Source organism: Aquila chrysaetos, chromosome 14, assembly GCF_900496995.4.
Source record: "Aquila chrysaetos chrysaetos chromosome 14, bAquChr1.4, whole genome shotgun sequence".
NCBI lineage: Eukaryota > Metazoa > Chordata > Aves > Accipitriformes > Accipitridae > Aquila > Aquila chrysaetos.
The window spans coordinates 30335319-30407407 of NC_044017.1; the positions used below are offsets into that span (position 1 = coordinate 30335319).

At 46.0% G+C, this 72089-nt stretch overlaps 1 long non-coding RNA gene across 1 annotated transcript; it reads left to right on the forward strand.

Moving 5' to 3' along the window:
- The first annotated feature begins 16009 nt into the window (after positions 1–16009).
- LOC115350783 lies at positions 16010–22956 on the forward strand. Its single transcript, XR_003926611.2, has 3 exons — positions 16010–16308; positions 17049–17116; positions 21101–22956. It is a non-coding gene; the product is annotated as an uncharacterized LOC115350783 (long non-coding RNA).
- Positions 22957–72089: the final 49133 nt, after the last annotated feature.

Here is a 72089-nt window from a genome sequence, read left to right on the forward strand (position 1 = left end):
AACTAGAGAACAGAATATGAACAGCTAAATGAATGCTAAAAAAAACAACTCATGCATCTGGCATCCAGGGCTGAGAGTTGCTATATCATATCTGAAATGGGCTGCTGGTGGGAGTGAATTCTAAATAAGGTGCCACCAGCTAAACAAGTCATTCTGTCAGCAACAGATTTAATGAGGCCTATTTCCTGGAGGTTTGCACTTCATACTTGGATTCTCCATTGTCTAATACGGTAGCAACCTTGATCCAAGCTTTTCTTGTGGATGGTGCACTCCTAACCCCTTTCCTGTGGAGTTTCTCTGCCAGTGGCTGTACTAAATCAAACGCTTCCAGGGAACGTTTCTGGCCACTTGAATTCGATCCTCTGTACTGTCAAATTGTCCGAATGGTGCTTGGCACGGTGCTGGCCTGCGTCCATAGCAGTCTCCCAAATGGCTCCTGAACACGGTTTGAGAGCGAGCTTTGGCCAAGGCCATTTTCAGCAGGTAGTTTGCATTTGGCCACCCTGTTTCGGAGGGCAAGAGCATTTAGTGGTACGTGGTATGGGCTGTTCACTGCCTGCTGCCCTTAATGGCAGAAAATGGTCCTGGAAAATTCAGTGTAGGAGTGTAGACATACTCTCTGTTACCTAATAGGAGTTAGACCTTTTCCTCAGGACTACTGATACACTAATAGAGCTTTTATCCATTAACGAACTGCCTATTTATACAGACCCATAGGAAATAAGCATGTTAGAAATTGCTGCTCTGCTGTCAGATTTGGCTGGAAGTGGCTGAGAGCTTTGAAGTTGTTAGCAGGTGACGGACAGTGATGGGAAGGGGAATTCATAGACGTGCAAATGTACACACGCATTTGTGCATGTACGTGTGCTTGCATAAAGGCTGCAATCACAAACTTTTTCCTAAGGAAATCAGGCTAGAAAGGTGGTGGACAAACACAAACTGGTCAAATCTGGCGGAGCGTGCTCTGTGACCAATCTCGGCAGTTTTGGTGGGGTTTAATTAAGGTGAGCTGTAATTTCTCAGGGAACCTGGGCTTTTGGAGCTCTACATTTGCTTAGGCCCCTTGAATTACTTCAGGTGAACTGAATATTAAGCAGAAAAAAGGCCACTAAGAACTAACACATGCTTTTTGAACACGTTTGACTACGTTGTGTAGCAAGCAATCTATGGCTGTGGGTGTGCACAGATGTACATCAGCTACCATTAAACCAGCTCGGGGACTCTCAGCAGTGTAGTAATCTGAAGCTCGACACAGGTAGTAGAAGCCACTTGAGTGATGGGGTAAATTCTTGGTTGGTGAGCTTTTCCTGAGCTAATGCATATGTTAGCATATGCAAGGTGGCTCATACAAGGTTAGGTCGAGGATATCGCAATATGTCAGGATGGCCTGCACCGCAACAGTGCCAGCACTTTGCACAGTCTAAAGCTTGTGCTGTTGTCGCTGTCCATTTTCAGCCTGAAGTACCCTCCTGCCCTTTGAAGTTGCAAAGAAAACCTTGAAAATACGATCTGCTGTAAACTTGGGCAGCAAATCTTCCTGAGTCTGCAGGCAACTGAACCAAAGGTTGCAAGCAGCAAGAAAATAGCTTGTACTTTCTGTAGCATGAAATCTTCAAGAGGAGGGTTTAAGAGGTCGACGATGTTAGCTGGTTCACATCTTGCCTCTTCAGTAGATATAGTTTATGTTCACAGCCTGAACCTGCTTCTTATGCTTCCCTTGATACACTATCCCTCCCTTCATCTCCTCCCCCAATGCCTGAACATGGAATTGTTGAAACGCCACCAGCTGGGGGTGGTTTACTTATCCAGCGCAAGGGGAAGAAAGAACATGTGAAAGCTGGTTTTTCACCCGCATTCTGAGCAATTTCCAAACAATCTGCACCGAAAAGGAAAAGATTCCTCATGAATTTCCATGAGGAATCATGAAAATCCAGGTTCTTCATGATTTGGATGGTGATTACGTTTTTTTTTCTATCAGGAAACAACAGAAGATCAAAGTGGCAGCCTTAAAGATAGGACAGTGCAGCTAGCAAGGGTGCAAGACATTACAGGCTCTCAAGATGGTATTGTTCAAGGCTGTCAAAATTAAAGACAATTTATGCATTGTAAGGGCAGGCTAAAATCAAGGCCTTGCAACTACAGAAGAACCTAAACATTATAGTAGTCTAGCTGCTAGAAATATCTCATTGACTGAATGTTAATGCATCTGTGGGATTTTCAGGAGTGCGCATTGAGGGCAGCAGAAAATGGAATGGAGTTTAATCTGGAAGGAGACAAGAAAATGATGTCTTTCTCTGTTAGAATCAAAGCCAAGGAAAATTTGGATGCCTTCCATTACTTAGGACTGACTCAGCCTCTTTTTTGAATTTAGTGTAGTGTCTGTTGCAGAGATGCCAACAAAGCTATCCATCAAAATGCTGGGAGGAAAAAGCACAGGTGCTCTCCTGCCCCAGCTATTTATAGGAAAGGCTTGCAATTGCATGTGATACAAATGCCCTGGTTGAGTTTTTACATTCCAGAGCCCTAAATCCAGCTCTTTGGCTGAAAACAGCTCAAAAATTATAATTGGCTATCAGTTGTAGCTGTTTAGCAAAGCTGAAAAAACAGGAATTAAATTTAGCTACAGGGGACTGGGAAAGGAGAAGAAATTTGGGAATCTTTGTAGAAAACATACCGGTTTGAGGGAAAGATATAAGGGCACCAAAGAATTTGCACGGTATGTTAGTATAATAGTATTTTATCAAAACCTGTACATCCAGTCATATGCATATTTAGGATGCAGAAAATGCTATGGCTTCTAGATGCAGACCAGGATTTGGACTGGCACGTCTGTCACTAAACTTCCCAGAAATTTTCTATTTGTTCTCCTGCCGTTTGAGGAAATCCCAGGTAACTGTTTTTTTCTAAGATGATGAATATTGCTGTGGGCTTCTGAAAGTTCTCATAATTTGTTAATTCTTAAGGCTAAAAATTATAGTAAATATGAGAAATGTCTGGGATTAAATCAGAAACGTTTGCAGGCTACTGAAGGATTCATTTAAAGCTTTGCATAATGATATATGTTAACATGTTGCTTCTCTTCTCAACATGACTGCTATTGTCTCAGTTGCCATAATAATTGTTTCACTTTATTTTTAACCACTTCTTTAAATAAGTCCAAGCAGACTGCAAAGCCAGCAACAAATAAAGCAATTTCAGATTTTTACATCTCTCAGGAATCTTCCAGCAGTTCTGCTAAAACTGATGTGCAAACGCATTGACCTACTTTGTCAGAGATCTCCACAAGAGTCTTACAGGACTTACAGCCTCTCTGCTCTGTTGTTATTTCTTTCTATATTCTCTAAGCCAGTGATTGTTAGAAAGCCACCTAATCAGTTGTTAAATTGCTGCTGGACAAAAAAAGTGCATATTTAGCAAAAAAAAACCAAAACCAAACAAGTCCCTATTCTGTGCTGTGAGAGGGATTCTGCTTGTGCAAAGGCAGCAGACTCTATGCAGACTACCTGCTCACCTGAGAAGTTAGTAGAAAAGACAGCATAAACAAAGGGTGTGGGCAATAAATCCCAGGATATTCAGTTTTGCGAGAATACCAGCCATTTCAGAGCCTCTGCCTCAGCTGATCTAAAGAAATCATGTCTCAGCAGTACTCTGTTCTGTCTTGTGCAAAACCCAATCTTTCAGAAAGGCACTCGAATACCTTCAGGGAATTAATAAGGTGGGTATAACTATACCCAAATTTTGGTGGCAACATACCACAGAGAGTATTTCATCCTGTGCCTCTTGTTTCCAGTGTGCCCAGTAGCTGGAAACGTTACTGTAGGGGAGCGATGAAGATCGGCTTCCTACTGATGAAAGGCTTTTTCTACAGAGCAGAAATGCCCCTGCCAGCGAGGTGCCCAGCAGCACTGTCTTAGTGTCTATAAATAAAGTGCTGCGACCATTTTACTCCTTTTGTTCAGCAGCATGGTGGAAAGTGAAAGCCCTACATCTAATGTATTACTTTTTTAACCTAGTTTCCAAAAGATTCAAAACTTCTGTGAGTGAGTATTTTTCCCATTTTTTTCTCCAAACCCCAGCAATTATATATATTTCTGAACAATATGCGATTTTTAGCGTATTTGACAAAAAGATAGAGGTCCCAAACACTTTTTGTTAGTACAAGCTTAGTGCAAGTAGAGGAGACAGTTGTAGTGCAACTTTCACTCCTGATACGACAAGAGGATGGAGGGAAGAGTGTAAAAGAAAGAGAGAGAAGCTAAGCATATTGCATAAAAGCCCTATAATCGTAGCTCTCCCAAATTTCACAGACACACAGCCGCAGGGAAGCAGGCTCTCCTAGTCCTGCTGAGACCGGCTTGCAACCCTGAGCTGCAGCAGCTGTGGAGGGTGGCTGTATAGCCATTATTAACACGATAGCATATGCGATGATAACTTTATAACAGTGACGTAAGGTAGGTGGGGAGGTGACATGCCAAGCCCCACACCTACCGTAATGTCATAATGTCCCTATGGAAAGCCAGCGCTCGTCTCCCACAAATCCAGAGGCTGTCAAAATGCTCGGTATGTAATTCCCGGTGTGATAAGCAATGTGTACATTGCTATGACGCTATCAGAAGTTCTCCGGGCAAGTCATGCTATCTGGGAAGGGCAGTCTCATTCCAAAGCGGGAAGGTAAGCCTGGCACCGGCTGTATATCCCACGTCCAAACCACTTTTAAAGCATACTTAAAGTATGCTTTAAAAAATAGTGCGGGGTTCCTTACTAGCTTAGTAGAAGAAAGGATTTTGTGAACTCTAAGGTTCGTTGGCACACAGTGAAACCCTGATACTGTCGGCTGCAATGGCAGTCTGGGAAGATCGGGGTACCAAACAGAACAGCACCTCAGAAACCAGCTGCTCACCAGTTCTGGCTTCGACTCCTGCCGTTAACATCATGCTTCAAAGAAAGCTTAAGTGACAGCTTGGGCATAGGCAGCTATCAAACACGGTTTAAATTCCTGGGTGGTTTTTTTTTTTTTTTTTTAATGCTTTGCTTCCATAGCAATGTTTCCAACTCATAATCAAAGGTGCAAACCTGTGCTTAGCAATAGCAAAACTAGCTGCTTTTATTTGGAGAGTGTCCAAAGCGTCCGAAAAGGATTTGAGTGAATCTGATGGGGTGCGGCACAATTTTTTTTCTCTGGTGGAACCAAGCCAAACAAAGAGGCATTTGCAGGCAGAGCCTGTGGGTACCTTCAAGCCCTGAGCAGTTTGGCAATCCCAAGGCATATCTCCTATCAGAAAGGTCAGCTTAAGAGCTGGTCTTGCCAGGAGAGGTGCACAGAAGTCTTTTGCCTGGTTTATCTAGTGTGTCTCTGGTGAGAGGCAAGCAGTAAAATGACATCCCACGGCTCTGAGAAATATATATCATCACAATGTATGTTCACCGTGTTTATGATGAGTTACTTGAAATACGCAGACCAAGGAATGCATGATTTGGAAAAAAACTACCAATATTGGTTTCCTGAAGTGCTGAAATAGCACAAGATAAGCTTATGGAATGAAAGCCTAGCTCCACTGAAATCCATAGGAGTTTTCTTTGGGATTTCAAAAAAAAATTATAATTTCACCATAAACTAGTTTATAGCTTTCACTAGGTAGGGACTACAAAGTGAAACTATATCCCTGTACAGTAGACAGGTATTTGCCAACTGGGTTTGGGTTGGGATTAGAAAGAAATAAAATTTGCTCTGTTCTTTCCTTTCAGTCCTCTAATTAATTTTTGCTTAGTTCCCCACTGCCTTCTTTTGCTGCAAAGAGCAGACATTGAATTGGGATTGTATGTGTTGACAGTCCCGGCTTGAGCCTTCCCGCGGGTTGGCTGAGATTTAACAATACATTTTTTCCCATGGTATTTTCTGTCACATATTTTTTTAAACAAACACTATTCTGTCAGCTATAGAGGGCACGAAGAAAAGATGCGCTGTAAAACAGCAAACAAAAGGCAATTTCAGGTTCAGGGTTTGCAAGATTATATAATTATATTGGCAACTCTGCTTTTCTATAATCTCTTTATGAAACGTGTATTCTATTTACTCTGCTATTCAAAGGAATGAAGGCAATTAAGGAACATTTCATTAAAAAGAATGACTCAATTTACCTTTGGCCACAGAAGCATAAGCTCTACCGACGTTTTACAGAGTCACTGCCAACCGATCTGGACTTTAGCTTCAGTCTAGAGGAAAGGGACACCTGAAAATGAGCCCAGCTGTGCATCTACTCGCTGCCACCCTAGCTGTGAAAACTCTGAGGAAACGTGCAGAGCAGTATGATGTCACACGGCAAATATTTAGTGCCATCACACTAAATGTGGTACTTCATGGTCAGAAGGAACCTGATAAGGTAGCTCATTTTTCCAAGAGAATAGCCTTATGGTGCAATTGCTGTTGACACCATCGGTCTGAGCTTGTTCCCTTTGAAATCAATGATAAAATTCCTATTGTCGTGAACAGGAGCAGTATGGGGTCGGGAAGCCATCGAGCTAAAACACCATGCACTGCTTTGAAAGTTAAAGAAGCGTTAAGGTCAGAATAATAACTTTCATTAAGTATGACAAAAATCAATGCCATTTGCACTGTCCAGCTATTCAGCTTGTTGTACATGCAGATTATCTGCATCTGGTTATCACACTTTGTAATCCCAGCCTGGCACTGACTGAAAAAGTGCTTTACAAAACATACAGCCCAGGGCAGGAGACTTCATAAAGTCAATGTTTTTATTGCTTTTCTTATTGATGTAACAACCCTCTTGTCATGTAGATTTTCTTTTCTTTCTTCTTTTTTTTTTTAAAGAGAGGGAAAAAAAATAGATGATACAAGATGATAACTTAATGCAGTGATTGCTGGTTGTCCATGGAGAAGCATAAACTTGACCCGGGATTTGGAATACAGCCAAGAAAACTGCTGAGAAGACAGATCCTTGGTATCATGTGCTGCAGGTCACTGTGGGACCCATTGCAGAGCCTGTCCATGGGCTCCAGCTCCATCTCTGCAGGCACCACTGTCTCCCTTTATGGGAACCACTGTGTTAGACACCAGGAATCCGTACTGACAGCTCTTCAGGTGGGAGAAAGGTACTTGCAATTAAAAACTGCAGGCGTGGTGGGTGTTACAAAATAAAAAAGAGATGGGGCAGAGGATGGAGGACTCATCCCGAAAGAAGCACTTGGATTCCTGCCACTCCAAAGACCTACCTGAAAGAAAAAAAGTTGAAAATAGAGACAGAGCTGAATCAAGTCCTACTCCAAAAGGTCTCTCTATTGAGGTGGTAGCGGTGCATCTCTTGCTGCTGGTCCATTAGCTTGCATGCTGCTCTGGTCACCGATGGCATCAACATTTAGTTTGGGATGGCGTGCATGCAGGGAGAGGCGATTTTGCTTGCTGCAGCTTGTAGGAACACTCTGGGTCCCCATATTCCTGTACTGCAATCCATTACTTCCAGAAGAAACACTGGGCTTATTCACAGGCATTTGCCCATGGGCTTGCAGGTTGAAGGTGGCTTGCAAGTCGATGAGAGCTTGCAGGTCCCTTACCCCGGCCTCTTTCTTAAAAGGAAAGTGGCACGGTGCCTGCCGTAGGCTAACCGCATGTGCTGGACTGATGCGGCTGCCGCTGGGTTGCAGAGGAAAGACTGGCCGCGATGGAGCTGGCCCTCCCAGCAGCACCAGTAGTCCCTGCAGCTCCCATTTCTGCTTGCGTGGCAGCAACCACAACCTCACCTCATCTTTCTCCTCTAGCAGCATCCTAGACCTGACCCCTGGGGCTGGCAAGGAGGAAGAGGTGAGGGCTTGCTAGGGATGAGGGGAGAGAAGGGCAGACAGCTCCAGGTGAGGATCAGGGAGGACGAGGGTCCATTGCAGAGTGGGGATGAACAACCCCAAATCCCAGGTCCGGCTGTGTTGGCTTCTGAAGTTGGATTCCTTCCTGGACAGGAAGGTCAGCGGTGTACAGCGTTGTTCAAACTACGGTGACAGAAAACCTAGTTAAACACAGGTGATGAGAAAAGCCTGGTGGGATGAGGTCAGAAGGAGGAACAAACTTCTAAAACGTATTGGGCAAAGCCTGACTGGCAGCTTCCCTGCTTGGCCCGCTGCAAGAGAAAATGTGCAGTACGTGCGTCTGAACTCTCCTTCCAGAGGTCACGTACTGAAATAGTCTTTTGAAAGGATTTACACAAGCTGAATAAGCCATATTTTATTTCTCTAATAATACTAGTATTTGTAGCCAACTGCCATAAAACCTGTAGTATGAAATACTGTGGCACGCTACTCAGGATTCATCATAGCAATGAGTCCATGCAAGCCGGTTACGTCTTTATGTGCTAGGAGCCTGCTCGCTGTAGGAGGTATTAAGTTACAGGGAACATAATGAAATGCTATAACGTACGAGCCTGGATGGATGGGGCATTTTCAAGCCGACAACCCATCAGCAGCAGGATTCAGGCTGCTAACAGGCGTTACGACACTGGGCCTCTTTGCTCTCCTAAGCTCTTAGATAAAGTGGCTTGTTATTGCTTCTTCCCCAGGCACAGCAGAAAGTTCTTACTGCGTATGTCTCTTAGCTGAATTAGATTGGTACTTGGCCAACCTCGGTCACAGAATTTTACTGAAGAAATCTCATGCTGTTGGCTGCAGTAAGTGCTTTATAAGTGGGTGATCATTACCAACATACATTAGATAGTAGAGGAGTTATCGTTCAGACACTGTACTCAGTAAAGATAACTGAACAAGCATGTCTGTAACATTGGCGTAAATATAAAACCCTATCTATTACAAGTTTCTCTTTTTCTATCTAGTGACATAAAATATGAGATGGAGTGTAACATTTATTTTACATAGCAGAAGAAAAATCGCTTAAACAGTAGTATTCATTATTCAAAGAAACCCTGTTTTTCCTTCTTTATAATCCCCCCTCCAAACTCTCTGTTATTTATGGTCCCACCAGCATTACGTACTGTCTGACCATGCGGCACAGCTTGTCTCTGACAGCTTGGTTGTAAGAGGACTTTCTTAGGAGGTGGAAAATCTCTTTGCACCTCAATCTAGAGGAGTTCAAACCCACAGCGTCCACATGCCAGGAGACAGCCATAGCTCCACGGGTGGTGCAGTCTCCGTTCTTGCTGAGATAAACCGCTCTGCAACACAGGTTCATGGAAGCAAGATGGTAGGACAGGCTGAGGAAGGCTTTGAAAGCTCAGGGTTTAGGAACAGAGGATCTTAGGATTTGTTTTGTGTTCTACCCAACATTAAATGCAGATGCTGCCCTGGGATCAAGGACCTGAACCTCAGGCTGTCCTTTCCTATGCAAGTTCTTTGCTCACTGGTGTTACTAAGAACATACCTCCATGGGTTATGCCATTTCATTTGTGGCCAGCAGAAACAGACTATCTTCTCAAGGTCATTAATTACAGCAGATATTCAATGTTGGGGGGAGGGGGGTATGTTCATTTAAGCTAGAAGTAGTATTTATTGAATTATACCTCTCCTAATTCTGGCTCCTGGGAAGTGAACATTCAATTCTGAATTTGAGGAAATCAACAGCTTTGTATCCTAACTACAGGACAGAGTTTTATCCATGATGTTGACCAGACTATTCTCCATTTGTATTGGTATAAACCCAGAACTACTCAGTTAAAATGCAGTGATTTATAGTAGAGGCTGATTCACACAGTTTTAACCAATACTCCATCTCTATCCCAGTATTCCACACTTCCGAACAATTATCACAGAAACACTGTTCTGCAGGAGGCTGAATATCCTCCCTTCCAGCTCAAGGTCCAGCCCGCTGCTCGCTGCAGTCTCTGGGAAGTTTTCCATGGCTTCAGGATGCACTGGAGCTGGCTCACAGTCTGTTCCTTTAAAGCGGCAAACTGGTTTAGCTAGCACAACCAGCACTTTGCAGACAACTCAGCAATTACGGGATCATATAACTACAGTAAGAGGCTGAGCTGCAAATTACTGTAATTATGAATATTTCTGTTGCAAGGCAAATTTACAGCCAGATATGTCATGTCAAAATTATTTTATTTTGTGGGTAATTCTAATTTTGCAATACATTTCTAGAACTTCATTTTCCTGTTAAACAGCATTTTAATTTGAAGAGTCTATTACAGTGGTTATGGTGGATTATTGCTAGAATTCAGAGGCAGATTATGAAATGCAAACATGCTCCATCACAGGCTAAATCCTGATCCCAGACAGAATAGCACAGTTGGGAATGGTGATTAATATCATTATAACGATAGTGGATAGTGTCTCAGGAGAGGCTCGGTTGTCTCTAGTTCCTCCCATATACCCAGATAAGGCTCCCTGTGCAATAAAAGGGGAGAGACAAGCACCTCCAGAGAGCTCAGCCTTTGGGGGTGTTCATCTCGGAAAATAGAAGGGACGTGGGGTGAGACTGCTCCCAACGTGCGTACCTGGCTTGAACGCCAAAAACAAGGCAGTGGGTCTTTTGTATGACTTTCAGTAAGTCACTTTATCTCCCAGCATCCTGTTTTTTAGTTCTTCACCTGTACAGAGAACAATACAGACATGTTTTGGGAGGGTATATTCACTGACAGCATTTAGGTTCCCAGAAAGTTTGGTAAAATGGTCTTGCTCATTAAGAAGGTGGCAATTTCCCAATCTTGATTTATCTCAACCAGACGTCAGGTAATCCGCATCACTGCTAACACCACCTCTGACCTTAGCTCCAGGATTTTGAAAGCGGTACAGACTGCAAAGTGGCGATTTCCACAGGTTTAAGCACCTCCAGGTTCCAGCTACGGCCCCGTTTTTTGAGTAGACCTCCCCATTTCCAAAACATCACCCTCTTCAAACTCTTCCCGAAGCTTCAGGCCCCACCCAAGCGTTACGGAAGGCGACGTGCAAGCACGGCCCGTCTTCGGGGGACGGCGCGAACGAGCTCGGCTTCACCGCGCTCCCCGGTCGGTCGGCACCGGCTGTGACCCAGCACCAGTGGAAAGAGCCGCAACCCCGGGGCAGCCAAAAGCAGGAACGACCTTGTCGCCTTTGTCTTCGTATCTAGTTACGTTAAGCTCCCTGGCGGGAGGAAGCCAAAAAACAACCCTCTCCCTTGCCAGCTTGTTCATTAGCAGTTAATGGGACAGGCTTGACCCTCGTTTCCCCCTGCAGCCATCCTCCCCCCGTTGATTGCAGGGGGCTTGAGGCATGCATGGCATGCGGGGCCAGGCTTTGGGGCATGATCCCGGCCGGTCCCAGGTGGAGCCGGTGACCTGGGATGTTTTTTTCAGGAACAGCTGCAGGCTGGGGCCATAGCTGGGAGCTGGCTGCGTTCGGAGGGCTTGCACCGCCGAGATGTGAGCAAGAGGTGGTATGAGCTTTCAGCCCCCTGCCCTGGTGATGGAGGGTACTTTTCTCCTGTATCCCTAAAAGTTTTGGTCTTAGCAGTCATCACTGCGATACTCAGGCGCTCCCAGGTCTAATAGCCTGTCCCTGAGAAAGTAAAACTTTGTTTTGTCTCCTTTTTCTGATGCGGAGGTAGCTGATAAAGATAGGGGGCTGTGGATTTACTTCCACTGGACTGTTTTCCTGCTGGCTCAGGTGTCCGACAAAAATCTCTCATCTAACTGTTAGGTGCATGCAGATAGATCCAGGGCATGGGAGTGAAGACTCGGACCAAGATACGCAGCCATTTCGTAGACCAGCCTCGCTCACCGCCTTACTGGTTCACAGCTGTTCCCTGCAGTTTGTGTTGTACTCACAGATTATTTTCACATACCTCATCTAGGCTCTAAGTCGGGAGGTGAGGCACTGACTCTGACCAAACAGTCCGCAATGGGATTTTCTCTTCTGTCCCCAAGCTAACAAAAATGAAGCCTCTGTGCTGTATGGCCAGTCTTCCCCTCCAAAGACGTGACCTTACCTACAAACCGGTCGGTGCCACTGAACCCATCGTGTTTCTGAGGGGCCGTTTGCAGGATCCTACCCCTTAAAAGCCTGAGCCTTTATTTTAAAAAAGAATTTCAGTCCTTTCACTCTCAAAGGCTGTAACATCCAAGAAGCCTCACAGTGGAAATGGCCTTTGCTGGGTCCCTCTTGCCTGCACGCTTTCCAGAGAGATGCTTTGTTCCAGCAGGAAAATTGGGAGACCCTTCCAGCGAGCGAGCCTTGTAAGCAGGCTGCCGGGGCAGAGGGCTCTAACAAGTGGCAGCTGGGTAGAAATGACTTTTCAGACACTGAAAGGGTTTAATGAAGAGCAGAGATTAAAATGGTATAACAAAATATTGACATATCGTTAACTTCTGCGTTATGTCATAGCCAAACCACTTAGCATCAGTATTGCATGTGGTCTGGCCATGCAAACATCCCCTCCAACGAGGCTAATTCCCATCAGATTGACGGCTGAGACCTGCTAGTCCCCTTCACGAGGTATCAATTATTTCTTCTGTGCGCTCCAAAAGTCATTTGGTCCTTTTGATATGCAAGACAACTGTTAAATTAGCTGCTGAGGGACTACTGCTGCTTTTCAAGCTCCAGCCTCAGCAAGAGACATTCCCACCTCATCGCTCCGTATCTCACTCGTTTCCTCATGCGGCAAAGGTGATTGAAGTGATTTCTGCCCTGGCTGCTCCTTCCCACCTCCACACTGCAATTCACTGTCCGGCGCCTGTGCCGGTGCAATTGTTTTGTGGGGGACAAGCAGTAAATCAGGTCACTGAAACATTAGTGCTCCTCCATGGGATGCTGTCGATGATTTCATCCAGGAGCTGGGCAAGAAGCTGCTTGTCCCAGCATTTCTTTCTGATGTCCTTCTGCACGGGCAACTTCTCAGAGGTGTCCTTCCACTGCCGAGAAGGTCCACTCAAACCGCCGGGCAGGGCACTGCACCTGCATAACTGCTGTCCTTCTTTCTCATATATGGCAAACTAGATTAAATTCCTCATGAAATTCACTAGCAATTAAACTCATCATTAATGTAAATAGCCAATTTAAAATACATCCAGGAGGAGATATTTAAATACACGCTTACTGGTCATTTATGTCTATTACATTACATTAGGCTGGAAGATCCATCTGTTATTAAGCTTGCCCAAGACTTCTCATTAAATACAATTGTCACAGTTGTTATAATGCAGAATTTGTTCATGCTGGTTATCTGCCGCAAGCAAAATAGCCAAATATTTTAGTTACCTCTAAGAGTAAAGATAGAAAAAATATACGTGATCTCTTGTGAAATAAACATTCCCTCCACTTCCTTTGAAAATGTGAGGTGAAAACCTATGCATTTTTCAAATTTTAGAAATGTAAATGAGATCAATCTTCTTGGGTTTTTCTCAGACCTCCCATTTGCACTGGACTACTAGACTGAGGGATAGGTATTACGGTAGCTATTTTAGGGGTATAAAAATTATTAACCTAAGGATGCATCTACAACAGAGTTTTCGTTCGCACTGGGAGAGTGCTTCTGAAATGCATCCCCCAGGCATCCCCACTTTCCACGCTGTGGTTTGCGTCACGGAGTGGTCTCCGGAGGCACCAGCTGAATCCCTTGCTGGTGAAACTAAACCAAAAGATGTGCCCAAGGGACACTTCTGGTGTGCTAATGGGATGAGACTAGAGGGAGACCAACGCGTATAGTGTAAACATCAAGTTTTCAGCACCGCTTCTCCCTCTCTCAATCTGCTCCTAATGCACTGCGCTACTTGCTCAAGTAGACATGGCCTAGGTCAGTGCTAATCATCAAAGCTCACCTGCCGTGGTGGAGGTGTCTGGATACACCCTAGCTAACTCACTTAGAAAACTCACTTCTTTGCAGTTCAGGTTAGAGAAGAGGACTCCACCCCAGGCATGCATCTATCTGTAATTCTACCTACCTACCGACCAAGTAGGACCATGCCTATGGAGGCAGCTTGACCTGCTTTCAGACTCCGAAAAGTGCTTTGGCAAAACATGTGTCTGTAAGTAAGAATCTCTGCGCTGAAGAGTGGAGTTGCAGCTCCTGAGTCCTGTCCCTCTTGCATCCCGGGAATGCCCAGAAACCTGCTTCCTGGCACGGCACACCGTGTTGTCTAGGTACAAAAAGTAGCTAGGACTCAGGACTCGAGCAGAAACACTTCCTAATGGTGCTGTGTGCACTGGAAAGTAATTTCTGGAACCCAAACTATGTAAATAAAGTCTTCTACTGACCTCTTTCTCCCCTCTCAATTCCCAACCTTATAAATAACTCTTACTTCCACCTTCAGAATTTTTCCAGAGCTCTGCTGAGGCTTTTGGTTTGCCTATTTTTAGCTTTGCATTTATTGACAGTGGTTTCCTCCTTCTCTGCCTATTCAGGCTGCAGCCTAGAAAACGCAAAGGTTATTTGATTCCCAAATTGGCTTTCCTTGGACAGATCCGTAAAGTTTCCGAAGACAAAAAGAGAGGTCATCGTTTCTTTCCGTCACGACTGGCATATACGTCCTCTGAGAGTCACCAGGGGAGCCACACACTGTCTGCCTTCAAAAACTTCCTGAGACCTGGAAATGTGCTCTCTGATACCGAAGTACAGTCAATCATCTCTGGAGAAGCCAGCAACGAAGGCTGTCATGTACATAACAAGGAGCAGGAGGGCAAGCTGCATTTTAGATAACTCCAGTCAAAAAATATCATCACTAAATGCATAGGAAAACTGTTAAGATTTTAATAATACAGATAATTTTTCCCGTTTCTCAGCAGACAGCATTGAATCACTAGCCTTGTGCTGCGCACATGAACTAGATATAAAACTGTTAGTTGAGCAAATTTCTTACCGTGTGGTTGGATGTAGTGCATGATAGGCTGTGTGGGATCATGCCAATTTAGCATGTTTGAGAAGTGCAAACTTGTGAAGCTATATGGTATACCCATACAGTTTATGGAGCTTAAGAGAAGACATACAGGTAGATAGATCATGTGAAATGTGGCTTTTTCTGGTGTTTAGTTTTATTCCCATTAACCAAAAGGAGGTAAAAAACCAAACCATGGGTAGTTTTAGCAGCAGATTTTTTTTTTTTTTTTTTTTTACGGTGGTAGTCCTTTCTTCTGGGGTAATAATGCAGAAAAATGGAAAACTATGATAGTGTCACTTTAAGCCATAAACAGATAACTGGTTGACAAACATAATCATTTATATGAAATGTTATGTTTGCTTCATGTTCTGCTTCAGGCACAGAATTTCAGGCAAATCCAACAAGAGAGCTAAAACGACAGACAAAGCTGCAAATTGCTACAAAAATCGATTTTTCAGAGGTACGTGACATAAGGCCCGATTTTCAGAGACATGCTTAAAGTGGGACACATGATTAAAGAACTTGCTGAATCAGAGATTTTGTGTACAAAAGACCAGTTATGCAGCTAACGGGCTGTGCAAATAGACTGTGTGATTTCCTCACGCGGTTGTAACTGCGTACAGAAGAGCTACACGTTCATTGCTGCTACAACGTACATGAACGCTACCCGGGAAAATACGACACTTAGTATGGCAGCAGCTCCAAAGATTTTCCACTGTGAATTGAATTTTAGCTTCTACCTTGTCTCCGCAGGTAAGATCTGCCTTGAAAAGCCAGTAGGTTAGATGTGGTCTGCGGTAGATTGATCCTCCAAGACTTGAAGTGACTCAGACACTCGATCTGAGGGAGTAATTGATAGCAGCGATAGGTTGCCATCCAATCCTTGGACCAGCGAGAAGATGAGGATGATAGCACAGTTTGTGGGTGAGTTTCATGGCTGTTTCATGCCAACAGAGGACTGCCAGGATGGGCTTTGTCCAAGACCATGGCGGAGAACGTGCTCCGGCCTCTCCCAGTCTCTGCTCTGTTTCTTTTCTCATCCCTGGCTTCTTGTCCTGGTCTCCTAACCTTTCCAGCCTTTCCTATTTTCCAGCCTGTGAGCTATTTTATCCGTCACCCGGCTTCTCCTCCCAGTCCCAGCCCACAGAGCCAGTGGCCTTACCCCAGTCAGTCTTTGTCCCCCTCTCCTTGCGAGGCTCCTGGTCCTCAGGTACCTTCCCCATGACCCCCCATCTTTGTGCCGGTGCTTGTTTCCTCTGCCTTTGAGGTGGGCACCTCCTTCTCCGTGCAACCTGGGCACCGGAACGTCGAAAGGCCAGGAGAGACAGACGCCATGTCCTCCGCTCGTGCTCCGAGAGCCACCCTGGCCACCAGCAGCAAGACGTGGTGACAATGAGGAAAGACCTGTGGCCCTGAGCCGGATCCAGCCCGCAGGGATGATGGATCTGCACTGGGTTTGGTACCTGAGGGCTTGCAAAAGGGTGAAGCGTGCTTACAGCAGGTGAGACCCTAGGAGAATTTAGCAACCGCGTTCGGGCAAGATGGAGATACAACCACTGTCTCCCCCACAAACGAGGCTATGAGAATAAATTGATTTGTAATCCCACAGTAGTGATGAGTGGCACAGAAGGGACCATGAGGAAAGGAACAAATCTGCCTCTGGGAAAAGCTTGGATAACGCGTGGTCAGCGGGGTATTGGGCTATGCATTGAATAACGATGAAAAGCAAAACACCGAACAGCTGCTGGCTTGGTGGGCGCCATCCTTTCTGTGCAAGGAAAGAGGCAAGGGCTTGTGGCTGGTGGGGGGACAGTGTGTTCACAGTGACTGGAGGACATCACAGCAATCTGGCTTGGGGGCAATTCGGAGGAAGAAGTTAGAAATCTAGTCGGTGGGGAGAGGTTGTGCCCATGTAGCCAAAGACAGGAGGTATGAATACTCCTTTATCATACAGTTAATGAAGTCCAGAGGCTTCTTGCAAAGCCTCTAAACTAGAAATTTCACAGTCCACTTTCATACCGATGTTTCCCAGGCGTACCCCACTTTGCAGCCTAATGTTCCTCGAGCATAGTTTTGTGCGTGCACGCACAGCAGCAGTGTATAGATTCAAAGCAACACCTCCTACCACACCCACAAATGAATAGCTGGGACAGACGATAAGGCAGATGTGTAAGACATTTGCGGTATGAAATGATACTGAATAAGCAAGCAGCTGTATACTGATCTAGCTTCTTTTTCCAGATGGTCGCAGCGAGCAGCATCCTGCGGGGAGCATTATAATGGTCAAGTCCTGAGCTGACAAAGGCTGAGTAAGTGTAATAATATCTGCGACTTGAAAGAAAGGATTGTACAATTCCTGCCAAGAACAGATGGCAAGATAGTGTTCTTAGCCACAACTGATACCGACCTACTAGCAGGAACCACAGATCTTTATTGCAAACATATCTTATGACAATTGATGCAATCCCTTAATCAAAGAGCCTTGACTGTTCCTCTGGTTAATTCCCCCATCCAGTCAACATTACTGGGCAGTGTCTGGTATAAGGCTTAGCCACATGAGCAGCTCCTAGATTCCTATCTCATGAAGATGCTGGCTCGTATCGTGCATTACATCAGCCCGGTCAGATTAGATAGAGAAAGGGGCTTTATTCAGACTGCCTATCAGCAGTGCCTCACGTAGATGCTGTGACTCTTAAAGGATGAAAGGACTGATGAGTGATCCAGATCCCGGACCTCATGGCATCAAGAGACGTACTTGTGGCACAAAAATTAGGCAGATCTTCTGCTGAAAGTGCCTACCAGGGCCACAGCAACTACTCATCTTATACAACTTAACATAACCTGTGGCTCGGATTTTCCATGAGGGTCCCCTTTGGGAAATCACGCGAGTTCAAAGTCTTGATGAGCTAAGAACAGGCACTCGACTAGTACTGCAGATCAGCTGATGAGGGGCAGCTTGATCAGCTTGCTGTCATGGACTGTGCCCTTAATCTAGACAAGGAAAACTATTTTAGCACAGGTTAGCCAGCTCAAGCAAAGTTAGCTCCTCACCAGCTTTCACTTCAGTCTGAGCCGTACTTTTAAAAATATGATAATATATTAAAATTAAAGATATTCTTTCATATGAATGTTAAGAGGTAGCAGTTAGAACACGCTAGCTAATGCATTTTACAATAATACCTTTTGTCCTAAACTAAACAAGTACTCACCAGCCATAAGGAAATCACCCCCAGTGTTTTATTTTTCATTCATCCCAGCTTTCCTTTTTGCTATATGTGCACTCTCCTTTCTTTTCCCACGAGACCTTCCACATTTATACTTGCTTCAGGAAGCTGTTGCTCTCCAGCCTGCCATACTGTGAAATCGAGTTTGCCCTTGACCATTCACCCTGAAGCCAGCAAGGAAAAAGATGGGACAGGTGAGGAGAGAAGGGAAGGAGGAGTATTTTTTAAAGAGATACACCAGTGCTGTTTTAAAAACTGCCCTTTACCCACATTTATATTGGCTAAGGGATAGTCAGGACATGCAGATGAACGTTGAAATGGGGTTGGGGAAAACAGTCCTGTCCAAGGGGAAAAGAGGATTCCCATATGGAGGGAATGCCAGACCCAGGCTGTCTCAGTGGGCAAGACTGAGTATGGACAAAGTGACTATGGGGCAGCCTGAACCTGCCCCTCCAAATCTGCCCCAGCCAACCTCCAAGCATCCCCCCAAATTCCAGCATGTGCTAGAAAAGTCCTGGTGGCCTCAGGGAGAGCCCAGGGCTCACGTCTGGTTTAAAGGTCAACTCTGGGTGCTCCAAGCGATGCCGGGCTGAGCGTCTACCTCCTTCAGGCAGCGTTTGCTCCTCTGCACACCACCGAACTTGCCCACTCAGCACAAGTCATCTTTTGTAATGTCAACTAACGTGCATTCATTTCCAAAAGCCACAAATTAAAAGCAAAAGCAGCCTTTGAAATGCCAATTGCACTTTTAAGGGGGATGGTTTTTTCCTCTTCCATCCGCGTCGCTTTTCATCTTTACTGCCATACATTTATACAAACCGTCGGGGTTGGGGGGGGTTATCGTCGCTGCTGTTTTCTTTTCAAACGGATGAAAACTTCATTCTTGCAGATCAGGCATAAGCTCAAACGCTCTCTGTGCCACCAGAGCCCGAACCCACCTCCGGGGCTGCGGGCAGGGCGTTCGCCTTCCCCTTTCGTTAGCTCAGCGGTTCCTAAAAACCCAAGTGCTTGTCTTTTGATAGTCTGCACTCTGGTTTATTAAGATTCACAGACAATACTGTTGCAAACGCCAGTGGGGATAGAAAGAGTCTGCACATACCAGCTGAAAAATAACAAAGTGACATTCACTCAGAAAATGAAACATAATACATCTAGGGAAAAACCAGCTGAAATGCAGATGTTCAAGGGGATGAGAAACCTAGAAAGTCAGAGCTCTGGAGGAAAGCCAGGGGCGACAGAAAGCGGAGGATGCGCTTTGCAGGGCAGCGTGAAAGGAAACACTCGGGGCGATTTTGACCTGGTATTATGTGACCCCACGGGCAGACGGGGCGATGTCGGTGGTACGTGATGGAGCCCACTGGCTCACGCGTGATGCCAGACCGTAAAGCTGAAGGCACGGCAGGGAGAGGCATCCCCGTGCTGGAGCCAGGCTGCAGTTTGCTTTCCCCTGAAGCTTTTTGGCATTATACACCTACACTCCAGCAGTCCCAGTAATCCTGTCTTCACCCATCGCTGCCGTGCCGCACAGTGACTAAGATCTCTCGTGACACTGACAACAGCAGAAGTGCTTTGACCAGACCGGTCCTTGAACCGGCCAGGTCTGCAGAAGCTCCTTTGCGCCTTGTGTTGCAACAAGAGAAATTCACTCAAGGAATAAATAAGGAGGTGCAATTTCTAAATGTTGGTGTGCTGCGACACGGCTGTAGGCATCAAAAGGAATTTACCCATCTATACAGCTGCTGATGGAAAGACTATAGATCAAAGTTTAAAATTTATAGCTTATAGTGCCATTACCTTGGGGTTAACCTTTCAGTATCTCCCTTGCGCTTCTTGGAAATGTAGGAAAGTACACTTCAAAGGGGCATTGATTTCAGTGGGACTCAAAGCAAAGCGCACGCTCAGGAGGTGGGCTGAGGCATGACCTGTAATGTCTTCTTTGAACAGTAGGTCTGGGATGTTGTATTTCAAGAGCATTTTGGATGCAAACACATTTACCATTCTTTAGGATCTGTTCTGCACTGGGACACATTCCCTTCATCCTTCTCAAACGGTGCAAAGAGAACTTCGCTGGTCAAAACCGGTCGGGGAAGCATCAGCCCCACGCAAGCAGATATCTTCCTCTGTTGCCTCTTTCCTACCCAACAAAGAAACCCCGACTGTGTGCATGAGGTCTGCAGAGAACAGGCACACTCCCTGTGGATGATCTAACACACCTGAATCTTCTAGTGAAATCAGGGCACCGATGAACCTCTGTGACAGCTGTAGAAGTTAGAAAACTCCAGTGAACCCTAGCCTCAAGGAGCTGCTGGCAGGCTCCCTTTGCTTCCTTGCATGCATCTGGGCTCCACGCAGAGGGTAAGGACCCACATTGCCCAGGCTTACCTTAGCTCATTAAATAAGAGCATTCTTGTGACATAATAGGAAAAAAAAGGAAAAGCCATACTAAAAGATAAGTCAAATGCACACTCTGTCTCTCTCTTGCACCCAAAATGTAATATAAAAGGAATAAGAGATCTTACACTGAGATTCTTTTCATTTCTCTTTGCCAAACTTCAGTGTAAGTCTCCTTCTCCTTGGTCTGCCCTTGCCGGTTCTCACTATTCATGGCTGAGGTTCTTGTGTGACACAAGCAACTCCCTGTGACCAGACGTCTGGATGTCTGGACGTTTTCCCCAAAATCTTTAACTTGCAAGGGCTTTACAACACCTTCCCTTACAGCCCTTCATCTACATCTGAACCTCTTTCTGTGTATTTCCTCACCCTGGTGTTGGTATTCCTGAACCCGCATCTCTGTTCAGAGGGCTCTTGCTCATTTTGAAGAAGTTTTTGAATCATTTCCAATCCTAATCTACTTTTAAAAGCAGAACACACGGAAAATGTTATGTATAAACATGGTTTAAGGCAGTTGGTGAAGCTACCTTTGATCTCATCTTTTTTCATACTTTCCTGGAGGAGTCTGGATAACGATGTCTTTCTGGTGGATGTTTTCTGAGATTTTTCAGGTTTTTGTTACATATTTCCTGGATAAAGGCAGGATCCGTGATTTTTTCAAATTATTTTGATTTGCAGACATCTACCCCGTAACGCTGAAATAAAGAGCTGAAGCCTACCAAGGGCTCGTTAGCCTTCACTGCTTTTTACGAACTCCTTCGAAGCAGTCCCCTGATGTCCAGGAAAGCCCTGGGCTCGACCGTGTTTTGAAAAAATCTGAAGATGTCTCCACGTTGATAAACATTCAGGCCCAAGACATTTGAAGAAACAACGTCCTCTTTCTTATTCCCACCGTGGTGAGCGTATGTCCGGCTGTGCGGGGGTCTGAGCATCCCATGGCCCGGATTCCTTTCCTGACTTGCAATTGTTTTGCTGCGTGACCTATCTTCGTCATCGCTCCCCACAGCCCTGACTGCTGTCACCCTCCAGTCCTGGGAAAGGCGCTTAACCTCGCTGAGGTTCAGTCGTGACCTCTGCAAAAAGAAATTGCTTCAGAGCCTGACACGACGAGCGCGCTGGAAGCTGGAAACGAGCTGCTTTTGCTCGTTAACGGGAGCTCAGAGGAGTTCAAATGGAGGAAGAACTAGCGTATGGTCTCCATAATCCTTCCTGTTGTCTGAATCGTGCCAGCCTGCCAAGAAGCGCTGCCCTGCTACGTGGCATGCCCGTTTTCTGGCCCTTAACGAAGAGCCCGTCGGAGATGCGCATCTCGGCGCCTGGCAGGGTCCCAAACGACAGGCAGCTGCTCACAAGGCATTTCGGCTTTTTGCCCCGCGCTCTCCAACACCCAAAGGTCGGTGGGGAAAATATCGAACATTTTCATACGTTTTCGTTTGTCCTGAGGTTTCGCTGGACAAGCCAAGTCCTCCCCACCCCTCCTGGTGGAAAATAGAGCCCGCCTGCTGGTGTGCTGTTTCATCGCGTGAATTAAACCCCAACTGCCCGCTCTTAAAATTTCAGAATTCCCGCATGAAATCCTTCCCTGCGACGAAGGAAGTCGTCTCTCTTGTTTAAGGGCTACAGCACATTGCTGCAGGTTTCATGTTAAAATGTCTCTTTGCTCCTAGTAACCCTTCATGTTCTCTGAGACTCGTCTCTCGAGCCCTGCAAGGAAGGCAGATTTACGTGTCACGGTTTTGAACATTTGGTTAATAACAACTCGTTCATCTCCAAGGAGCAGACTGAATACAAACAGCCATTACCGTAAAATAATTTTCTATCAATAGTCTCTATTTCTGCATTTTATTGTGTCACGTACAGATGTGCTTCTGCTTCCCCATTGAAGATTGAGATGAATCGGCTGAGGGAGGGGAAGTACGTGTTTAATTTTAGCTCTTTAGTACATTTTGAAAGTAAACCCAAATGCTTTTATTGTGATTCCTCGTGTACAGGTTATTATTATTTATTCATTGTGTAGGAAGTCTTCCATAATGTGAATCTATGGTAATACCTGACATAGACAGACTATTTCTTGAAAATCAATCCATTACAATTTGTTAACACTATCACACTCTTTTAATGTCCTCATTTTTAAGAATTTATCAGTTGTGTCATCAAGGAACTCTCAATTTCTTCCTGATGACCACTTGTAGTAACAGGACAATTATTTATATTTTTCTGGATGCCAAAATAAATATAGAAAATACTTTAGCTTTACTCGCATCCCTTCTGTGTGTGCTATTTGGGTCACCGCACAATATCCTAAAAAATATTTTCTCGTCATTCTACTTCTGGAACTATAAGTGAATAACACCATTGAATCTGTGAGAGTGCCAGCACATTTTTGCTGTACAAGCAAAATGAAAAAATAACAATAATTATTTTAAGTGTCCATTGAGCCACAAAACATCAAAACGAGAGTGAAATCTCAAACAGAGAAACAGTTTTCTGGGGACATAATGATGCTGCTGCTAGACAAGTAACCATCACATATATGCAAGACTTTTCTATTTCTGTTGTCTTTCCCTTACTCTTTCCTACTTTGTTATCCAGCTTCAAGTGAATATCAAGGAAGCAGTCAGTCCCATCATGAATGCTAATATTGTATTAGATGAAAGGTACCCACAAAGATGCAACATCCATGGAAAAAAACACTATGAAAAATGAAATCCCACAACAAATAGATTTTCTTCCCACTTGAAATACAATGAAAGTGTTGCATTAGCAAATAATCCAGTGGCTTATAAAGATGTGCCTCTTAGCATTAAGAGGTAGAACAAAAATACAGTATAAAACAACTTGAGGTCAATAAAGTATTACATTGCAGCTTATGGATGAAATTAAATCTCGGGCTCACAGTTTTTAAATTATGGTGCTTCTAATAAAAGTTACTGTTGTGGTTTTTTTTTTTTATATTGCCTATTATATTTCAAAGAAGGAAAGACTGAACTTTTAGAGCAACTCATTTCAGCTTGCAATTTGCGTATTCTGTGCTTTTCCGTTTTACTCCTGATTTTCAATAGCGCCTTTGAAGAGATAATTAAAAGATATGAATTAGCTGAGGGTGAGCATTATGACCAGCAAGCTCGCCAAGAGGAAGGTCTTTAAAACCGCAAGACGGATGAGGAGCAGTAGGTACGCATGATAGCATTATTATTCTTTCCATTAGGCCATTTACTGCTCTTGATCTGTGACAGGGCTCCCACTGATGTCAAATGAAGTCGTACGCATCGATCGAGAGGGAAGAAAACGCTCTTGCGGGAGGAATGTCTTTTTTCCTCGCTCCCTGTGTGACAGAGAATTGATCAAAGCATAAATGCTTGGGCTGGGGAGTTCGGCACGGCAAAGTCAAGGCCTGATCCAAGGGGAGGACTTGGGCACCTCCAGGATAGGAGATGTGGTACCCAACGCTTGGGTGGCCACCTACCAGCTATCTCTGATGGCCCAAGTTAGGCAGCTATGTTACCTACACGGCGCGTTTAGGGGTGGATTCGGCGCCTACAGCCAGATGGCGAGCCCAGGGCACAGGCTCGGGGTTGTCCAAGGGTAGGATGGATGAAGCCACCCTGTTTTGGGGAGAGGTGAAAGAGTTTAGGCAGAAGGATGGAAGCTGTGTGTGCCATCAGTTCTCAGCGGCCCCTTTTCCCTGCCGGTACAGATGGCACCCGCTGGTGTACAGACCGCGGTCCTGCACGCGGCGGTGGCTACGAGAGCTCTCCAAAAGGCTCCTGCCCTTTTGCTGGTGACACTGTCAACGGTGAGGGCCAACAGCCAAGGGACAGCTCGCTCCCCGGGGTGAGGGCATTTGAGCCACAACTCAACTTTTCAGGACACGGTGGTGTTGGGTTGACGGTTGGACTCGATGATCTTAAAGGTCTTTTCCAACCTGAACGATTCTATGATTCTATGATCCTAACTCCTCAGGAAAGGGCATCACCATAGTCCTCCTCTGCAAACTGGGCCATTAATGCAAGGGGAACAGCAAGATTTGGAGGGCCACAAGGGAAGAAAGCTAGAAATTAGAGGTCCCTGTTCCCAGGGGTGTCTCTACTTTTAACCTCCACCAGCCTTTACTCATCTCAGTGAGAAGAAACGTGGATGGCTGAAGCCACTGAGTTCGGGATGGGAGTGCTCGGGGTCTGGATCTGGCCCTCAGGAGGTTTCGAGGACGGGAGATGTGGTTCCCGCTGAGGAGGTGCCGCGGCAGCCGGCGGCCGCTGGGAGGGAAAGGCTCCCCGCGCCGGGCTTTGGGACGCAGCAGTAAGGAGCATCATTGCCTGTTGCACAGCCTACGTGACCCAAACCGTATCAGATATCCCCAGCCCTTTAAAGACCAGCCTCGAAAAGTTGCGTGAACTGGAAACCTGGCGTTATGCAGGGTTGGATGTGGCGAAGCTGGCACCGTTCAGCGGCACAGCATCCCCCCCCGACAGCCCTTGTGCTCCGGAGATATTCAGGCCCAGCAAATTCTGTTTAGCCCCTTTGCCCTTTGAGTCATGTCTGATTTATACTCATCCCCCACATGTATAACATTTGTTTATTTCTGTAATATATTAAAATACAGTAACATTCCATGCTTGGGGGGGGAGCTTGGAGGGAGGGTAATGACTTACACATGTACTGTGCTACACTGGATCTTTTCCAGTATCATAAATAAGAGGGAAAGCAAGATTTTACAGCTCAGCCATTAATGAGAACAGTCCACTATTGCATACGGAAAAACACTTTAGTCGGTAAAAGCTGACACAACACTGATGGCATTTAGCTGTCCGGTATGAATCATCTTCATAGAATAAATTCCAAGAGAAAATATTATATCATTAGTTGATTTGTAACCTCATTGCAGGCAGCTGCAAATAAATGTTTGCATTGGTGTGCTCTAAAACAGGCTAGCACAGCTCTAGAAATAAGTTAATTAAACTGTAGGTACTGGACAAACACAGTCTATCAAGGGTTAAGCCTTCTAGGTATTCCTTTGCGTTACCTGCAGGTAATTCCTTTTGTGCTTTTTTTTCCTCCTCTCCATGCTAGGTGGTTCGCAGAAAGAAAATCTGAATGAGCAGCGCACGGGATCAGTGCTCTTTTAAGAAATGGGCATAACTTGAAACTTCCTCACAGCATAAAAAACCCCAGCGTCCTCGGGAAGACACTCAAACACTGGAATGGAAATAATCTGAAAGGCAGAAACGAAGTTCAACAGCCGTCCAGCTCCCAGGTTGGGGTTACACCGATGTCTCTATCCCCGACTCCGGAGAGTAAAGCAGCGTCTTTTTTTCATGTTTTTGCTGCTAACAGAAGCCCTCTTCAATCTCTCACAGAAAATTTCTCTCCAGGCTTGTTTATGGACCACAGTCTCTAGGTGGGGAGAGTCTGGGTGCCAGCACCTACGTGGGATATATAAGTGCCTAAACACCTGTGTGGATCCCAGCCCTTTGGCCTTCCCTAATAAGAGGGTTAAGATTTATGCCTGCCTACACATGCAACGCTGTTAGTAAAATAAGAGGTCACAGTCACAGATACTTTCTGTAGCTAATCATTAACACTGCTTGCATGCATTTGTCCGTGCCTTGGGAGACTCAAAGGACAAGTTTTGCATAAACGTACTAGCAGAACCATCATCAGTAAACTGCCGGTTTTTTCCTTAGCATTCGGTGCATGCCTTTAAACAACCTCCAAGTTGTGCCGCTCCGAGCCAGCACGCTCCTTCGAGCGTGGGAGCTTGCACCCCTGAGTGTACGCAAAGCCTGAGTCTGAGATCAGCTTACACCTGGGGCTCAGTCTTTTCTCGCTAATTTATTCTTATAAGGATATTTATTTCCTTTCTTTAAACTATTAAAGAGAAAACAAATATCGTGTTTTAGGAAGCTGCACACTGTGAAATGCTTGTACTGGTAAATAGCAAGGAGCTTTTAAAAGCTGGAAAATCTGAATTCTTGCCTGGGCTTCCACAAGGAGCTGATTTCACCCACGGCAAGCACTGATCTTTAACCTGCAGCAACCGGCAAAGCAGGCAACGTGCTCATCACCCCTGTTACGTGCGTTTCTGTGATACCTCGGGACTCTGGGCCCAAATCTTTCGTTCCATTGAGCTTGAAGAATGAGTGAAGTCAACTGTCCATGATCCAGGGTAACAAGGGAGATGGGTTTGCCAAATAACGGAAAAATGCAGAAAATAGGGGTAGAGCGGCAGAGCCTGCTGGGAGGTTTGAGCTTTATGTAGCACAAAAGCAATTCTCAGATATGAGGTGACCTTGAAAGCCATTCAGCTCATTTTCACATGATCTAATTAGCCAAACTGGCTCCTGCACGTAGGAAGGAGCTCGTGCCTGTGTGTGTCTAACCTGCACCTTGGATAAAGCAACAGGAAATATTAACTCTGTGCCCAAGGCCTAGATGTACGGGGAGTAGCAATAGACGGTGGAAGAAGAATAAGGGAAGGGACATAGCAATAAAAACACAGATATTTCTGCATAGTGAGCACCCATCTCAGCTTTTGTGCTGACTCCAGCAGATGAGGATAAGGGCTGTCCTGCCATGGACAGAGAGCCGTGGGCTCTCAAACGGCTGTTGTTGTGAGTAGTCACTGTCCATACAGCAGAAGCACTGAAAAAAGCCAAGCTGAGCATCACTAAGTAACCGCAATAAACACGGGAGAAGTACTGTCTCTGAAGAGCTATATAGGTGACAAAAACAGGAACAGAAAGCTTAGGCATATACACAAAAGTAAATAGGTCACTCTCTTGGGCCAAGCCATCTAATTCAGTACAAACTTGTTTGAACCCAAGCCAAGAGACTGCTGTCTAGTGAACCTGATATATCAGTGGGGACTGGCATGATCTCAGCCACAACCCAAAAAAGAGTAAAAAAAAAATTTCCCAAATTGCTGCTTATGTTAAACGAGAGTTACAGTGACTTCCTAGCCCTGTCACACTAGCACTGGGAACTTCATCTGTGCAGGGACTGTAGAATATTTTGGGCATCTGAAGCCTCTCGGTTCCTTTTCAGTTCACAGCTTTGCTCTGCAATAGTCTTATTAAGAATCATGCAGCAATACATTTGCTTGGATATATAATTATATGCTGACAAGATTTCCATATAAGGGCATATTATTGATTAAATTAAAAAAATAATTTTCTGTAGAGTCATCTCTATATGTTATGCCAGACCTCAGATTTATTTTGGATACTGCCAGCAGGAAGCTTTGTTAATGAAATAGAAAAGGGAATTGTATAAATTCTTACATATACACCATGGAAAAGATTCCTGAGATTTGCATCCAAATCATATTGGATTTTTGAGAGATTTGAGCACTTAACATCTCTTTGTTCCTTATCAACATATAGTAGAAAGGAACAAATTAGCTTCCCAGAAACTGCCTGATGGTTCTAATACCGTCGACGCCAGAGGAAATGTCAAGCAAATCAGTCACCATATTCCAGAGGAATTACTGCCTGTGAACCAGGCTGTTAGACGCTCAGCCTTCCCACACTCTGCTTTGCAAGGATATAGGGGCTGGGGATTGACAAGACTACATCAGTTTTTCACCCAGACATTTTTCTCACAAATGTTGCCTAGCTAATTCATGGGGTAATTTCTACCCCTCCCTAACTTATGCAATTTGTTAGGTGCCTGAATGCTGTCCTCCTTTGATTAAGAGTGCAAACTTTGGGAGACAAAAACAATATTCCCTTTGTCTTTGTGCAGCACCACACACAAGAACAGGACTCGATAGGTAATTAGAATAATGACCGTAATGGCTTAGCAAACAGAATGAACTCTTGACTGCAATTGCAAAGGATCCCTCGCCTTAGCTATTAAGAGGGTGCTACAGAATCGAGGTCGTTGTCTCTGCAGGTGATCAGCAATTTAACAATAGTGCCTTGCACGCAGTTTCCATCTCTGCGATAGCTAAGCGTGCAGTATATTCTTTATGAATCTCATTGGAACAACGACAAATCTCTCTTTCAGATCATTCATATAAACAGAGATGTCTTGGTGTACCAGGAATATTGTCTTTCCTCCGGCCAAGTAATAAGTGCGGTGATACCAAGGATCGGTTCAGGGCCTTTGATCTGTAATCCATTAAATACAATTTATGCCTCCTCACTAGTGAGAATTATTGATACAGAGCCAAATGGATAGTTTCTGTGATGTCTCTGAAGACATTTGCTGTTTCTCATGGGATCAGCAGTTTGAATCATTTTGCATGTCTAGATGGTGGGGGCATGACTCTCTTTCAAACAGGGATAACTGTGTTCAAAAGGAAAGGCAGATATATTTTGAATTCCTGACCATGGTGCCTTCATCTGTGAAGTTAATGCTTGATGGGGCCTGCTCTCATTAACATGAGTTGGATATAAGGTGGATGGAAAATTGGCTGGACTGCCAGAGTCAACGGGTGGTGGGCAATGGTTCAGAGCCCAGCTGGAGGAGTTTGTCAGGTTTTGATTCAGGAGCATGACCTGACGACGGGACAGACTGCCTCATCGGTGAGGTCGCCAGTGGTACTAAGTCAGGGGGAGCAGTCAATAAACTCTAGAGCGGGGCCAGCGTGCACAGGGACCTAGGGAGGCTGGAGAAGTGGTCCAGCAGGAACATTATGAAGTCGAGCGTGGGAAATGCAAAGCCCTGCCCCTGGGGAGGGATAACCCTCTGCAGAGGAGGACCTGGGTGTCCTGGTGGCCAACAAGGTGACCGTGAACCAGCAGCATCTCATGGCAGCAGAGGAGATCAGCATCGCCCCGGGCTGCGTGAGCAGGAGCGCAGCCAGCCCTCCTCCCTCTGCTCCTTCTGCTCCGCGTTGGGTGCCCAGCCCCGCCGCCCGTGGGCTGGTCTGCCGTACCCAAGCACGTTACACGTTTACACCATCCATCGGACGCTACTCGGCGTGGGGCAGGTCTCTTTCGGTTTCGTCAGGTACGGTCTCCGCTCGGGCTGGGATGCTTCTTAATTCATCCCGGTAGGTAACGAGGAGAGCGAGCTGTGCAGCAGACTGCGCTCGCTCAGCCTGCAGATTCCTTTTGCACGAGCTAAGTTTGGGCACAGAGCTCTTAAATAAGCTCTTGAACTTTCCATTCCCTTTTTGGGCTAGATTATCCCAGAGGCTGAGGCAAATAACTACCTGGCTCCTCTCATCAGCGGGGGATGTTCAGCATCTTGCAGGCTCGGGTCCTTCAGATACACAGCTCTGGTGTGGAGAGCACGCCTGTTTTCGGCTGACATGGGAATTTGTGCCTATCGCTCACGGGTTAGACAGGGAAAAACCCTCTATTCATATCTACTGCCAATGGGATGTCACACAAAAAAATCAGACTAATGAGGCACTTTATAACAAAACTCGGTCGAGACTTTTGTTATAGTCAAATCAGTCTCCGTTTTAACAGTTCCCTGTGGCTTGTACATGCTCGTGATTATCGTGGGGATGAGTGCGGTCACTGACTCCAAACACTGCCGTCCATTTGCATACCCCGACTTGGAGGCATTCAGTCATAAACCCCGGATCTGCTGAGAATCTGCAAATGGGAGTTAGCAACTTCTCATGTGCAAATGCAGGGAAGTGGAAAGCATTCAAAACCACTTGGGTATGCTTGCATAAACCTTTTATGGCACACATTAACAGTTTGTGATTAAGTGAAAGGAGGAAAAACTAGACTGACCCCATGATTCAATAGCAATGGCATTTTATAGAGTATAGGGGGACTTCAAAACTGGCCTCGAGACGTGGGCAAGGAGGTCATTCACTTCTGCGTGCACGCCGCAGCGTACATGGTAAGATCCAGTCTGGCCAATTTAAGCACTTAGCTTGTACCTAGGTGTAAGGTGCATGGTTTCATCTGCTCAAATGTGCACTGGGGATGCCTACGTCTGACTAGTCGTCTGGATTCATAGAGGAGAGCAATGAGCTTGTTTCAAGGTGCAGCTGCCTTTTTACTAAGAGACGTGTGTGAAACAGGTCAGGGGAATGGCTTCCTAGAAGTGCCCATCCCTGCCCATTGACTATGAAGGGTGACTAGGACGGGCCAGATGACCCACCTAGTAATAGATTTGATTAGGAGATGAAGAGAGGTGAATCATTAACACCCTAGTCCCTTGAGAGTCCTGTAGTGTCAGCCCTTAAAGGATTCCAGCAGGAGAGCCTGTGTCCCAGCACAGTGGTCTACTCCTTGGTGAGATGTCTCCCTGGCTTGCCCTTGCTGGGGGTCTTCTCCTTCTGTTGACTTTGGAGGACAGGTTCAGTGGGTGCCTGCAATGTCAGCCCAAGCTAAGGGCCTGAAGGAGGCAGGCTGCTTCCCAGCCACTGCCGGAGAGGAGAGCTTCATCAGCCATTCAGGGTCTTACCTTGTATAAGGGATATGACCCAGCAAGAGAAGTTAAGAACCAGAAGAGGTCAGAATTTTAGCAGGAGTTATTGGAAAAGCACTCTGTCAACCGATGACCCAGTCCTCTAGAGTATTTGTTGCACATGTAGCCCTTATTCAAGGGGTTAAGTGGTTTCTTCGACTGTGTGCATAGGACACGGTTTGTTGGATTGGATCCCTTTTCATAGAAAGATTCGCTATGCTCAGCGGTTTGTTACGGCATCCTCTTGAGTGCAAATCATACAGTAAAAGTTGCAAAAGTAGTTTCTACTATAAAGCCTTGCTTTCACGGCATGCCAAAAATGTTGCCTTTTCAGATGGGACGTTCCAAGGTTGATTGCAATCCAAAGGTCACTGCTCAAAAGTCGGGGCAAAAGGCTTTCGGTTAGTTGTGAGCTGTGATTGTCCTTGTACGTGCAGGGAATTCACTCATTTTCAACTTCCTCTACCACCCTCTGAAGTATGTACCACAGACCAGCGTGGTAAAGCCACGATATGGGATAACATGAACCACCAGGATAAGTTGATGGATCGACCATTGTGTTCTCAAAACCCTGTCACGTTTATAAGCATCGCTGAGAACCCAGGACCAAACCTGAAATGGCAGCGAAATTAAAGTCTAGACATTTTTCAAATCTTTCCTGATAAGGCTGCCTATGAGACATTGGCTTGTCTGACAGCATGAACTTAAAGGGAACATTGCATACAAAGTGTCTTTCAACATTGCATCCTTCCCGTGGAAATCAGCAGTCATTCTAAAAAGACTTAAAAATGGCTTAAATGCTTTAAGCACCAAGAAGACTTAATAAGGATTTAAGTTGGCTTTAATGCTTACATTGTGCTACCTTAAAGATTTAAGGCAGCTTAAATGCTTATGTGCCTTAAGAAGTTAGGGTAACAATCACTTTGTCTGCACAAAGCCCAAATAATCGGGATTTATTCAGTGAAACACTTCAGGGAGGTCTTCAAATCACCTCTTTTCTGAGGCTACTAGAGATGTCTTCATCAAGGGTGACCTGGCAGCACCTGCTAACAGTTTTGCCCATATACCTAAATATCCACCACTTTTGCCTGGCACCCAGCACCTCAGTATTTAAGGTTTATCCCAACCAAGCACGTACGCTGCTGCCGGCCCGGGAAAAGCTCTTACATCCCTCTTGTTCCTGTGGGGACCTGTGGCACCGTCAGGCTGAGGGATTTGCCCAAGACGGTATAGATGCAATGAACCCGGGTCTCCCACCCTCCAGTTCTCCCTCCAGCCTCGGCAGCTGGACTGGCTTCCCTCCACTGGTTTCTTTCCTTTTAAAGCACAACCCCTAACTCAGCTCCGTGGGCACAGATGAAACTTCACTGATGGGATTTTGGACTATTATTGGTCTACTTTGGGGCAGCCCCACTTCTGTGGGACCCATCTATTTCCTTGTGGCCAAAACCCATTTCTACTCCAACCCCGGTCCCCCGCCGCTTTCCGCTTCATTATACAGAAGCCATGAAGACATTTTTTGCCATCCGGTTGGAGCGTCTTCTGAGAAGTCTTCTCTCCTTCCCCCTGAGAAGCCAGCTACTTCTGGAGTTTGGGACTGCAGTCTGGACATGGACCTGGGCAACCGGCCCCGTTCGAGCAGCGGGCTTGGACCAGATGAGATCCCCTCCAACCACAACCACCCTGTGATATGTCCCGCATGCCTCAGCATCTGCTCCTCTGAGGATTTTGAAGTAATTACAGAGGAAGCTCATTTCTAGTGCCTAGTTTTACTAGTTGGCAGCGAAATTCCACAATATCTGTTGGATGATGATTGCAGTCGGCCTGGAGAGAAGAGCAAACAGCACGGGACGGGAATGCGGTGGGTCCGGGAGGCACAGCTCTGGGAGTAAACGCTGGCAATCGTCCCTGTTTGCATGCGCTTATTTGGGATTACAAAGTCACTTCTTCCCCTCCTCTGACACATTCTCTCCCTCGCCCTTCTTGGAAATATCTTTTCTATAAAACAATAAGTGCAGCCCTACAGAGCAGGAGCAGCTCTGGGCACGGCCAAAGAGGACGGATACCCACGGGGGAAGGCTGTTCTGAAGCAGGGAGGAGGGAAGGGGCTAGCTCAAGGTCTGTGACCCTGCTCTTCACTTTGCCTGTGACAGAGCCCTGGAAACCAGAGAGACCACTCCTGCTGCTGCTGAAGGAGAGCTTGGGGTGTAGCGATGGGCAGGAGTTGCTCCGCTCAAGCTCTCGTCTCCTATGGGCAGACGTAGCAATCTCGGCTCTCCATCCAGACTCCTCCTTATTGTTTTTTTGACCCTTGCCATAGCACGAGCCACTCCATTCAGCCTCGCCTGGCCTTTTGTCCCTGATCCTTGGGATAACAACATTCAATTTTCCATGTGGTGCTGCATAGCTTAACTATATACTGCCTCAGATAGAAATTACGGGGCCAAATTCAGCTCTGACGCATGAGCGCTTTGCTCCCTACATCGTTCCTCTGCAGCATTTCTCCCCGAGGCCAGCGGAGCTATGCCAGTCCAGCCAGGGGCACGTTCAATGCACTGAAATTCATTCATTAGAAGTTTGTTCTTCATCCTTGCCAGTTCAAAGGCAGGGGGACGGGGAAACGCTTGGGTCCACACAACCGATTTGCTGTTGCCTGGCTGGCTGCTGAAACAGCACAGTGCAGAAAGCTTTCCATGGGATTAGCCATGCATTCAGCGTGTCGGGAGCTCTCCCGGCTTTTAGGATGGGGAAAGCATCCTTACGGGCAGCGGGACTTTGACAAAGCACAGCCAGGGTGCCCCAGCAAGGACGTGACTTGCTCTCCATGGACACCCCAAGCAAGGGTTTGTCAATATTGCTCGGGGCAGAGCAAACCAATCCATTGCATTTGCGCTGAATTTGTTTTGCAAATGTTGTTTTGAATGTGCTACCAAGAAATGGCCCTTTTCTGGCTTTTCTCCAGCGCCTGGGACACATCCCATTCACCAAGCAGGCCACGAATGGAGAATTACATGGAAAGCATCGGCACCATGAATAGCCACAGCACAAATTCCTCATGTCAGGTCTTCTGTAACTTATGTCCCCTTCGTGCCAAATGGCACCAGGAGCTGCTTTTCTTCTGAGGGGAGGTTTCAAACGTAAGACGTACACTTTGGTATGTAAATTATTTTACAATATTTACAAACTTTCCATATTTAATGTTATAGTTAATATTTAATAATGGTCATTAACTATAATAATTGTTGTGAAGATGTCTTCATCTTTTCTATTAGTACTTCACTTTAAAGTTACCCACCGCTCTGATATGACTAACTTTTCCTGTCTTTTTTTTTTTAGTAAGCAGCTTTGGAGGAGCAAGAAAGTGGTGAGCGCAGATGTTTATCCTAATGGCCTTATTTTGTGTGTTTTAACATACAAGATAGACATCCACTGTGTGGGCTGGGTAACAGGTAATATACGTTCAAGTAAACATATACACACTGAAGAGGAATGTGGAAACTTTTCCAGGGTTTCTTTAACACAGTGCAGAGCTATGAGGTTACTACCCATCCAGAAAAACTAGAGAAACTAGCTCTGATCCTTTAGAAAAGAGCAGATGAAGGGGGCTTTGAGTGTTTTAGAAAATAATGACAAGAAGCGAGGGCTCTAAATAACTTACCGCCTTCAAATGTTGCTGCTAAGCTGCATGAGTTGGGATCCAGTTTCGTTTTGAATAGTGCCTTTCATGCAAATCACATCTCTGTATGCTTCAAGGCTCTAATTAGAGTGTTATGACCAAGATAAAAAGAAAAATCGGAGATATGAGCAAGTGTGGGTTTAGATAAGCTTTGAGTAAGATGGGAGAGGCAGTGAAGCGGAGAGCTAATGTCATCTCCCAGTAGGGGTCAAGAATTTAAGCTCAGCGTATGCAGGATGGGTGGGCCCAAAAGGAATGCCAGATGATTTAAAATAGCAGAAGGAGCTAATGTACAGGATGAGCTGCCATGGGGGAGAACACAAGCAGCTGGTAGAACAAGATTTTTTACCGTCTTTTGTTCAAATGAGTTACAAAAGGCAAGGAAAAATACTCGGAAGCGAATGCAGAGGGGACAGATTTGTGCAGACTTCTTAACTCGGTCCTTAGATGGGCTGTCTTCTGGAGCATGCTACTGTATGATTAGTTCTTGAATTAATTAGGAAAATAACAAGTGGTCCATCCTCCCTGTGGTCAGTGCTCTGAACCTCATTAGCACCAGTCCACAGCCCATTAGCGGAGGACTTGCAACATCAAACCCTCCAAAGGCTTGCTGGTGAGCGGGATGAGATCTGGGAGCCTTTAGCAAGCACAAGAGCTACAAGTGTCCCAGGGGATAAATACTTAATGCCTGGGAGGATCAGGCAGCGTGGCGTACAGGAAGGACTTCATGGACCATCTAGGCCAGTTGAGAATACCAGCAAATTTTTGCAAGCTTGCTTTTTCTATCACGCTGGAGAGCATTGGCATTCCTTTGAACTGCTTGGTGCTCATAGTCTCGGGATGTGTTGTTTCCCAAGGGCCAACAAGAGAGAACTTGCAAACTGCTGATAGCCAGGCAAAAAAAGCATGCAGTAACGTTTGGCTTTGCAGCTTATTTTCTTACAAAGGTGGTTTGGGGTTATATTTTCCCCCTGAATTTTCACACATAACTACATTAGTATAATCTGAGTCATGTCTGCATATTTACAAAGAAACAGATCCCCAAGGAGTTTACGGATTTGTCATCCCAGCGCTGAATCTCTGCGAATGATCCTTCCAGACCATAATGAGATATTGTGTCTGCTCATGGAGACAAAGCCTGTCCTTGGACGCCTGTCCAACTTTTCCAAAGGAGTGAATAAGAGTCACGTGTATATAACCCTTCTGCCAGACTTGGTGGGCAGTAGTGAGGGCTGGGTTCAAGTGTAAGGGCACCGTTACAAACGCTCTAGCTTGAGCTCAGAACCAGCAACCTGGGAAAAAAATAGGCTAAACTGTCTGATAGGCAGTCATTCTCAAACCATTCTCAAACAAGAGTCAGATAGGTAACAAGAAATGCCCATATTAAAGGGAAAAAAGGAAACTTGGCTGAGGGAGGCAAACAGCATCGTAATAACGAATGCCCAAACTGTAACACTTTCACTTTCTCTTGCTTTGGGATATAACTGCTTGGCAGCTTTCCCGCTCCTGCATAACCTTCACTAGTGGTTTCAGAGTTAGTCTTGCAGGGTAGCAAGGACTTACGCAGCTGTGAGTGCTCTGCCCTGTGCCCCTTGCAAACACACTACAGCATCGTCCCTTTGCAGCTCAGATGCTGAAAGCTGTGGGGTTAGGTTGGGGGGAACCACTCATCCCGGGCGCTCTCTAAAAGATCTAGTCGCACATATTATTGCAACCCCCAACTTTTCTGCATGCGATGCTATTTAAGCAGCACACGCAAAACACGTTGCAGCTCTGGTCACCGGGGTTCTCGTTTCAGCTGGCAGCAACGGAGCCCTCCCAGGTTTGGGCGCTTTGGCCTGTGGGAATTCCTGGGGCTCCAGGGGGATGCACGGGGGGAGCGCTTTTGCTGGAGTCTCATCCATCAGGTTTGCATGTATTTTCACTGTCTAAAGAGCTTTTTAAAATGGGAATTTATTTGGGTTCCTGTAGCACGGGCACTGTATCTCCACTTGACTGCAGACATTTGCTAAGGACATAGGTCCCAGCCCACTAGTTAAATCAGTTGTTATTTGCTTCCAGAAAGGTCTAATCCTAGAAGAAAGTGAAAAGATCCCGATATCAGGTACACTTGAGTACATCCTTCATGGGATTTATTTTTTTTTCACTACTCTTAGGAAATTACTGATTGGATCACACCTCAAAGTGGGATGGCTCATAGACCATTTTTTTCTCTTGACATACCTGCTGTGCCTATTAGTCATGTACATGCCAGCCATTCCTGGAGTCCGGCTGAATTCTCACATCCAAAGCTACCTTATGAAAATCATTCCCCTGCATGAAGCATTTGCTGTTAGTGTCATGAGAGAAACAAGAAGTCACACACCTATGGACGTGGCCCCGTACGCAGGCAGAATGAAAAAACCCACCTGCTCAGTTGTGGCAATCGAGGGGCACATCGTTCTGAAAAAGCAGCATTTCTTTTGGGGTTGTTTATACCTGTTGTCTTTCATTTTCATCTGATGTCACTTTGCTCTTGTGTTAAATAAAAGGAAATAAAGTGTTCAGCTGAAATTCTTTGTGTTACTTCAGCTGACATGTTTTATATTATCTCAGGTCATTCTGTCAGGTTCCTTCATAGTTACCATCCTTCTCACCTGAGCCTTTTCACCTTTCAGTCTCTTCCGCTCCTCAAATCTTTTTAGTGCTCTTTCTATACTCCTTCAGACTATTTTGACCTCATCTCCAAAGTGCCTCTCAGGCTTTTCTAGCTTCAATTAACGTGGGCAAATTGATGTCTTCAGCATATTTCCTCTTCTCTTCCCCTCCTCCTGCTCTGCCCACCGGGACGCCTGTAGCCACGTGCTGCCTTTGCCATATTGCAAGCGAGCTCTTCCTTTACACCCTTGGCGGCAATTTTTATCCATGACCGAATTTTCACCACGTGCCTGTTCAGTTTTCGGAGGAGCATTTTTAAAATGCTGCTGAGAGCGTAAGGCTGGTTTTTAATCGGTTCTGCTGTTTACTGCAGATGAGCTAACAGATGATGGGAGAGGCACAGCCTGTTGTTGCAGAAGCCACGCTGGTCTGCTGCTGTCCTGCTGGATTCACCAGGTTGTTTTAAAGTAGCGTTTCAGTTTTCAGTTCAGCCAGTTCTTCCTGTTCCCGATTCAAGACTTCCTGGTCCACAGCTTTTATTTTCAAGACTGGTACAATCACCGTGCTTTGGAGGGTCTTAGCAGTCCAGAGAAAAATATCCCAAATTCCTTTAGGATTTAGGGGGGATGTTGTTACTGGCAACTCAGTCTCGTATCGGTTCCAGTCCTTGGTTGTTTGATACGTGGTGCAGGAAGGAGGAAAGAAAAGAGTAATGAGCCTCCGAAGTGTTTGGGCTTTCAGGTTGGGAAACAATATCTGAGGTCTTGCCTCAAAGACCATCCCCAGGGAGCTCGGGGTCGCGATGGAAAGTGCTTCTGGAGGGAGGGCTTCTGCAGAAGCAGCATCTCCGGGTGATCGGAGCGTTTGGTTCCACCTGGGACCAACGAGGATGCTGGCCGACACGGAGGTGAGAAGAAGATGGACAAGTGTCACCAGGCTTTGCTGGAAAGATGGGCCACTTTTGCTTCACCCAACGCATTCCCTCTGCCACGGTCAACGATAAGCTCTTACCAATTCCTCTTGTATTGCATCTTTCAGCCTACCAGTTTTATCTGTTTCTCCTGATGAATTTACACATATTGAACTGGGTAGGGCATTGTCGTGGTTTAACCCCAGCCAGCAACTAAGCACCACGCAGCCGCTCGCTCACGTCCCCCCACCCAGTGGGATGGAGAGAGAATGGGTTGAGATAAGAACAGTTTAGTAGAACAGAAAGGAAGAAAATAATAATGATAACAGTAATAAAATGACAATAATAATAATAAAAGAATTGGAATGTACAAAACAAGTGATGCACAATGCAATTGCTCACCACTCACCAACCAATGCCCAGTTAGTTCCCGAGCAGCTATCCCCCCCAGTTTATATACTGGGCATGACGACACATGGTATGCAATACCCCTTTGGCCAGTTTGGGTCACTGCCCTGGCTGTGTCCCCTCCCAACTTCTTGTGCCCCTCCAGCCTTCTTGCTGGCTGGGCCTGAGAAGCTGAAAAATCCTTGACTTAGTCTAAATACTACTGAGCAACAACTAAAACATCAGTGTTATCAACATTCTTCTCATACTGAACCCAAAACATAACGCTATACCAGCTACTAGGAAGAAAATTAACTCTATCCCAGCCAAAACCAGGACAGGGATATACCTGCAACAGTGGGGAGCCCACGGTTGGAAAAACCCTGCATCATGGTTTCTCAGTGGATGTGCACAAACGCTATAACTTCGGGGGGGGAAGGGACTCTTTAGTTATGTACATAGGGACAAGGGGCACAAGCAAGAACATCTGTGTGATAGCTGGGATTTACCAACCAGAGACTTTCACGCAGGACGGTTTGTCCTGTGAAACACTTTAGGAGAGGGCACATTCCCACAGAACACAGCAGAAGTCATCCAAGGACGTTCCTGCTCTAACTTTATAATTTCTATTAATATAAAAGTAGAGTCAAAGCCACAGAGCATTGAAACAATCCATTCACCGTGCAATTGCCCATGGGTGTACGCAGACGGTGTGACTGCCCTTGCGCTGGGGTACTGACAGGATTTAGCCCCTTTTTTTGTAAACTTTCATTAAGACCTAGCCCCATGTACACCTCCTGGTTACATGGTTGCTGTACTATAGGATTGTGTTTTTCTCATTTTCCTCTCTCTCATGGACAGTCCTTTTCCATGAGAGAGATACAGAGGACTGGTACAATGCATGCGAACTCCTCTTCACTGTAGTATTCAAAGGTCTTGGCTTTTACATCTCAATAAATAACTAAAATGTTCCATCAGTCCAGTAGCATGGGGAGTGAGAACAATGTATGACCAGATAATTAAATGTCTTGTCTTTAAACAAGAAACAAAGTCATTTTCAATAGAGGCTGCTAAACTAAGCGCCCTTGCTCATCTGACATGCTTTCGGGGCTGTGTTTGGTATTCTGTGACAAGTGATTGTGTGGGGATTTTGCTGGATGCAAACACTGAAAAAAAACTTGTTTATTCTGCTGTTCTGGCTTACTCATCCCAGATATGACTTTTCCAGTTTTGTTGAGAGCCTTAGAGACCATGGGTCACCCCGTTCAGCTCTGCCCTGGGTCAGCACAAAGAAGAAACAATACAGAGCCAGCTCCGCATAGGCAGGGCCATGCCCTTGTCCTGCGTCCCACAGGAGAAGGAGAGGAGTCATTCTCCATCTCCTCTAGGGAAAAAGGTGCTGTAGGCCATGGACAAGCATCCCCTGGCCGGGCTTCACCCTATAGATCCTCCACTGAGCAACACTGAATTGCTCAAGAACAGCTTCCAGGGCCAAATGCAAGACGCTGGAATTTGAGAGTGAACTATGCACAAGAATCAAAACTTCCTCAATTGGTCATTTACGTTATGACCTACATGGTATCAAGCATTTTATTTTATTTTATTTTATTTTGTAAATGTTGTGTAACAAAATTGGTCAAACCAGTAGCTAAAATAATTAACCTCATGTAGGTAAACAGGTACAGGAGGACCAAGAAAAAACAACCAACTGTAAAGGACACTTTTGTCTTCTTAATCTACTATAATTCTTTGCACATCTCAACAAATAAAAGCAGATGTACCATTTTGGCTTGGATATTTGTGAATGAACAGCACAAACCAAACCCATAGAAGGGTTAAATAGTGAGGCAACAAAAAAATTGCTAATTATACTTTACTTCCAGATGAGTGAAGGCTGTAGGGAATTATGCAGGGACTTAACAACTCATAGTCACCAGAGCAGCACAATTCTACGTGAAGTCCCCAGATGCCAAATGCAGCCTGATGCTGTGCTGAGAGGAATGCCGTGAATACTCAGGCATACCTCACACAGGGTTTGAGACGCATCAAAACCGGTCTGAAAACAAAAGCAAAGGGACTCTCCTATTTTTCTTTCATGCTGCCTCAAAGCTTCCCATCAGCCACACAGCTGCCTCCTACAAACTGCTCCTGAAAACGCCTTTTCATTAATACAATTTTTTTAAAAGGTGGCAGAGAATAGTCTGCTCGTACTGCTCTCTTTTGTGGTCCTGTGTCTGACTTTTTGCTTGTTTTATACCGTCAGCTTGGTGGGTTTGGTCTATATGGCTGCAAAACCTGACTGCACACAGTCCTGCTCCGTTGCCCATGACTCCTGGCCAGCACAGTGATATGAATAAAGTTGCATGAAATTGAAGCACAACAACTTGAAAAGGGATTTGAGGATTTTTTTAAAATGTAATGTAGAATTAACTAGCCACCTTGGACCACCATGCTGTAAGAAATCATTGCGATAGATGGCCCTCGATAAGGATGAGGGGTTTAGAAATGAGAATCCGATATCCTTTCTTTCTTAAAAAAACACCCTTTTTATCTCATTTTTCCAATGTCACAAACCGGTTGTGAAGGGAAAGATAAGGGAATGTCACCTGAAATATTACTCCCTAATTGTCCCTTTAAATTTTTCTTGCATTTGCCTTTGAAATATTTGTCTCCGATTACGCTCAGAAATTGGACAGGAGGGGGGATGGATCCCCGCTCTACGTGAGATGACAGTTCCTCTTATTCCCAGCAAAACCTGTTTGGCTGCATTCGCCAGTTACACCAGATACTTTACGATCCCCCTAAATTCCAAATTATTGAGCTGTTTTCCAGCTATTTGGGCCTGTTACACAACGGCGTTCCCAGGGAAATCCCAGGCTCAGAGCAGAGCCGCACCTGGAGCGGCCGAGAGACCGGCAGCCGCGGCTGGGAATTTGCTCCTGAGCTCCCATCTCCATTCCAACCTCTCTGCAACCTTATAAGCAGAGGGGGGGGAAAAAAAATTCCGCTGGATCCGCCGGCCGACTGACGGACCTAACGTGGCGCGCATCGCGGTCCCGGATTGAAGATCGCGTGTGAGCCCCGGCACCTCCCGCCAGCTGCCTCCATGGGCAGAAGTGAGAATGTTAATAAACACCCAACTGAAAGGAAGTTGTTGGGTTGTAATTAACATATGCCATTAGTATCTGTCGCTTTGGCCAGCCGCAGCAGACAGGCTGAACCCATACATACAAATGAGTGTCTGCCTGAACTGCGGGGAGGGGAGGGAGAGATGATTTCATTGTGAGCGTCTGGTGCTGTCAGCAGCTTTAAATCACACGGGTACTTACTAACAAAAACAGTAACGACCATTGTGTCCTGGAACAATAATACGGCTTTTAAAACCTTGTTTTATTCAATAAACAGTTCTAAATGTTTGCTCGCCCTCTTCTTTTCACCAGAGATGCTTCATTTAAAAGATAGTCCAAGGGGGAAAAAATAAAGGTCTGGCCCACCGAAGGTATTTTCGGCACGGCTCGTCCACACCTACGGCCCCTTCTCAACTCTTCCCAGAGCCGCTGCCAGCGGGACAGGTGACGGCGGCAGTCCCGTGGGAATCACATCAACCCCCTCCCGAAAAACGCCGTCAAGGGTTTCTGGAAGGTCGGTAACGAGCCCGGAGCCACCCGCGCCGGCCGGGATTGTTTCGTTGGAGCGGTGATGGTACCGTCCTGTTTTCATCACCAATAATTACCTTTGTACGGCCGTGCACTGCCCACCTCACCGATTCCCCTCTCGTAGGGGGCTGAAAGATTAAAATGCACAGACGAGTCCAGTCCCATTGGCACTGCCGGAGACCGCCCCGTTAATTGCTGTCGCTCTCTCCTCGCTCCAAAGAGACGTGTCAGGAACTGACGGCTTAGCAGGTTTTATCCTCTCTAAAAATAAAGCCTCTGTGAAGTCGAAAAATAATGATAATTTGTAACCCCCAAATATATTGCTGGAAGTTAATTGTAATTCTTTTTTCACAGCCGTCTTAGTCCTCCTCTAGGTTTTTAAATGTTTATTTACATAAGTGATTAGTTCAAGTACCATCGCTACCAAAACCAGTAGATCTAGGACTGCAAATGTGATTCTGCTGAATTGCTAAACTGCGGCGAAAAACAACAAAGTCAGAAATGCCTGGGCTGTGCTCCAAGACACGGGATTTATATGATCATATTCTGCATCTTGGTTCAGTCTGACAGTATTTTCCTACTTTCTGTGTTAACAGAGCTTCAAAGGTCTCTGCAGGAGTTTCTCTTTGGAGGCATTTCTGATGGCAGATGATAATTAGATATTTCTATAGCGCAGAAATGATTTTCTTTGCATTTCCCAGTTCGCAGGCAGAGCTGTGATCAGCAACCCTGTCTGACTCAGCCTCTCATCTTCCTGCTTTTAAAACCCCACAATTCTCCTATTTATTGACATTTTTTTAAAAAAGTCTTACTACCTCTGAAAAAATCCTATTCTGTTGTCCTTGCTTCCAGCTTTCTGCAGCAAAGCTGCCGCTGTCTCCAGCGGAATTTGTGTCCAAGGAGGCACTGCAGAAAACCCGTAGGATTCATCCTCAGTCAGCAGGTCCAGCTGGATGCAGCCGATGCTCCCTGAAGTGGCCTGGGAAAAGCTGTGGGACCGTCCACTTCAGCTGGCCCTGCTCCAGGGGAAAAGCCGAGGGCCAGATGGATGAGAGAGCTGGCAAAGGAGCTGTTCGGTTTGATCGTTTTCCCAAACTTCATAATAAAATCCTTAGAGGTGGCTGTGGCAATACATCCTCCCCTGCGTGCAGAGACGGACCAGCCAGCTTGGATGTGCCCGGCATCACAGCGGGGCTGCAAAGCGTGGCGGGGGGGGGCTGGTTCTCCAGCCTTTACACCTTCCATCTTAGCCCTGATGTAATTCCTTCATTTTCCTCCAGCTTTACATCACGGCACGGGCAGGAGGCTGGTGCAGCCACCCTGCATCACTGGGACCGTGCTGTGGTTGTCCTCACCACCCTTCCCCGTACCTTCGCCAGTCAGTGCCTTCTCCTGGAAAGAAGTCCCAGGCTGCCATACTGGTTTCTCCAAGGAACCACCACCAGCTCCTGGCCCTACCTGGGGCTAGAAAGAATTTGGGAGGGGGCTGCACCCCAACCCCGGGGGATCAGAGGGGTGCAGCCTGTACGACCAGGCTTGGTTTGGTGCCACTGCACCACCGCACTGCAGGATGGCACTGGAAGGATGTCTGCAGATGGGGACCTCAACACGGTGCCAGATTTTTGGGTGGAGAAATAGCCCCGTGATGCCACGTCATGAAGCTGCTGCTTCTTGCCAAAAGATTGCAATAGCATTTATTCTACCTTTGAGATGAAGTGGGCTGGGAAAAAAAGGACTGGATTGGGCATCTGCTGCTAAAGCCCAACTCTTCTGAAGTCTTTAGCCAGCCTGGGAATAGATTTCAGAAGCCTTTTTTAACATCAAGAAAAAGGGGATAGTCTTGTACTCTGCATGTTTTCCCCTGCATGAAGTCCTAGCGCCTGTAACAGGACTCCCAGGGAGAAAATTCAGCTGTTCTAAACCAAATTCCCAGATCAAGACCTAAATCTGAGGGAGCTTTATGGAAGCTGGTTTCGTTGGTTTTATCCACAAAAACTGTTTTCTGGATGTTGTGAATTTTCTTTTGATGATGCTATTTTGACTCGGGAAGCCGTTCCACCCAGAAGCGGTTGCTCAGCTACATGGAGTTCAAAGGCACGAGAAGAAAAGGTTGCCGGTGAAAAGTTCCATTAGGAAGTAGATTTAATCTTAAGATATGTATATTCATCGTTGCTTAATGTATTTAGTGCAGTGCCCAGGGCAACTCATTACGTGAGCTGGGGATACAGCTCCAACCTCGCGCTTCTTGCTCTCCGTGGGTGCAACTTCCATCAGTCTGAGCCGGGGCTGCCGCTGCCCTGCGACCCCCACCATCCCCGTGCTCCCATCTCCTCCGTGGGCCAGCACCAACACGTGCACCTTCAGCCCTTCCACCGGCAAGAAACATCCCTGAAAGCGATGGGTAATCGTTTTCTGCCGGTCTGGCTCAGTGGCTCGTCCCACCTCCCCGTTGCCGACGGAGCAGGGGACCAAAGTGCCGTGGAGCCGCACCGTGGGCTTCACGTGGGACTCCCGTGTGATGCCCTCAGCTCCTGTGGGCTTCTCTCATGCTCCAAGGTAAGCAATCTTGCACGTGAGATTTGCTGGATCAGTCCTTACGTTTCCACATGTTCTCATTTCATGTAGTTTTTCAGGGTTTTGGGGAGCAGTCTGACAATGTTGAATGCAGCACCAGGGAGCAAGCAGCTCTGTTAGCCTCAGAAAGGGTTCAATGTTTACTTTTCCTTTATTTTGCATATTTTAAAGAATGACAATGTGTTTCTCCGTCCAAATTTTTGCCATAGCTGAAAATATACATTTATAATTCCAAAGGCAATGAGTGATAAGCCCTAACACACTGGAAATGAAAACAATCATGCTTTTCCTTAATATCAACCATCTGCTAGAAACAGACGACAGGCAGGCACACGTCAGTTTTCTTCCACTGATGCACCTGCACAAAAAAATGCCCAGAAAGGCCCATTTGCTAATCTGGAGATAAAAACTTCATCTCCCCCACAAGATGCCACCTCTACTGCGGCACCAAGAGCTGCTGATCTGGCAGGCAGAGCCCAAAATAGGGCCAGACCTTGTGCAACAAGGAAACCAGGTTTTCTTCTGAAGCTAATTTTTGTTGTTGTTTTGTTAACTTTCTTTACAGAGAAAAGGGAGACTTCAGGAAGAAGGAAAAAAAAAAGGGCTCCTTATGCTTTTTAACTTCATTAGAGGAAACTCGAAGGTTATGGAGGCTGGTTTAAGATGCAGAACAAGACAAAAATACGGCAGTTTTAGTATTAACATCTTTTCCTTATTAAGTTCTTTGTTGCTGTGAAGAAAAGCTGAGGATCTTTGTGATTTGTTTGCATTTTTGTAAGACAATCATGTATCGAGTTTCCAGTCTCTAAGACTCACAAATCAAGTGCAAGTATCACAGCATGATGGATCCCATAAGGCATCATTGTCTGGAATCACAGGATTACATAAAAATATTACATTTGATTTTTTGGAAAAATTTAATTTTTCCTGCCAAAGCTGTGGCTCCCATATATACAGAGAGAAAAATAAAATATATCAACAGGGTTTTTTTTAGAAAATGGGTACTTTTTAGAGCTTATTTCCTAATTTCGAAGGGATGTGACTCATGCTTTCTTGCACACTTGGATGTGACAGTACTGCTTGGTAAGACACAGACACGAGTGTGGCAGCTTGAAAGCCCCAGTTCATGTAAAAGAAAACCAGTTTTAACAGATGCTTTCTTCCTCTGCAATGTGGTCATCTGCCGTGTGAGATATCTAGACATGTGAGTGTGTATTTTTAAAGATGACACAAAACTCTTCTCCCAATGTCCATTAATCAATCTCTTCCCTTAAATGCAGCTTGGACATACATAGCCCTACAGCTCTGGGAGGTCCCATGTTTCTCCCAAGCTAACAGTGTGTTATAAGTAAATTCTTCCAAAGGGAAAAGTGAATTCTGTACTCAGTCTGAACTTTATTTAGGTTATTTGTGTGGAAAGCCTTCATTTCTGGCTGCCGCACCGGAGAACCTCCGGGCGACTTGGCTTCTTCCATAGCGTGGGTGCTCGTTGCTTTCAGAAACCTCACCTCCTTTTAGGATGTCGCAGGCCGAGTAGTGGAAATTGCTGGTCACCTTTGAAAACGTCCTTCGACGTTGTCCGTGCGTGAGGATGACCAGGAGGGCAGCAAGCTGGGGACCGCGGCCGTCAGCAGCCAGAGGAAGGAGGTTGCTGGTGCTTGCAGTGCTCCTGTGCTGCTGGAAGTCCTTCGGCAGTTGAGTCTTCCTGGGAAAACAAGGGCAATCTAAATTTCTAATTTAGCAAAACAAGCAGGGGGGGGAAAAAAAAAAGCCTACTTTTGAAGGCCCTTTTTATGCCCCATTAAAAAACTGAAAGAGTCCCAAGTGAGGTCTCACTGCTCAGTCCCTCTAATCTCCTTAACTTTGTCATGAGTTTGTTTGGGTTTTTTTCCCCCAGTTTGTGACGGTGATAAGTCCTGACAGCCATGAGACAACATTTCTGAGTCTCTGGCTTCACATTCAGCGGTAAGGGCTGACGAGCAGGAGCCGTGCCTCCCTCCAGGTTCACCAGGCTGGAGACCGACTTTCTGCTCCATGCATTTATCCATGTACTTAGCCGAATTTGTTATTTTTCCATGCGATCTCCAGCATGGCCTGCATCTCAAGTGGCTGCAACTGCACATCTGAACTTAGGAAAAAGGAGTAAATTCTTCTGGCATCATGTCGCATCACCGGCTGCTGGTGCTCAACAGAAACGGAGAAACCTCCAGTGGCCAGGCAGGAAAAGAGCTATAAATGTCATAGGTTGGCCACAACAATATTAAAGAGCCATGCTGTCCCACAACCTTTTAAAGTATATATCATTCAAAATTTATTTGACCTTTCTGGCTGATTTTTTTATATATAGATCCGGTTTGACAGTTGTTTCTCCCTCACATTTTTGAATGCTTTGGCGTCACAAAAGTGCATTTCTACTCAGAGAGCAGATGTGTCCTCCAATAACGATTACGTAGCACAGAGTAATAAAACTATGGTTTAGCCCAGTAAATCAAGCTGTTTAATCAAAGAAGCCAGACTGTTATTTCTTCATTGCACGTTTATAATGCTTTGTTTGACTTCTTATACGTTTGTGCATATATACATACACCCAGAAATATATATGTTTCAGCGCTTCGAGCACTGCGATCTGCAGCGCAAGCAAAGCGGAGCCCCCATGTTGGCGAGGGGCTGCTGATCCGTCAAAAAAACATCCCTCTGAGCAAGCCCGGGTCCCGGGGCTGAAGCCTCGCTGATCCAGCATCCCCAGGGATGCAAGGTGATGCTCCGGCAGCACCTCACCGTCTCCACGGCAGGAGCAGCGCTTCCCATGGGACGTGCCACGTTGAGCAGCGGGCGACGCGCGCGCTGCTGCTCTGAGCTACGGCTGCAAAGTAAATATAGGTGTTGGGCAGGCAGGGGAGAAATTTAGGGGGTGCCCTGACCCCCATCCGAGACAGCTTGAAGGGCGGATGACCAGCCATCCTTCTTCCCAGCCCCACACCGTTGCAGTCGGGTCGGGTGAGCAGGGAAACGTGGGTGCCGCCGATTCACCCAGCCTTCCTCGTGCCGTTGCATCTTTATGGCTTGCCTGCAGTTTCTTTGCAGAAACGTATCTCCCCCAGATACGAGAAAACGTATCATCATCCCCATTAAATGCATTTCCATAGGATTACGTCTCTCTGGGGCACTCCTGGATGGGCAGCTCTTCATCTCGTGGGCTTCCAACACCAGGTTTAGCTCAGCTAAGCCTTTCCCTGTATAAATAGACTGTTGGAAGATAAAAGACGTGCCGGGGCTGTGCCCTGCCAGTAAATCCTGGTTTCTGCTCCGAACATCCACCTAGCCCTTCAGCAATTTGTCTTCCAACCATGCATTTGCACGACAATCTTCATTCTTGCCTTGAAGCTGCCTGTTACAATTTTATAATATATTGTGGGAATAAGATAGATCTGGTTCTTCTTCTGGCACTTGGCACTGCAGAAGGATTCTGCCCTCCGTTTTCTGGCTCCCTTTAATGCTACCTGACAGTAGGCAAATAACACTTGATGTGCTACCCCTTGTCTGTGCCTGGCTATTTAAAGTCTCATTTTCACCTCCTATAATCTTTTTTCCAGAGTGAGCTGCACACGTGAACTCACACTGGGCCCATACAACCTGCACTGGAAATAATGTAGGTTTGGGGTACGCAGCTTTTTGGGTAAAAATTTTACCGAAAGCTAGTGCAGGGCATTTCCCCTACCAAAACCACATGCCTTAAGTAATTTCAGTTTCCATGCTGCAGCCAGCTGCATTAAGTCATATCAAAAAAGCCCGATGAGCTCTTCCAAGAGGCAGCCACCAAAGCTTCCTTCTGCGTCAGCCTGGCTGTCCTCTACGCCGGAGACAAGGCAGTCCCAGCTCCCTGAGACCGAAAAAGTGTGTTAGGTTACTGCCAAAAAGGAGAAAGCACTAAGAGTGAAGAGATTCAGGCTTGTTTCCCAGATTTGAAACAGTTGTCTTTATGGCCTTGTGCAAAAAACCGCACTTTTTTCTCCTCTTCCTCTGTGTCCTTATCAGGAAAACTGGAACAATATTTCCTTACTCCCATCCCGTCCAGCCTGCCGGAGGGGTAATTTTTATGGGGAAAGAGCTGAGTCTGGCTACAAACGGGTACAGCACAACCGGTCCTGTTGGGGGGGGGTGGCAAGATCATTTTCTGAATGCAGAGAGGCATAACCCAGCTGGATGTTTCTTTAAACTCCCTGATAAACCGTCAGAGGTTAGAAACAGCTACAGTTTCCTCAAGATCAACAGGGATCATATTCCCCGCTGAAAAGCCACCCTGGGGTCACCAGAAGTTTACAACCTTAAGACGCTTTGGCTTCCCCGGAGAGGACATGGTTTTATGGGAATAGGGTGTTTATGGGAGGAGGATGGCTTTCACCTGGCAAGGCAGGGAGCCAGCAGCAACTCGTACACATTTTTGCACCGTCTGTTTTGCCCGTCAGTGCTACAGCTCTCAAACCCTTGAGGAGAACCTCTTTTGGTTCCCAATTCTTTTTGATTTCTGCAATGCCCTTCAAGAAATTATAATGTAAATACCACCAGGTGATTTTCTTGCGTGCAGCCTTCCAAGTTCTTAGCACGTGAATGAGTTCGGTTTTATGCTGGGAGACGTGCAGCTTTTGCTCCAGGTTGCATATCGAGCAGAGACATTGCCGTAGGAGGAGAAGGTTTTCTTTTTACCTATGTATTTATGTCAAAGGATCCTTCCTTGGACCAGGTTTTGACTGGAGATTTTTGGAGGAAGCGACCGACCTGCGTACTGCCAGCCTGTGCTGGCGATGGTAGCATCTCGCTCCAAAAATCGGTCATCTCTGTGTGTCTGGTGTCTCCACCACCGCTGAGCTGCAAGGTCCAAACTTCTGCTAGGGCTCAACAGAGCAACACCACAAACTGCCCAGAAAAAGCATCGCTTTAGTCTCAAAGAGCATTTTGGGTGTCAGCGTATTGCATGTCCCCAGTGAGAGACAAAACCATTCACGCCGATGTGCCAGTCGGGGCTTCAGCCAGGTGGACTCGAGAGCAGGAACAGCTGGATTTCAGTGGACTATTAAAGTGCTGCAGCCAAAACCCATCATTGTGGACCTGCTCACATACCACAGGCCTCCGGAGAGGATCATCTGCATAATTACAAGGACCACAGATCTTGCACTCCCCCTATCAATGAACATTTTCCTTTTGGGTACAGTACGTTCCTGCAGGTTCCAACGATAAACTGCTCTAATGGTCTTTACAGTCATCTGATTTAGCTACAGAAGAATGTCCCAGCGCTGAGCTGGAAACGCAGCTCCCCACTTGCATGAATCTGCATGGGAACAGGGTGTGTGCAGCACGTTCCATCCACGGATAAGCTAATCCTTTCTGCAGATAAAAACTGCCAGCAAAACGTAGCCTGAAAAAGTAGTTACTGAGGTTGTTTATTTTTTAAAGGATGGATAAAATTTCAGAGCGTTAAAATCATTTCCTTGAAATACTTTCATTCAAATAATTCACTTCCTTTGGAAGGGCTTAATCTTTCCTCTGCTGAACTTTTTTTTTTTTTTTTTCCACTCCTAAGCGGGGTGAGCAAGGGCAGAGATGGCCCTGATCTGAATGGGGGGATGTGCAGCTACAAGACCAGCGTTTTGTGATACGGGAGCACGTGCCATGCCAGCTGGAGCCAACGTGTGTGGAGGGGGGACGACTAACACCCCACGGGCCCCTCCAGTAAATGTGGCATTGTGCTGGTAAATGTCTCATTGTGTTAATTCACAGGAGCCCTGCGGACAGCTACAATGAAAATTGTTGTGTAGTACTACCGCTCGGGCTGCGTCCATGGCTTGGATCGCCTTGGTGGGCTACACCTTGCAGGGACGCGGCGCCGGTGAGAGGTGCAGGCAAGGCTTCGGACTCGGGCATGGAGCTGGGGGTTTATTTTTCGGTGAAGGCTGCGTTTCTTTGATTAATTGCATGCGACTTTAGGCGAAACACCAAATAGCACAAGATTTTCTAAAAAGCCGCAAAAAGCTGGCAGTGCTGGAGAAGTGGTGAAAAATGAATTGTTTTTTCAAAGTCGCGTAATTACTTTAGTAAGGTTGGGAGCCAAAGCCTGGAAGACTCTACAGAGCAAAAAATCAAAGCCACTGAAAAAAATAAAGGGTACATCTCTGGCTTAAGTGCTGGCCTGGACTTCGTAGGGTATTCTCTACCCCTGCTGTGCAGTGCAAGCTGCCTTCTGGAAAGCGGATTTGCAAACGGGAGGTTTTAATCTGACGGCTATGGAAATCGGTGAAGTGCCGTGGGATGGGGCAGGGAGTCCAGCACCGGTGGGCTTGTGCTCGCCCACAGGATCTGAGAGCCCACTGCCCCGAGGATGTCATGCTACTGAACAGTAAGAGGAAGCATCAAATGTTACTCACAAAATAGGTCAAAAGAGAAAGAAATGGCTGAACCTTCTCCCTGGGCTGGCTGACCCACGCTGCAGCCTGCAGCACGTGAGGGTATCACATCCAGATGTCTTTGGCCACCAAACTTCTTACAGCCAGTTTCAGTGGGCGTTTTAACTCTGCAGAGGGGCAAGGCAGAAGAAGAGGAGGGTGTTCGGCTCCTAAACAACAGCAGCGAGGGAACAATGATTCATCACGTTTGCGCTATATGGGATTTTGTAGGTTTACCTGGCAGAAATGTGTCTGTGAACGCAAGTTTATGTCATAGCCTGGCACGGATTTAACAGGGGACAAAAGGAGAAGGAGAAAGGGGATTAATGCCTCCTCTGCCCCTCCATATTAGCCACCAGATATCAACACCTATCCTTGTTCCTCCCTCAAGTAAAAGTAATGGCCGTGTTATATACTCCCTCCCAACCCCTTCAGGTGACTTGAAGCTGCTTACATCTATTTTTGGGTTGTCTGCTAGCTCATTTCCTAGTACTCCCAAAGCACCCAGCAAGCAGAGCACTATATAGATCTAAAAGATGTATGAAAAATAGGTGAGGAAGCTGCATTACAGCACCAGAAACTTAACAGGATCTGGTGGAGCTGTCATCAGGTTAGTTTTCTGCTAGTGTAATTCCACTGATATAAACAGCAACTAACTCACATAGGCAAAAATCCTAATTGGAATTGGGTCCGTTGCCAGAAGATGGTGAAAGGATGGCAACTGCAGAAGCAGAGCAAATTGCACGTTTCCTGGAGAAAACTTCAATAGAGAAGGAGAAGCAAACACAACTAGAACTAAATAGAAATGCAAACATGTCTGGACAGGGACAGAGACTGAACTGAGAAAATCAAAGTGCGCTGCCTGGGGCTCCTGGAGGGCCAGGTGATAGGTACTTATCCTGTATCCCACAGAGAGGATAGCAAAGTAATTCCTGAAAAACGGGGGTTGTTCTTGGAGTAACTGTGTTGTTGCAGCTTTGATGGTCTAAGGAGGTAAATGAGGCAAAGCCTATGGGGAGAAGTAATACCTGTCAGTAGACCAGCTAAATACCATTGAGGGAAAACAGCACATAAGCCTCCTGTGGGTACCTTCTCCATCAGGCATTCACTGCGTAATATAAATTGGCTTAATATAAATTACATTAGGGGAACCAGGTATAAGTGCCTGACAGGATGATGGCAGGCAATTGGCTCTACGCAAAGGCAATAACAGCAGCGATTCAGTTGTAACACTGACAATCTAAAGACATGAGCCAGGCAAGGGTGCAGGGAGAGGTAATATTGTGCAATCTATATATATATATAACTGCATTGTGCAGCCAGATACAGGATCTCTGGTCTATCATCTCCTGGGACAGAACCACGTAAAGGTTTGTTGTTTCTATTCCAAGACCTTCTAGAATAAATTACACTAGAAATGCAAAATGAAATCAATAATAATACAAATGGGTGGCTACAGTTTATGTGATTTCTATCTCAATTTTTCATCTTCAATAGCTTTTTAAGAAAGCTTAGCATCAACTGTTCCAAGCACGCTTAAAACAAGAACTGATTGATTTTCCCAACACTCCAGTAAAACAGGTAAGCTGCCTTAATCTGTTTTAGCAGATGAAAAACACTAAACCAAAAAGTGAAGAGGTTTGTCCCTGAAGGCTCAGGGCAAGCTTGCGGCAGAGCCTGAGACTACACCTGAGGCTTCCTCATGTCCTACCTGCCTCTCCCTCTTCCAAAGACACCACCATAGGAGCTTGCATGGGGTTTGAGATCTCCCAGACCACTCACAATTGGCCTTAGTGGTTTCCTATATAAAAACCCAAGTGAACACCCTCTGTCTGTGTTTCTGAAATTAGGAGCTCTGCAGCAGAGAGGAGAGAGAATTAAACTAGCCTAGGGCATGGGAAATTCCTCCTCTCTGCCTTCTGATGTGACCTGAGTAAGCTTGTGCCTTAGTCTCCTTAAACCCAGCTTCCCACCACTAAAACACTATAAAACCATGATACAGGAATGTTATTAGAAGAAATCCATGCAAAATTCAATGATATATACTTTATATACATACATACTGTATATACAATGAATATACTTTATATGGTGTGGTTACCTCAGCACATAATGAGGAGATGCTTAGCACCAAAACCTAACAAAAAGGGAGAAGCTCTCCTTCTCAGATTTTGTTTTTGTACTGGCATCATCTCATTCATTCAAGGTTTTATCTTCCTCTCGTTTCCCTGTGCTCACCTTCCACCAGAACAGCTTGTTTGCGTGTGTGCCAGTAGCTGCAGTGTTTGCACAGTAGTTGCTGCCTTTGTATTTCTTACTTGCTTCAGTAATGTGAAGAAAATGCAACTTTGTGGCCTGTAGTGACCAAAAATTTCCAAAGGCCTCTGGATTTAATAAAAAAAACTAAAAAAATCCTTCCCAGAACTCAAACCAATTTCTTCTGAGGGAGGTTTCTTTCCAAAAAAAAAAAAAAAAAAGAAAAAAAAAAAAAAAAGGAAGCTCCCACACCTACTGTAGACCAGCTACTCCGTTCATAGAGCTAGAAACCAGAAGTCATTCCTAGTCAGCACAATTACAGCCGTGTGAAATTGCTGCTGCTGAGCAGGGTCACAGACCTCTCGGTTACAAGCTCACCTACGCAGATGACAGCTTGAGAAGAAGGGCTGGTTGCAGGGGAAGAGCTGGCTGCACTCCAAAACAACAGCATTAGGGGGCTTTGACATGCAATATTTGCTGCTCTTTGTCACTGGGACTGAGTTATTTGTCTTTTTTCGCGATTCCATGATAAGCCAAAGATGCCAGCTCAGTTGAGGGAGCCCGCCTGCATGAGCTGCAGCTGTACTCAAGCAAAGGGCCAGAGCTTTGTCACCAAATAGCTTCTAGCCTGCTCCCAGTGAGGGACACTTGTCTTGTTTGAGCTCTTACAAAGCTAACGAGCCCTTTTCCCTCAGGTAAAGCAAAGCAAAGGCAGGAAGAAAATGGTAAAAGCACTGCTGAATTAGATAACCTACCTTTGGCAGCGGGCAGTGTCTGAGAATGGAGGACACCCTCTCTCAGAAAACAGGACAAGAGGAAATGGCCTGAAGTTGAGGCAAGGGAGATTTAGGTTAGATGTTAGGAAAAAGTTTTTTACTGAAAGGGTTGTCAAACATTGGAATGGGCTGCCCAGGGAAGTGGTTGAGTCACCATCCCTGGAGATATTCAAAAAGCGAGTGGACAGGGTACTTCAGGACATGGTTTAGTGGGCATGGTTAATGGTTGGACTCGATGATCTTGAAGGTCTTTTCCAACCAAATGATTCTATGATTCTATGATCTTCTATGAAAGCTTCATTTGCAATGAGGGAATTGCATGTCAGCTCCTTGAAGCCATTGAACACAGAGCTTTCTGCCCAGCTTTATCATTGCTAAAGGCAAAAGAAAGCCTCAGGGAAACCCCTGGAAGCCACCTCAGCCACGGGCAGAAGCTGCCAATGCAGCAATGACTCTCAGAGTAATGGCCGTGAGGAGAAGTAGAGCAAAGCTTCTGCAAGTGAAGCATAGAGCAGAAAGAGCAGCCGACTAGTAAACAAACAAATAAACAAGAACCAACCAAATCCCTGAAAAATGAAGTGAAATAAAAAAACAAGTCCTGCTCGCCTCCATGGCTAACTCCCACCATCCTGTCTAGAGGCACCAGTTTGGTGCTCTGGGAAATGAACTCTTCCTTGGGCTTTGAGGACCCAACTGGTAAAAGCTAAGTGAGTACTAATTACCATCAGTAAAAGGTCTGTTCATCGTTGAAAGTCAGTTTAATGGATTCCAAGTAGAAGCGGCAAGCAGCATTTCCTTTGCACCATGAAGGCGCGAGGGAAAAATTACTGTTGCTTTGTATTTCTCTGTAAGTAGAACCAAAGGGACTCAGAGGGAACCAGCACCCTGGTGGGCTACAAGGCAAACACAGAAGCCAAGGGAGACTTCACCCAGGCGATGTTAGGTACATGTATAAGCTCAGGACCCAAGAAGCCAAATAGCTCCTGACCAGTGCAAGCAAAAAAAGGGACAGAGACACTAGTTTATGCCATTCTTATGTACATTATTCCTTACCTCATTAGGTCTGATTTTAAGTTGTATAATTATGTAAAAATATTCCACCTTTCCTCTCGGCCTTTGGCTCGCCTGTAGTGCAAACCGCAGAGCAGAGCAAAGCCAAGACTTGGAGACCACCAAATCTACTATGATGTGCCTTTTGAAGAATAACTTGGATAATTCCCAGGAGCTGGAAGCACGTGTACGAGCCAGACCTTGTCGCCAGTGCAAGGCCAAAAGCACTTCCCGCTGCCCTGGAAGTTCAGGATCCTGAGGGAGAGAAGTTGAGACAACATCATACAACGCATTAGCTGAAAAGTGGGAGACCGTGATTTGCAGGGCAGACGAACCCAACCTTTGTCATGTTTAGAGCTGGTTTGAGACAATACGTGTTTTTTCTATCTGTGTTTACACCATCCTCAGTCAGACCAGACCGAAGAACTTGAATCCACGACTGAGTGGCCGGTGTGTCTTCTGGAGAAGCACACGAGCAAGATGTCAAAGCTGGATACAGCTGCAGAGCTTCCCGTTTCATCTTGTGACACCACCCGTGTGCTGGATGGTGTTAACGGAGAGGAATGGCAAAGCCCCCGTCAATCCCCACCAGTAAATCTGCGCCTGTAACGCTGCCGAGTCCAGGTCCGAGGCCAAGCGTTTGCTGCAGCAGTCCTGCCTTGTGCAGAAGGGCCCTCGGTGGGGTCACAGCTCTCCTCCCATTTCTCCGCAGCCTCTCCAGAGAGGTGGGAAAGAGGTGCTTGCCTCGCGGTGCGGAGGCCATCCCCAGGCTTGACGGAGATCTGAAAAACCCCAGCACTGCTGCCAGGCCGAGGGATTTCCTTCCAGAGACCCCTCCAGGCACTTTCCCTGCCACCATCAGCAGAAGCATGGCGGAGCTTGCAGACACCCCCCACCGCAGCAAGCCAACACCGCGCACTAAGCACATTTGACATGGTAACTTAAAAAAAACACCAAAACATTTAAACAAGCGATGCTATGAACTTTAATGAGCCTCAGAGCTGCACTCAGTAGCCTTTTGTCTGTGGCAGACAAAAAGGGGGACGTATTGGTCTGCAAGGCTTGGCAATCAGAAAATAGTTTGTATTATGGGGAGCAAAGAGGGGAGAAACAGTGGCTGTGAGAGAAGTAAAATGTGGTGCTCACCAAAAGGACGTAGGAACTGACAGCCCCAATGGAACAACTGATGCTCCTGAAAATCACATGATAAGAGTATGATTTCAAGGCAAACAATTAATTCTGAGCGGCACCTGCTGCACAAAAGATGCTCACAGCACTTGAAGCAAAATCATGGGCTGAACATGCTTAAAAAAATAAAACCCAGTCCGGTCGAAGGTAAGAGCAGTTATAAATAACGCCAGTAGCAAGAGAACCATATCAAACAGGATTTTGATCGTGCAGAGAGCAGCAGCGGTCAGTTGAACAGCTGAAAGGCAAAGAGGGCCAAGGACTGATGCTCAGTGACAGGGACTCACTGGGGAAGCAAGGAGTTGTGTTATCTTCGGGGATTTAAGCAACCTGCAGTCTGTGCCGCGCTGGTTTCATGCGTGACCTTGAAGAAGTCCTCCAGCGTGTTTCAGCGTCTTGACGTAAAATAGCCTTTATGAGAGTGCGTCTGTGAAGGTTTGTGGAGCGCTTTGTGATGCTCGGATAGAAAAAAGGCACTTGCTTGTTGGGGTGGAGAATTGGTTGGTGCCTGAAAGCATTTATGACCACCCGTATTTATAACCACCCACCCGTAAGGAGAGCTGGAGCTTCCAGCAGTTCGGTCGGCAGTGGGACAGCCCCAGGAGCAGGGTGGCTCTTGTTGCTATCCCACCTTAGAAGCCGAAGTAAAATCCAGTTTTTAATGAATACAGCTGTAACCCTCGTACCTGAACCTGCAACCAACCAGCTGCGGCAATTACCAACGTACGCAGGCAAACGAGACATTTATCGTAGAGTCCTATGCTTCTCAGTGCTCCCTGTCTCTAAGGGTCTGACCCCTTATCTGAAAAAAACCTCTGTGGCTTTCTCCAGACCTAGCTTGTTTGCACCCCAAACCCCCTTCGTTCTTTTGCCTCTGGTTCTGCATGGCTTGTTGGAGGTGTGCGCTGCCTGTGTGCAGATAACCCTGGGTACCCACAGAGCTCCTGCCAGCTTCTTTTCAACCACCGCCAGAAGCCACCATCCCGTGCTGTAGGCATGGACAATCCCACCGCCCTGTACCGTGCCGCCTCTGCAAAGCTATCGCTCACCACATGAGAGATGCCTGCTCTTGGTGTTCCTCCATTTCCTAATTGATCTAGATCCCGGCTGCAGATATTCCCATTTTTAGTTAATCCTTTTTGCTTCTAGCCAGCAAAAGGCATGGTGCGGTGGGAATAAAATGCACTGGATTTCCTCCGGCGCGTGACGCTCTCACGGTGGTGGCATTCCCTGCCAGAGGAAGCAGCCCCGCAAACCTGGCAGCAGGGCATTACGGTAATCTAATCAGAAGGAGATAAGAGACTGGATGAGCTTTGCAGTGTCTGATATGGATAAACACCAGACCAAAGCTTGTCAGCGTTCGCGAGAGAATAAACCGAAACGTTTAGATAGCAGCAAAACCGATCATCCAAACGATGAGAACTATCAAAATGAGATATAATTGGCGACTCACATCTTAAAAGCAAAACCAAACTCACTTCATCCATGTCTCGGTACTTACCTGCTTCCTTTGGCAAGAGAAAAGAAGCTTTAGTTCGATTAGCTGACTTGACTGCACACAACTCCGAGCTGACAGAACGCTTCTCAGGGACTAATTTATTCCACACATATAACATATTTTTCTGCTCACAGAATACCCACAAACACATTGCAGTTTCCTTACATATTTTTCTTTGAATTTTTTTGGCACATTTTCATGAATTGTTTGCGAGTTCGCTGTTTGCAGTATTTAATGCCTGGAATCCGAGCGGTTGGTTAGTGGCAGTTGGTCATGTACATCACATGTTATTATTTCTGCTGGTCCCTGGCTGCGACTGTCGTTCATCGGGTCCAATTCAATGTCCTTTGATGTCAATGAGAGTCTCTCTCTGACTTCAGCGCACTTGGGTCCAGCCCTTTGTTAGGGAAGGAACTGGAAGAAGGCACTGGGCTTTCAGTCTCTCAAGCTGGGCTCAGATTTATTTGGGCACTCAGCAAACATTCATTCCTTCCCACACAGGCCTTTCTCAGCTCCACTCCTAAGAAAAACTGAAGTTTTCAAACATCTGTTGGAGCCAACATTTTGTTTCCTCGCAACTTGCGGTGAAAAATAGGCATAAAACAGTGCCCTGCTGAACTTCACACTCCACACTGGTGCGTTCTGCAAATACCAGAGGAGTGAAGGATGAAGTTCATCACTTGGACACAGGCTTAGCCTTCAATTTCATTTCGGCACTGTAAGACGAAAGCCCTGCCTGCACCTCACCCCATGGAAGTCCACAATTTGGAAGTTCAAAATCCTTCTTTCTCACCAGGAGGCACAACCACCACCCCCTCCAAATGCCTAAATTTCTTCCTGCCCGTCTCCCCAGGCTTGTGGGCACCTGCCTCCAGGCACCTCCAAACCCGTGTCCGAACAATGTCGGGCAATGAGCTGCCGCAGGAGGATGGTGGGGAGAAGCTGGCAAGCCTGCGTAAGTTGAGGTGCCTATTTTGATCTCTAGCACTCGTGGTGCCATGAGGCAGCAGAAGAACCAGAAGGACCGACATGGAGATTTTTCTTTTTCTACTCCTCTAGGGCAGCGCCGTGCCGGCAGCTCATTTAACTTTAAGGCTGTCTGCATGTAAAAATACAAATCGTCTTCTCTTCAATATCTGGTTTAAAAATAGCACTATTTGAGGAGTATATAAATAAGTAATCATTTGGAACACAATATTAGAGCTCCCTTCTTTAATTAAATGGTTGCTTGCTGCATTTCAAAGCTCTGTTCTGACTCAGTCTTCCTGCATCTCTGTACTTTTCCTGTTATGAACAAACCTCGGCTAACTGCACCATGAATTTTAAAGCAAACTAGATGGCGCAGAGTAGTAGGACTATTAATATCCTAATTGCTGAGCTGCGCTTGGGACTAGCCCATTCTCGTGCAGACATAGGAAGAAATAACCTCTCAGACATGCTGTTAAGCAGGAGTGGCTTCAATGGCCATCACTGCCTCCATTGACACCTGGCTTACAGGAGAAGACAGAGAAAATATTCTAATGAGAGTGTACATATAATTTTCCTCTCAACGCACATAGCATTTGCTAGACACAGCCAGGAATGTAATCCTGACTATTCAGAACAACCCCTCTTCTGGTCCTGAATGCCGCTGGAGGGTGAGTAGAAAGGCCATGCGTTTCCCTTTGTTGAAACGCATTCTTCGTGTAATCCCTGGATTGGGTCAGACTTTTTTTTTTTAGTATCACAGAAGTGGGCAATGGAAAAGACACATGACATGAGGCCAACAGTTCACCCCATCCCCGAGCAGGATTATTGACTTTGTTTCATTTATTGACTCTGTTTCATCCACTAGGGCTTTGTCTTGCCCAGTTTTAAATTTTTGAGGTCACACAGCTTTTGCTCTTCTCCTGGGGTGCTATTAGAAAGTATATCTTAATAAAAGTTCCCCGATTTCAAGGTCTATAGCTTCCCTTTCTTAATTTCAAACAAGTACTCATGCTGTCCACTTAAAGGATATCAAATGCTTTCCTTGGAGTTTTAGGGGACCGTTGGCGACTGTTTAGCTCCTCTGTACATATTCAGCAGTTCTTTTTTTGCTTGCAGGTCCTTGTCGCACTGGGAGTCAGATTTCCCCAGCACATCACTCTTCACTTCTCATGCAGGCTTGTGAGCAGCTGCCAAACAACCAGAAGCAGAGCACTTCTTTTTTTTTTTTTTTCCTGAATGACGTGAGGGAAAGGACAGGAGGTCCTAGCTAGAAGAATGCAAGGAAAATCACAGCCTTTGCCTCCGGCTGGTTTGCTTACACACTTGCTTTTTGGGAGGGAGAAAAGGAGAATAATTCATGTCCAAAGATGGCCATTTTTCATCTGACACGCATGGACCTAAATCTTCCCTGGAGCCTTTCCCCAAAAGGCAACTTAAACTGTGCGTAACATGGTCTTGGGTCCACACAATGGTGTTAAAAGCAAATTTGGTGTCTAGAGCAGCCCTGGGAGGACATAGACAGCTACGTGGCAGAGCTGGGAAGGAGATGAGGCATGCTTCATGGGAGCTCGCTAAGTGCAGCGTCTAACTTGACATATGGTATCACATACAGAGCGGTTCAACCTCCTAAGCCCTTTGGTAGCTCTCGCCCTTCGTTGCTCCAGTTTCACTGAGTAGATGGTTTCTCCTTCTCCCCCACCCGAGACCAATGCCCACCAACCAGTCAGATGCTGGTACAGCTCTAAACCAACAGCCACCACTTCAGCTTCGAAGGGATAGACTGGTCTTCACCCTGCACGTTCACCCCACGGGCTCGCACGGCGGCATTTGGTCCAAGCTCGTATGGGACCGGCCCTATTCGGACTGTGTTGCGCATATGATCCCGCCACAATCCCACAAGAGGCTTTCGGGCTCGGCAGTTGGTTTGTCTTGGGAGCTCCTGAAAGGCCAAGTTAGTAAGGTTTGTGTTAAGATTTGCTCAGATACCCCGCAGAGATGACCTGCTTTTAAATCCCGTGTTTAAATCCCCTTTGAATTTACAGATGACTGTTTTGAGTTGCCAGGCATCTTCTTTTTGTCCTCTAAGATACGACCTCTGCATTAGGATGATGCTCACACATACAAATGTGCCGCTCCCTTTCGCATATTTTCTTTTGAATTCCTTCTAAATATGCAGCAATATTCAACAGAAGAGCTGATGTTCAGAGTAAATATAGGTGTACATTTCTAAGTACACCTCGTAAAGCTGTCTCGAGTTTTTTGTGATCTCACTCAATTTGCTTGGCTGCTTTCTCTGTTATAAACATGAATCTGCCTGATGCCAAGTTCAGGTGAAGAATGAGCATTGGATGGAAAGCTGCTGTGGGAGGGGGATCATGCAGAGCTGCTTTTATATTATTTTCTCCAGCTCTTCTGGGCTTAGGAGAGGAGTGACTGGCCAGGCAGGAGCGATGTAGCATCAAAGCACACCATGGGGCTGTGGCAGGGCTGGGAAGGAGCTCAGGCACAGAAGAGATGCAGCTCGGGAAAGGCAATTGTCAGACGAAAAATGAGGTCGATTCATCTGAAAGCAATTTTTTCAATTAAAAAGAGGAAGCAGAGATACTGCCTCACTCACTTTGCTCCTTATTTTTAAGCGCTTGGAGTGGAGTAACTTCACAGGAACGTTTTCAACATCCAGAAGCGGTTCTTCTCAATTACACAGGATCTTCTGTTAAGTTGCTTGAGGCTTGTGTGGTAACAGCATCATTCAAAATAACAGTGGTCAGTCTTTTATCAATTAGGAGAACAATGGCAGAATCATCTTTCGCTAATCCCTAACCCTCCCCACAACTGCATGAGCTCCCCAGTCACAGAATCTTTGTTTTATTTACATGTTTGTTGGCAGGCAGCTGTGGGATTGGATCAAATGTCCTTCAGATTCTGGGACGTTTTGAGCCTCATAATGGGAGTAAATGACAGACTTCAAAAAGAAATGTTTAGGGAACAGGGCAAGAAAAGTTCTGTTTAAAGTTAGAAATTCTATAATTGCAGTAATTATGAGATATAAATGAGATATCAGCCATGCTCCACATGTGCGTGACTCTAAAGACTTCCTGGGATTTATTCCCCTTCACAACAGATCAAATTGCGTCCGGCTGATTGTTAAGCCCATGTCCAAAGCCGGCAATGGGAGTTTTGGCATTGTCACCCTTGGTTTCCAGACCGGGTGTAAGGGCTTTGTCTGACTGTTCTCCTGAAAGCAAGATCGTGCAAGCATTGAAATCTACAGGCACTTCTTAATATGACAGACGGGGTTTAGATACAAAGCTTGGAGCCACTTGCCAACTTTCAGTTTCTCTCCTGTTGCAGGTCACAGTCCCCTGCCATGCAATGTCATGCCAAAGTGATATTTGGCATTCTGGCCGGGCGCCATCCCGAGGATTGATGATCATCATTGCATACAGACCGAGTAACGAGGAGCAAAGACATCTCCTGAGTGCATTTTGGAACAGTCTTCTTCCTTCACTGGTCATAACCAATTCTGCAGGTTGGCTGGTTTGGAAACAGAGTCATCAACGATGATGGTTCTGGTATTGCCCCTTAGCAGCTCTTTCAGCGTTTGCTCAGAGGCTCTCTTCAGCTATTCTTTTCCACCCTGACTGTTTTTCCAGACAGATCCCTACTGAGCCAATGTAGTCACACAGTAAACGCTGCTAGAAGCAGGCCAACATATGGTATCACTTAGGTACAGAGCAGTCCCAGCACCATCGTAATGGTATTTCAGTATCTCTGGTTCCACTCCTAACCCCAATCAGTCAGTTCATTTGTGCACAAAATGAGAGGGGGGAAGAAGGTGTTAAAGAAACTTTTACAACCCATGGAAAGAGTTTTCATTTGATACCATGCTTCATGCCTTCAAGAGGAAGAGACCTAAGGTCAGGAGGAGAACAATGCCCAACAAGCAGTTGGCTCTGTAGTCATCTGATTGCTCTGCTACAGGCTAGGTCAATGAGATGTTAAATAAAAATAGCTTTAAAGTCTTTAAAATTAGACTTCTATACAACCTTACCCAGCTTTGCTGACCTAACATAAGAAATGTGAGCCACTGCAGATACAAACAAATCCAGCAAACGTGAGCCGCCAGGACCTAATGGAAAACCACGAGTCCCACCGCGACTGCTTCTCAGTGTTTCAAGCAGCAGCTGAAGGTAGGACTGCAGGCAACGCAGCACGAAGCAGATGTGTAAAGGGGAAAGGAAATTCTGGTGTTCGGCAAGAGGGAACTACTTGGGACCTCGTCAAGCCATCTCGTCCCCGTTTGCCTGCAGGACTGGAGCAGCGTAAAGTTACTGAAGACCGCACAGGGAATCAAGATGTTTGGCGAAGGAAATTGATGGAAGCCTCCCAGAAAGTGATGGGAGCACCTGGGTTTGTAGCGGCAGGAGCCAGGTCAGAAGCGGTGGGTCGCAGACTGCCCGCTCCAGCGTGGAGTGGCAGGGCAGGAGCGACGGCTGGATGAAGGGGAGGGTGAGGATGTTATTTTGCCTCGTAACTGAGGAGCATTATTGTGTTTGGCAGCCCGGTACAAACCAGCTCTCTGCCTGCCGAGTTGCTTTTACCTAGCATGCGGCACCTGAAGACTCGAGGTATCCGTAAACCTTTAGCGGGCTCCCGGCAAAACGTGGCTTTAAGCCATCGGGAGGTTTAAGGAGGCGGGTCTGGTCCTCCGGGTCAGATGGAAACGTGAAGTCCCAGCTCTCAGGCTGAAGGTGTTATGCAGAAGGGGACTCGGGGCCCTGGAGGCAGGGGAAGGGGAGCGGCGGGGTTACGGTTGGGTTTGGTTCCAGCTGAAGCCTTAATGCAGGCACAGGTCGCAGCAGCTGGATCCCGTCTCAGCAGCGGGCTGTGAAGCTGAGGTGAGGCAGTTGGCCTCGTTTATGACAGCAGTAGATACCGTCCCTCACCAAAATGAGCATATGGGAATTGTGTAATAACATACAAGATACACCGCACAGAAAGGAAGACGTGCCTAAGCCACGTAGAAAAGAATCAAAAGATTGTTCTCGCAATTTAATGGCCCAGATGGGCACCTGTGGGCAGAAAATCCTTTGGAAAACCTTTTTTTAGAAAATCAGTTTCCTTCAACAGGAAATCTAGAGGTACTCAAGGAGCTCAGAGTCTCTCGACCTCAGCATCGTGGTGTTCACATGTGCCCCAGCACACGCTCGCCGAGGTGTCACACACCAGATTTTCAGTTGTGGGCAACTAAAGATGTAGAAGTGCATCTATATTTGGAGCCATAAATGAGGCACCTCACAACTACTGAGCAGTACAGACTCCTCTTTCCTGCAAATTAAGCCACTTGTCTGCTTTAGGAGCATCAGCTTTTGACACCCACAATTAAACTGTGAAGTTTCTAAGGTTTGTTAGACATCCCTACACAGGGAGGCCAGCACAGCAGAATTCAGCAGGCCACCTCCTCTATAACAAGATCATCACTAATGAGAATGTGTCATCCTGCATTTCTCCACATCAATTATTGTCTTGCTCTTTTTTGGGTCCTTAGCTTGTAGCAACTTGAAGTAATTGCAGTCTTCCAAAGATAGGTGTTCAATGCCTTCTGAAAAAAATCAAGCTAATTTTAAAAGCACTTTATATTGGACAACTAAAAACGGAGGCATTTTGAAAATTTGGCTGTCATAAGGGAGTGGTCTACTTCATTTTCTTGCAGGAGTGCCGTTGCATTGACTCAGTCCTCAAGCAATGAGAGTGCTGGGACTGTTGAGTGGTTGCCTAAACACAAATGAGAGAGATATGGTGATCTCAAATAAGATATGAATACTGTAGGCTGACCTGTTACTGAGATGCTTACTGCACAGAATTTTGTTGGTTTGGTTTTTTTTTTTTAACTTCAGGCCTTAAAGAATAAAATCAGCTCTCGAAGGCTTTTAAGGGACCACATGAAGACTGGAAGCTGCAGCCTGTGTCCTCACCACCTGAGGGGCTACTGGGGACAATGGTGGAGCCCCAGTTCAGGTAGGAAAACAGCTGCTGTGGACCTGCTGGTGGAAAAACAAATGGACTCCAGCAGGTCATGGGGGTGCCTGAAGTTAGTCCTGCCTGAGCCATCTTCAGGAAGGTGCAACAGATAGCGTGGCCTGGTTTTGCAGACTGTTTTTTTTTTCTCTAAAAGCTCTGTTCCTGCAGTAGTAAAAAAAGTGCTGAGGTTGTCGCTTTGTTCGTTAGTACACAGATTCACAAAAGGAAGGAAGGGCAGGGAGCAAAGCCGCTTGGGTGCTGTGATACCCCCAAGAGGCAGCGAAGGCAGAAGACTTCATACCCGAGGGCAGGTACCAGAGGCTGCAGAAGGGAGACATAGCCCAGGGCTGGGAAAAAAAACGAAAATCAGACACATTTTTAACAAGGAGTGCTATTTCTGTATTGCACAAGAGCCGCCCAAGTCATGCTGAGCCTTCTATGATTGGTATGCATATGTTTAGACTAGTGTTTCAGGAGAGGGCAAGAGAGAGTCCCAGGACTGTGGGAGCCCTTCTACTTATAGCTATGAATTAATTCTAATTAGCCCTGGAAATGGGTCTCTCTGGCTCTTTGTTCTCTGAAATTGTGCTTTTCAGATGCAGGCTTCTCAATTAGCAGCTAATTATGATGGTCTTGCCTCCTTGCAGCTAGAGGGGGTATAAAAAACCACAGCCCCTGACAGCTGTTGGAGATTTGCCTTCAGCTTGAGCAGCAGAATTATTGATATCGATTTCAAGGGTCTTTGGCTCTTGTCTGTAAATCCCTCACAGACCTGAAACAACGTTATTTGTGACACTACTGAGAATTATTTGATGCTGTGAGCTCTGGAATATGTATCACATTTCCAACGCTCACCAAATGTAGTGAAAGCAAAAAGAGACAAGCTGTGTGTCCGATAGTCTGTCCCTCCTCTCCTCTCCTGGAGCAGCGAATGAGGAATCCAGATCCAAACCCCGGCACGTTTGAGGAATAGCGACGTGTTCCCAGGCTGTGTTTTGCTACCGCCAACCTTTCTCTACGACTATTACCGGGCAATGACGCTAGTAGATCTAAGTACCCTTAACCTAGATCCAGATCGAGGGTCCCTCATGCCAATGACCCCAATTAGCCATTTCCGCACAGCCCAGTTCCAGTTTGGTAGACCATTGCAAGCCCAGCAAAGAACCTTTTTACCCCTGTGATAGGTAGGTTTGGCTCTGGAGTCACAGGCAGGGCAGACAGAATGGGGAGGAGATGCAGTTCATCGTAGGAATATCAAGACTTGCGCTACCGTGGCGAGACCGATGGCTCACCTCACCCCGTATCCTGGTGGTGGGACATGCTGAGTAGGGAGTTTAGTGAGTACAACCCTGCTTATTCCCTTTAGTGTCTCTTTACGGACCTGTTTTCCATGAATTTATCTAACCGCTTCTTGAACAAGCTGGTAGTACCTGTACCCTTCTGCAGGAATAAATCCCAGAAGTTCGCTACTCGTTGTGTAAGAAATAGGCTTTCTTTCATCTGTTTTAAGATGACCTCCTAGTTCAATCATCATTTTTCCAGTATCACCCCTCACTTTCAAGCTGCATACAGTTCCTTCCGCATGCAGGGCGAGAAAATGGTTTGTTTGTTCTTTAATCTATCTGTCCGTACTAGGGTCTGTCTGTACAAAATGTATCTGCTGAAGGATGTGACAGAATCGTACTAGCATCACAATTTTCAGCTCCTTGTAGATATACAGTTGTTCTCAGATAACTGGAAATACAGTCTGCTCAGCGGTTCTCACGTTCTTCTTTTATGACGGTTTCGTATCTCCATGGAGTACTTATTGTCTGATATTTCCTTGGGAATACCAGAGGGGGATTAGCGGTACTGGAAGGATTCTGCGAGAGCACTGTTTTAAGATTAAATTTCTTTGCAGTAAAACTCGAGATAAGACAAACCGCAGCTCGAATCAGCCACAGACTTTCCCCCACTGCAGATCCACATCTGGATATGAACTTCATGCAGATGCTAATTATTTCTGTGCTGCAGTAGAGAGATTCCCCAGACCCGGACTAAATTTCAACTCCAACTAAATCACACATCCTCAGTCTAGAGGGTGTATCTGGGAAAGCAAGGAAGCCTAAGACCCAATAGGTACATAATAGCACCTCCCTCCACATATATAAAACACGGCTATGAAAACTTGTTTCCGTGTTGCAGGCACTTGAGAAATGCGATGTATAGTCTACTACTGTAGCATTATAGCTCCCGGCCTGTTGTAGTTCCTCTCCCAATGCAAAAAATCTATGTCCTGAAGGGAAAAAGATCATCTTTAGACTAAATTAGATTACAAAACATTTATGCTATCAAATAATCTCTATGAAGATTTCTAGCATTTCTCTTCCCTACAGAAAATTGAAAGGATCACAGCAGCAAATGAATGTAGTTTGGCTGGTTTAGGCTGAACTGTGTGTAACTTGTCATCGGCTATGTATTTTGGATCGGATGGAGGGGTTGAAGATAGGAAAGTACAGGGAAAGGTTGTCCGGGGGGACTGGGGTTTGCACCACTGCAGGGCTTCAAAAACAGGTTAGACAAACATCAGTCAGAAAGGGCGGTGATGTATTTGATCCTGCCCTGAGCACGGGAAGGAAAGAGAGAACTTCCTGAGGTCCTTTCCAGGCTCATTTATGTGATTCTATAAAACAGCAATAAACTAACAAAGTAGAAGTCTCTGCTTCCGTTTCACATAGCACTTCTCAAGTATGTCTGCTAAGCAAATTTGCCAAGTCTGCTGCCTCCCTAGATGGCATGCCATAAGCAAAAGAATAAATTACTTTATAAGGGACAACATACAGCATCCAGAGAGAAATACTGCTGCAAACAAAAAACTTCCCCAAGATTGCAACATCCAAATGTTCATCCTTAGCAACATAATTCAAACTGGTGATAACAGTGCAAAAACAACCGCAGAGGTGAAAAAAAGAGGAAGTAATGAGGGAAGGAAGGAAGGAAGGAAAGAAGGAAGGAAGGAAGGAACAACGGACATCAGGAGGAAACTGGACCACTGTATACCCCACACCAGCACCAGGAAGGTTCCACTCCAACAGCTACTACTCATCACAGTAAAACAAAGAAGGTGGCACATCGAAAGAAGAAACTGCAACAGCCATTACTGATGGCTAAGGGCAACAATTGGAGGGGAGCATGAGAATATGAGTCAAAAATAGTAATTTACTGGAAAACACTAAAAAAACAGGAGAGACCTAAAGCAAGTGTGTGTGCAGTTGCGAGAGAAATGCGTGCAGTGCTCTGTAGCGTTCTCAATGCTATGTTTTTTAAATCACCATATTACAAGCCTTCCTAAACAAAAAATACTGAGAGTTTTAGTGTCACTACATTTCCAATACATTTGTATGGAGCCACTTTCCTATTGACATAAGCCTGTGAATTAACATACTGTATACATTTAGGTCTGTTTTCTGCTCCTCCTCCCTTGTCAAATCCCTTTTATTATTCCCAGATATAACAGTGCCAGCGTTACCGTTGAGCACTAAAGACAAGTTCCCATCCCTTAGAAGTCACCCTTCATCAGCTGAGCTGTAATTACTGATCTTACGCAAGCTTTCAGCCTGCCTCATCTGCGAAGTAAAACACAAGTATTTAAGTGAGCCCATTTCATCTGGCAATTGAGGCAGGCTAAGAGCACACACATGGTTAATTAGTATGGTTCAGCCAACAGGCAATAACTCATTAAGCTGCAGTAACTAGACTATGTTTGATCATGTGCTTTATGCCCCAAGGCACTTCATAAGTAAAGCAGTAAAGCCAACTTATCTACCATCTCAATTTCTCTCTCCCTCTCTCTTTTTTTCTAACCACAGAAAATCGTGGTTAAACCACAGAGGATAATTTCTGGACACAGAATAGTTCACCACCTTCCTCTTTTTGGCAGACTAACTGCGCTTGAAGATTGTTATTGCGTCTCCTTTCAGCCTTGCCTTCCCCGGGCTAAATAGAAATGCTTTCTCTCCCCTCTTAGGCTCTGTTTCGCGGGCTCTCCGCAGCCTTGCTCTCCTCGGCACTACGGCCACGTCTGTCCTGAGGTGTAATGCCAGAAACCGGTCCCAGCGATCCAGCTGAAGGGCTTATCCCTCCATACCTAACAGGCGACATCCCCGTCTGTCCGACCCAGCCCAATATTTCTTCCTTCCACAGCTGAGTCATTGCTCCATCGTAACCTCCAGCTCCCTCGTGGCAGAGCTGCTACCTGGCTGCTCTCTCCCACCGGCTGCCGGTGGAGCTGATTATTTCAACGTAGGTGCAGATTTGAGCTTGTCTTCGCTAAATTGCATCCTGTTTATTTCCAGACCATTCCTCTAATTACTGAGATCTCCTGAGCGCTAATCCTCTCCTCCCTGGTGTCTCTTGCTCTTCGCTGAAACTCTAAAAAAAGGGGCTCTCTACCTCTTCATCCAAATTATTAATGAAAATACTGAATAGTCCTGAATCCAGGCCATATCCCTAGGGATCCAGCTCAATAAATCTTTCCAGTCTGACAGTGTTCGCCTGGTAACTGCTCTCTGAGTACTCTCTGTAATTTCAGCTAAGCCTTTTCCCCTTGATTTTCTTATAAGAACACTGCTTCTCTAAAGGCGAGATATTGTAGCCACAGCTTCTCCCTATAATATGGGCAGCAAGAAAACCTATATTTTTAATAGTTAATGCCAAGATAACTTGTAGAAGGGAAACTAACATCCACGTGTCAGACCTGACTTCAGCCAGCTTCTGTCTGGGGAGGATTAGGATGTGACCAAATGTCGCAGCCTGCCTATTGCAAACCCATTTCAGCATTGACCAAAAGCATCTGCTGGTGGTCCCCACCGCAAATAGGATGATGGGCAAAATGGATTTGGGAATAACTTAGCATAACTGTTCCTAAATCGTGGGCTTCCCAACTTCCATGAGATCTGGATCAGGCCCTTATGAGTCCAAATTCACTTTCCAACTCCAACTACAAGGCATGGGTTTTCACCAGCGTTCGCTGCTCCTGCATAGGTAAAAATTGCTGAGCTTCAAACTCAGCGTCAGAGGGGCTGTTTGTTTCTATACAGGGGGAAGTCAGTCACCTATTTCATTCCCTTGTGCTCTAGTAGTTTTGTGATTTGCATAATGAAATATAGGAAGATGGTGGGTAACAAATCCAGATATACAGAGCACTTCTTGTGCTTTTCACATCATCCTGGAGAACAGGAGCATGTGAGAAGGTAAAATAAAATTTAACCCTAAACACCTGTTATATTGCACAGCATGGTAATAAAACATTGCTCACTTAAGCAAGAGCCTTTGAACTGCTCACTAGAGGGGCCCTTCCCTCTCCATTGGTTTTTATAGGCAGCCTAGGGAGATTATGTGCTTAAGTTAGTCATTTAAATTTAGATAACTAGAACAAACATCGCAGACTCCCCTCCTCCCTCCCAGAATAAATACTTCATGATGACGTAAGACCATTCCCTTTTTTAAAAAGAACTGGTACCACAAGAAAAAAATTGATGAGAAGAGAAGTATTTCACTCTTCAATGCGATGGTTGTTTTTTTGTTCTTCTGATGTCAATTGTGCCTAATAACTGAACGGGAACCGATGCAAATTAAGCAAGGGCATTTCTGATCACTGGCCGAGCGCTCGCATTGTGCTAACGAGAAACTGAACTGTAAAATCAAGTCAAAATATTTTTTCCGTGGTTCCCAGTGGAAGTCAAAGCAAACGCACATTTGTACTTCCTCTTGCTCCGCGGGCGGCTTGGCGGCCCTTTCGCTGACATCGAGTCCTGCCAGAAAAGCCCATCAGGTCTTTCAGGTTCCCACTGGCAGGAAAAGTACCACTCTCGTTGCACCAACGTTTGGAAAACAGAGAATGTGCTGAGTCTCAATGTCCTTCGAGTCTCCATAAATCACTCATAGAAAAGAGCGGGGATTAGTTGGGCAGCACATTGTATGCTCAAAACCGGAGCTGAAGGAGGACCTCCAGAGTCGCTATAGAGGGATTTCATCACGAGGAAGGGAGGCTGAGTAAACAGCGAGGATGCCCTGTTACAACAACATCCTGTCCTTGCAAAAAGGAGAATGGCTTTTGAGGGAATGACAGAGCTTTGGATCTCAGCTCCCCGAGGCAAGTTCAGGCAAGTTCAGACTCATTGCTTTTGTGCGATGGAAGGTTTGGGTTTATTATTAGATCGAACTCAAAAGAGCCTTGCCAAGTTTGAAAGTTCATGATGTTTCGAGCAAAGAAAGGAAGTGTCTTACCTCTCAGAGAGGCTAGTCTCTCCGTTATGAAACAGGCTAGGAGTTATTTAGCTCTCGTTCCCAACGATGAATGGAAGATGGCCGAAGAATAGTCTGCTGAAACCCGGAGGCAGATCTGCCCTTCACAGCTCGCGAGCGAGGGCACCGCAGCGTTTCTCCTCAGAGTTAAATTCCCATTTCCCGGCTTTGCTTTTTCTGCTGCGAATGAGATAAACATTGATACAGCGCAGAGTAAACAGAGTCCGCTGTGAGGCTCATCAAGGGATTACCGGCTACTCAAACAGAAGAAGATAGGGTGGGAATTAAATTCGTACAACCTCAAGTCTTGCCCCCTTGCTTAGAGCTCTTTCTCACCCTCCTCAGACTCCGTCTTCATGCCAGCTGGGCATTTGCCTCTGCCTGAAGGCTGTCCCAGAGCCTCGCTGCTCTCAAGCCGGAGACATCCTCTAGTTTCCAGCCTTAGCTAATAGGAGACAGTTCAGACCCATTTGCTTTTGTGTCGACCATCTCCCCAGCTTAAATAGTTTGTATCCCTCCTTTGGGGTTACCTGCATTATTCCGATAGACAGCAACCATAGCTCCTCTCTGCCTCAGTTTTGCGGAGGAAAGCAAGCCAAAGCTTTTTAATCACCTTTTATCAGTTAGGTCATTTTTTTTCCCCCTTAGCCCAGTTTTATATCCTTTTCTGCACTTGATTTCTCTCTCTTGAAAGTGAGTAATTGGAGTTGTATAAGTCAGGGCCTGCCAGCGCCTTCATTAGGTCTCAGTATATCCTTCTTCTATACTAGCTTTCGCACCTATTGGGGCTGCTTTGCATTTTTCGTAGCCGCTTCACATTTGCTCTCCGTAGTCACCCATAGTTGAGTCCAGCGCTCAGGGGTCTCCAGGCCGGATGACTTTCAATGGACAAATTTCCCAGAGCATAGCACAAAATTTCCTATGTGCATCACTTTGCAGTTCTGTGTTACCCCATCTCACCTCACAC